The following is a 72,089-nucleotide window of genomic DNA, read 5'->3' as shown; positions in this document are numbered from 1 at the left end:
CTATTCGTAACTGGCCCATACCGAAGAATTTGCGTCAAGTACGTGGGTTTTTAGGCATCGCAGGGTGGTATAGGAGGTTCATTGCGAACTTCTCCACAATCGTGTTCCCTATTACCGAAACCCTGTCAAGCAAGAAAAATTCATCTGGACGCCAGAGGCTCAATAAGCATTTGAGAAAATTAAGGATTTACTTAGTTCCTCTCCGGTTTTAGCGAATCCAGATTTTTCGAAAAAATTCTACCTGCATTGTGATGCCAGCGATTATAGTATTGGGTACTCGTACAACTGGATGAGCAAGGACAGGAGAGACCTATAGCGTTTATGAGTCGGAAACTTAATACATCGCAACGAAATTATAGTGTAACCGAGCGAGAGTGCCTCGCTGCGGTTGACGCAATAGAAAAGTTCCGTTGCTATCTTGAGTTACAAGAGTTCGAAGTGATCACAGATCACTAGAGCCTTGTATGGCTTATGAAACAACCGAACTTAAGTGGTAGATTGGCTCGGTGGGTATTAAAGCTGCAGGCTTATAAATTTTCGATAAGCCACAGGCGAGGTAGGGATAATGTAGTCCCGGATGCGCTGTCCAGGATATACCATGAGGAGATTGCCTCTGTTGAACTAATTCAACCCGAGATCGACCTAAATTCACCTTTTTTCAATAGCCAGGAGTATGAGGATTTGAGATGTAATATCCGTGAGAATCAGGAAAAATTTCCTGATGTTAAAATTGTTGATGGGTTTGTGTACATTCGTACTGGGCATTATAATGGTATAGAACAGGACGAAGATAAGAATTGGAAATTGTGGATACCATTAGGTTTACGTAAGGATTTGATAAGTCGATTTCACAATCCTCCCACTGCTGCGCATGGAGGAATGACCAAGACAGTGGACTTGATTAGAAGATGGTTTTATTGGCCAGCTATGATTAAAGATATTCGTGATTTTATACGGGAATGTGACACCTGTAGGTCTACTAAAGCGCCTAATTTTGTGATGAGGCCGGAAATGGGAAGACAGGCAATTTCAGAACGACCATTTCAGCGGTTGTATATAGACCTACTTGGCCCATATCCCCGCAGTAAAAATGGCAATATTGGATTGTTGATCGTACTCGATCATTTTAGCAAATACCATTGGTTGCATCCAATGAGAAAATTCACATCCGGAAAAATTAAGGAATTTTTGGAAAAACAAATTTTCCATTGTTTTGGAGTACCGGAGATAATTGTCAGCGACAATGGTTCGCAATTTAAGGCGAACGACCTTAATGTTTTTTCACTTCATTGGGGATAGAACACAGGTATACCGCATTGTATTCACCTCAGGCTAACGCGTCTGAGCGTGTTAATAGGTCGCTGATAGCTGGAATTTGAGCTTATCTTAAAGGGGACCATACAAAATGGGATGAAAACTTAAGTGCCATCAGCTGCGCTTTGAGAAACTCATATCATCAAGCTATAGACACTTCCCCTTACCATGTACTTTATGGTTTCGATATGGTGACTCATGGTTCCACTTTTGCTCTTTTGAGAAATTTAAGATCAGTCGATGAGCCTACATGTAGACTTAGTCGTAATGACCAACTACAGCTGGTCAGAAATGATGTTCTGAAATCTATACGAAAGGCTTACGAAATGAATCAGCGCCAGTACAACTTACGTAGTAGACCACAAACTTTCCATGTGGGACAACAGGTCATGAGACGCAATTTTGTCCAAAGTAGTTTGGAAAAGCATTTCAATGCCAAACTTGCTCCATTATTTGTGAAAGCTCGTATAAGGGAAAAGTTGGGCAGCAACTACTACATTCTTGAGGATTTGGATGGAAAGATTGTGGGAACTTTCCACTAGACTATGCATAGGCACACACCAAAACATATCAGAATTTCTGGCTAATATGGTTTCAAAATTGACCATATTATCCAGTTTTGTAGTGGCCAATTTCGATTATTTTATTTTCAAAAAATTTAAGGCAGGTCAAGACAAAATTTTTTTATGATATCCATCGTGTATCGGGATTACATCTTAATTAAATTGTATGAGTAATACGTTTGTTCCTTTTTGTGAATTTTCATTCATATAAGAGAGCACATATTTTTTAAACTTTAAAAATTCATAAAATTTGTCACTTGAATGTAATATGACTAAACATTTTTGTTTAGCTAGGATTGAGTTATTTTCCAAATCCTCCTTTTATATTTCTTTTTGACAACATTCGAAATTATATTGGTCATAAATTCATTATATTGGTGTCATCACTTAAAGGTAAAGGAAAATTTATTTATACAGTACTTGGACATTGTACGAAGAGGTCAAGTACCATCTCTATGGCAATCGTACGCAAAAGTACCAACTTGCGCTTTTACATTCCACTGTGCCTGATATTTTGCTAGAGTGACAGGTCTCATTGATAAAGCAAAGTCGCTTATACTTCCTTTCTTTTTGCGAATACCCGCGGTAAAGTAAAAACCAGCCAGAAATTATATTTGTCGTGAGTGACTTAATCATTTGTGAAATTTGCAATCTGGTGAAATAAAGCTGCAAAATTTTAAAAATTTTAGTAATTTCCACCTTTTTTACCAACCCGAAAGGTACTTTTTTAAAATTTTGCCCGATTTATATCGGAATAAAAAAAGTCTAAAACGTGGCCGAATTTTTTGTGTTTCTTCGATAGGAAAATTCTAGACTTCGAGGTACAGAAGTCTTTCTTGATTTTATTCTGTGAAACGCAACAAAGTTGTCAAGGCACATTGTTCAAATTATCATCGGTCCATCTTGCAAGATCGAGAGACCACTTGGAACGCTGGAGTACTAGCGTGTCCAAAAGACACCGGTGTAGAAGTCTCGACCGATACAGATCCATACCTATGGATCCAGGCGTTGCATTTATTTGTGGTAAAAGTCCAGTAGTGATGATATCGAGCAATTCCCGGGAAGTAACCTGGTCCAGAGTATAATAGCATCATTTATTCTCAAAATCAAAGAAATCCATCAAGTCACCTCTTTGAGAGTATTTCTTTCTTTTGGTGCAAGAGTGGTGGCAAATGTGCTTAAAAATTTATTTAGAAACTCTTCAGAAAAAACAAAACTTCAAAATTAAGCTAAGTATCATAAAACTTGTAATGAGCCTAATTTACAAATCCATTCTCTACTTGATTTCATTTCATGTTTTGTTTTTGAGGTTCTAAAATCCAAGAAACCTCTCACGGGTAATTGAACTAAGATTTCAAACCCTTAGTCAATTAAAACCAAAATGATATGAAAACAAAAATTAAATTACGCTAAAAAAAACTAGTTAACTAAGTTAAATTATTTTGATAGTACCTAGATAACAAAATAACAACAAGAAAACCTTCATAACATGGAAAAAAATTCCAAGGTAAAAATTTAAAATGTTAATTCAACTTTTATTAAGTAAAAAAAAAATAATTTATTCTTATTTAAAATTAATATTAAAATGTTATTGAATTTAATATTTTGAATTCCGAATTAAAATTAAAAAAACATATTTTGATATCATGCAAAGTTAAATTTATGATGTTAAACTTTTTGAAGTTAATAGAAAATGTCAGTTTCGAAGCACTGTGCCATTGCTCTCATTAAGATCCATAACCAAATTGTATTTTAGCTAGCTACAGTATCAACACAATAAAAACATCAACCAGACACTACGCTGAGGTCTCAACGATCTTGGATGGTTTGGTGAGTACGATAAAGGAAAAAAATATAAAACAAAAATAATTTATTGGTGATACAAGTTGTTATTGTGATCCATAATGAATGAATGATATTACAAAAGCAACACAGTAGTATAACACTTTCGTTATTTTGTTGATGAGTGGTATATCTTACTCTCCCCATTCATCGTTTCAAAAACAAAATAAAATCATGAATGAAATGTAAGAAGTGAAAAAATGTAGATATGTAATTTTTGTGTTATATGTAATAAAGTATGTAAAGTTTACGTTTTGTTTACATACCTTCATTCATGACTTAGTTTTTTTTTTTTGGCATTCATTCATTATCGATGTTTAATATTTCCATTCATAACAAATAGTGTTGAGACCTTTAGGCACAGGTATATTACAAAGTTCCAGACATAACATTTGATTTCAAATTGATATTTGCCTGGGAATCTATATCTGTTACAAATATAAATTCAAATTCTCGTTATGGACATTTTATTAAAGTGTAATTCAGAATCTTTTACTCGTACAAATTAAAGATTTTTTTCTTACCTATTTAGTAATAATCGAAAATAGTATTTATATACATTTTTGTTGTTTTATATATTTTCATGTTTGAAAATACTCAATCTAAAATTATTTGCTAGGTTTAAGATTTTTGATATAATTACATATATAATTCTTTATGGGTTGAAATAAAAATATTGTTCTTGATATAATGAATTACTAGAAAATTAAAGTGTTTTCCTGTGTGACCAAGTTTTGTTACCAGTGTTGATCAGATATTTAGAGATAAGCCTACCCACATTTCTTTTTCATACAGGAAAACCAAGTATTAATGATTGAGTCAGTCGTCTACTTAGACAATAACTTCTCTTTGATTTTTGTTGTTGTTTTTGTTCAATTTCTTAAATTTTAAAAGTAACAAAATGCCACTTGGACATAGTCCGATTGCAGATCCTTCAAAGGGTCAATCTCAAAATCAAGATCCATTTCAATCAACCGATTTGATTTTAAACCAATCTAGTTCTTTGGCTCCACATGAGGCTTCTGCCTCCGGAATGATAAATTCGCCTCTTAATTCGGAATCACGAAAAACTGACCTATTATGTCGCCTTTGTAATGAATTAATGCATGAGAAAATAGAATGCTTGCTAATTAGAAAATGTGATCATGGTTTTCATAGGGCGTGCATAGAAAATTTTTTGATGAATGAATCTGAGTGTCCGGTCTGTAAACAAATTTGCTGCTTGTCAGATTTACAAAGATTTGTTTTTACAAAGAAGGTATCGAAACCTTCAGGTAAACCCCGCGGTGCTATGAGTAAGCAATATCTTACTCGGAGTTATGTGAGGAATATATTTCCTCCAGTTACTACGCAGACACCTAATTCAAATCACAATGAACAACAGAATTTTTCATTACCGGGAAATCCTAGTAATCCTGCTACGGTACCTCAGGAAGAGACTGCTAGGAATACTAATCGAGATATAGGAATTGACTATGGTGAAATTAACCGAATGATTCAGGACAATTTGAGTAGGATTCTTTCGAATTTGAATTTGGCTCCTAGAGCGCCTGTAGAACCGGATTCTCATAACCCTTTACCAAATACAATACCACGGTCCACTTCATATATACCTAATGTCCAAGCTCAAACACCAAACCATAGCTTTGCTTCTGGTACTTCGTCCACTTTTCATACAGATAAAATCACATCTATAATTCAAAACTGGGGGTTGAAGTTCGATGGGTCTCAAAATTCTTTACATGTCGAAGAGTTTCTTTATAGATTGAGTACATTGACTCGTGATAATTTCAATGGGGATTTTTCTATTATTTGCAAGAATTTGCATATTTTACTTACGGGAAAAGCTAGTTCATGGTTGTGGAGGTATCGTAAACAAGTTGAGGTTATTGAGTGGGGCCAATTTTGTGACGATTTACGTTTGCAGTACAAGGACTATCGGTCTACTTACGACATTCGTGAGGAACTTCGTGGTCGCAAGCAGCGACCGGGAGAAACGTTCGATAATTTTTATGAATCAATTTCTTCAATTGTAGATAGGCTGCCTGCTCCTATGTCAGAGACGGAGCTTATAGAAATACTCACACGGAACTTAAGACCGGATATCCGGCATGAACTACTATATATACCCATTAGTTCAATTTCCCATCTTCGTCGACTAGTACAGATGAGGGAGAGTTTTTTGAACGATGAATACGTTCGACGAAATTTTGCCACAAGGAATGTTCCAAGCAATGCCAATCGAAGGCAAATTTCTGAATTAGACTTTGATAGTGAGACCTTACAGGACAATCCCACAGAGATTGTCGAAGCAGCTATCGAAGCAATTTATAAACCGGAAAAAATTATTCGTTGTTGAAACTGCGATCAAATAGGACATTTGTGGGAGGATTGTCTTGCTGAAAAGACGGTGTTTTGTTATGGATGCGGAGAAAAAAATACTTATAAGCCGCAATGCCCACGATATCTGAATCGCAAGACAAAAAAACTTGAGGCATCAGATTCCTGTAAAGGACCCTCTCTAGATAAGGTCCTTGAGGAAAATGTTTCATATTCATTTTTAAATTCACCTGATATGACCCCGATTATATCTTCGGATAAAATCTATAATGACACTGAGGGACAATTTAATTTAAAATCTACTTTAGATTTTAAAGACGTTAGAATTTTGCAACGAGCTGTTTCTACAACCGAGCAGGACTCGAGTTATTCTGATATTTTATTCCCAAGACTTCCTTATCACAGGAGACTTGAAATCTATCTGGCCAAGCGTAAACAGATATTTGGAAATGACTCTGTCGGAGAGATATGCCACATAAAACCTAAGCGATCGACCCTTCGCTTACGTAGGTTTTATAAGAATAGGAAATTAGGAAATAGACTTTTGATATCGGCTATAATTTCTAGCTCCAAGGACAATCGGTTTTACGCCAAAATTTCTTTTTTGGATATTACTGAATATGGATTGTTAGATACTGGAGCAAGTATCACTTGCTTAGGGTCTGATCTAGCAAAAAGGGATTTTTCAAAATTTCCAAATTTTTACAAATGTCATACATCTGTCCATACAGCTGATGGAACTCCTCAAAAAGTTATCGGATGGCTCAATGTAAACGTTTCGTTTAAAGATAAGACTCGGCCCATGAATTTGTTTATCGTTCCGACGATATCCCAGAAATTTATTCTAGGAATTGACTTCTGGAAGAAATTTGATTTAATGGCAAACGTAGTGCAGTCTGTCGATATCATAGACAAGTCCTTATTTAATATAGATTCTGGGGAATTTGAAGTGAGAAGTGATTCTGTTAAATGTCCGTCCGAATTTCAAAAGTCCGAATGTCAGTCAGATAATAATCCCACTAATTCTTTAAGTGTTGATGAACCTTATTTTCCACTAACTTCCACGCAACGTGCGCAACTAGATTCTGTAATTTCATTGTTTCCAAATTTTGAGAAACAGGGTCTGGGTAGAACCACACTAATACGGCACAGTATTGATGTGGGCGACTCAAAACCTATAAAGCAACGCTTTTATCCGGTGTCCCCCGCCGTGGAAAAGTTAATGTACACCGAGATAGACAGAATGCTTAAGTTAGGAGTTATTGAGCCGTCCACGTCAGCATGGAGTTCGCCAATGCGTATGGTGCTTAAACCCAACAAGGTGCGACTTTGTTTAGACGCGAGGAAGGTGAACAATGTTACCAAAAAGGATGCGTATCCTTGTAATGCTGCTTTTTTATCCATGCAAAGATATAAAACCGTCCGTCTGCGGTCCGTCCGTCCATCCGTAATTTTATTGCCATTTTTTGTTTTTTTTTTTCTGCAATCTGATTTAGACAAACTTATGTCATCTGAAGTTTTTGGTCGATGTCCGAGTATTTTAGCGCATAAAATATTCTTAATTGTAATTCATTTTAATTAATCTTTAATTTTTGATTTCGTTTATTTCCCATTCTAATATTTGTATTCTTGATATTTGCACCTTCTTTGTTCTTCTGAACCAACATTATTAATACTAGATTCATTTGTCGCATTAAAAATATTCCTATTAATTCACCTTTAATACTAGCCATATTATAAAACTCAATTTTTCTTTAGTCTGTACGGTATTATCGACCCTCAAAATTTCGATTGCCCTATAATCGATTAAATAACCACATCATACGACCTGTCTTATGAATATTGTCAGCAATTGCCAATTACGTTTTAACGAGAGTATGAGAGGTTTGCTCTATAAATCATTTTTTTCACTTCCTTTTTCGTCCAACTCTCAAGGTATCAGCAAGTGTTCCGCTATTTAAAATCGCTGTAATTCTTTGGAAAGAAATAGAAATTCGGAAAAATTGTGAAAAATCTTTGAAATAGAGTAACCAAAAATCTATACAATTTTTTAAATCGAATCTCTTCGGCAATACGTGTGTGTTCTCCGGACATATTTTCTTTAGAATTCAAAGAAGAAAAAAATTCAAGAAATTGCCGACTCGGCTATAATTTCTTTACCCACGTGAAGCGAGAAAACCAATTTTTTTTGTAATTGGGAAAACTTCTAAGAAATCTACTGGTGCAGCTATTTCCTCAAGACGACAGGGCCTTTTCCATCATTTTATTGCATCGCCACATCGACTCTCGCAAACCGCAAAAAGTGGAAGAAGGTTTCTGGCCGAAAAAAAAACTTGGAATATCCACAAGGAGAACAAGCACCAGGATTTTCGCTTCTTGATGGTCCACATCGTGTAACAAATTTCATCCATTTTGCCGTGCTTTGGTTCGGAGACCAAGATGACGAAATTGGTATATTGGCTTTTTCCCATTTAATTTGCTTGAAGTCATCTATTGAAAAGCAATTGCCAAAAAAAAGAATGTAATATAGTTATTATTTATGAGCTGTCGGAAAAAGGCACTATGTTTGATGCCGGCAGTCAAGAAATAAATAGTCGTCCATCATGGCATTATAACACCTTACATAGCTACAGAAGGAACACTCTTCGGAAAAACATAATAAGAATATATGAATTATTAACCCTAAGAGGGATGTTAAAATTTTGAATATGTACGGTATGATATATAATTATTTATGGTGAATAAATATTTTAAGAATAATGAATTTGTAATTTGCCTAGTGTTTTCTTACAGGATGTAAGAGGGAAAACCTATAGTCTTCGGTTTAGGGATTTTAGTTAAAAATTCTTTCGCCACGCTGAAATCATGGTAGGGAGGGTGAAGATGCGAAATACTCCAGTACATCAGGGGTAACTAGGTCTTTATTTTCGGGCTATAGTTGATATTTATTTTTCAGTAAATGGGGACAGTTTTATATATCATTTAATTTTGTATTTTTTGAAGGGAGTCTATAAAAAATTTAATTGTGTTGAGAACGTGAACTGGTAGAGGGATTTTTGTGGACAAGAAACCACCCCACCCGGCTGACCGCTAGTCGTATCAATGGCTCCCGCCCGTCCACTTCTATCTCCAAACAATTTCCACCATTAGCCAAGGTTAATCAAATAGTTCCATTACATCCTTTGCCCTCGATTGAAGGCATATTCGCCCGATTGCCCAAGGCGAATATTATTACAAAGTTAGATCTCAAAGATGCATATTGGCAAATCGGTCTGGATGATTCATCCAAGTCTATTACTGCATTCACAGTCCCTGGCAGACCACTCTACCAATTTGTGGTAATGCCATTCGGACTGTGCAATGCCCCACAAACAATGTGTAGACTTATGGATGATATTATTCCGGCTGATTTGAAATACTGTGTCTTTGGGTATCTCGATGACTTAGTCGTAGTTTCTGAAGATTTCACTCAACACCTTTCAGTGCTTGTACGACTAGCCGAACAATTTCGGCGTGCTAATTTAACCCTAAACGTGTCGAAAAGTCGCTTTTGCGTGACACGTGTTCAATATTTAGGATACGTAATAGGAAATGGAGGAATTAGCACGGATCCCGAAAAAGTTCTTGCTATTCGTAACTGGCCCATACCGAAGAATTTGCGTCAAGTACGTGGGTTTTTAGGCATCGCAGGGTGGTATAGGAGGTTCATTGCGAACTTCTCCACAATCGTGTTCCCTATTACCGAAACCCTGTCAAGCAAGAAAAATTCATCTGGACGCCAGAGGCTCAAAAAGTATTTGAGAAAATTAAGGATTTACTTAGTTCCTCTCCGGTTTTAGCGAATCCAGATTTTTCGAAAAAATTCTACCTGCATTGTGATGCCAGCGATTATGGTATCGGGTACTCGTACAACTGGATGAGCAAGGACAGGAGAGACCTATAGCGTTTATCAGTCGGAAACTTAATACATCGCAACGAAATTATAGTGTAACCGAGCGAGAGTGCCTCGCTGCGGTTGAGGCAATAGAAAAGTTCCGTTGCTATCTTGAGTTACAAGAGTTCGAAGTGATCACAGATCACTAGAGCCTTGTATGGCTTATGAAACAACCGAACTTAAGTGGTAGATTGGCTCGGTGGGTATTAAAGCTGCAGGCTTATAAATTTTCGATAAGCCACAGGCGAGGTAAGGATAATGTAGTCCCGGATGCGCTGTCCAGGATATACCATGAGGAGATTGCCTCTGTTGAACTAATTCAACCCGAGATCGACCTAAATTCACCTTTTTTCAATAGCCAGGAGCAGGGATCCGGAGCGGAGCGGAGCAAGCCCGTTTTTAGCCGGAGCGGGAGCGGCATTTCTAAAATCCGGAGCGGAGCGGGAGCGGAGCGGTTTCCAAATGAAAAACCGCTCCGCTCCGAATAAAATATTACTTGAATGAAATGTGTAACTTTGAAATTACACTGTGTAGGTAATTTCAAATTTAGCTAGTACTTAGCGTAGTGTGAGTAAACGTTTAAAATGTACGATATGTATTTTTGTACGTACGTACATTGGGAAAAACACAACGTGTTTTTTTAGTAATTGTTTTCAAAAACGGCAAATGTCAAAATATATCTCTAGTATGTGTTGTAAAAGTAACAATAGTACTTTCGATCAATTTCATCCCGTATTACTACAAAGATGGTTGTAATGAACGTCAAATAAATGCAATTAAACGATCTTATTTATATTTAATTTTTTAGTTTTCTACACTGAAAAAAATATTGTCGTGAAGTCAAAGATTCCATGTCCTTAGAATAAGAATGCAAATTTTGCTTAACATGGAAGACGTATTTCTCTAAAATAAAGTTTTTTTCTTGTCGAAAAGGCAATAAACTTTTGAATGAAGTTGTACTGTCCTTATAATTAAGTGATTTTACTTAAAAATGTGTATCATAACATGAAAGAGGTAAGGTCAACGTGACTTTAATAATTAAGAAAAATTCTTTAAAATTAATAAAATTGTCTTTAAATTTGTTTCCTTTTTGCATCTCAAAAAATCGCTTTTTTCTTGAAACATAGCATAATTTCTACTGGAAGTCGAGTCTTAATATGGAAAAAAAAATAACTCGTTAACTCGTTTTTAAAGGATTTTGATAACAACGGACGAAAAAAATCTAAAAAAAATGAAAAATTAACATTTGCTTCCTAGAAGCAAGTACATAACCCCCAAATTTAAAAGAGAATTACGTCTTTAAAGTATCCTTACTTGTATTCTCCGCTTCTTTGGCTCGGAATTAATACCCAAACTGTTAAAGTAAAGACAAAATCTTTGGAACCGGGCATGCTTTTTTTCAGTGTAAGGACATTCATATTTGCTTTACTATTGTACTATATCCTAGCATTCTCTTATTTCTGATATTAGTTCTCGAAAATTTAATTAAAATTATGGATAGTTTCAATTTTGGTTGAAAAATTTGCGCATATACATTTATTATACAATAAAGGGAAAAAAGGCGAAATTAGGCAACACTAGATCTGAGTAAGAATATTCGTAGGTATACCACGGACTGATGTCGATGGAGGTTGTTGCAAACATAAACATACACACACACATTACAAATATAACAAAACCTCTTCTCTACGTCTGTTGCAAAACAAAACAAGTATATACGGCCGTAAGTTCGGCCAGGCCGAATCTTATGTACCCTCCACCATGGATTGCGTAGGAACTTCTACTAAAGGCTGTCATCCACAATCGAATTACTTGGGTTGCGATAGCACTTGCCGATGGCAAGGTATCGTAAAACTTTTTAGCACTGTCTTCTAAATTGTAAGTTAGCCCATACGGGGTATATATTAAACAAAAAAAGGCCGATTAAATACGTATATAATCTAGTTTGACAAAATTTTCTATAGAAATAAAATTTTGACAAAATTTTCTATAGAAATAAAAATTTGACAAAATTTTCTATAGAAATAAAAACTTGACAAAATTTTCTATAGAAATAAAATGTTGACAAAATTTTCTATGGAAGTAAAATGTTGACAAAATTTTCTATAGCAATACAATTTTGGCAAAAATTTCTATAGAAATAAAATGTTGATAAAATTTTGTATAGAAATGAAATTTTGACAAAATTTTGTATAGAAATAAAATGTTGACAAAATTTTCTACAGAAATAAATTTTTTACAAAATTTTCTATAGAAATAAAATTTTGACAAACATTTCTATAGAAATAAACTTTTGACAAAACTTTCTATAGAAATGAAATTTTAACAAAACTTTCTATAGTAATAAAATTTTACAAAATTTTCTATGGAAATAAAGTTTTGGTAGATTACAAAATTTTCTATAGAAATAAAATTTTGACAAAATTTTCTATGGAAATAAAATTTTGACAAACATTTGTATAGAAATAAACTTTTGACAAAACTTTCTATAGAAATGAAATTTTGACAAAACTTTCTATAGTAATAAAATTTGACAAAATTTTCTATGGAAATAAAGTTTTGGTAGATTATTTTTGGCGATATGGACCAATTTTTGTGTAATAAGTCATCGGCTATATATAACTAAAGACCGATATGGACCAATTTTTACATGGCTGTTAGAGGCCATATATTGACAAAATGTACCAAATTTCAACCGTATCGGATGACTTTTGCTCCTCCAAGAGGTTCCGGACGTCAAATCTGGGGATGGTTTATATGGGAACTATATATAATTATGGACCGATATGGACCAATTTTTGCATGGTTGTTAGAGACCATATACTAACATCAGGTACCAAATTTCAATCGGATCGGATGAATTTTGCCCCTCCAAGAGGCTCCGGAGGTCAAATCTGGGGATCGGTTTATATGGGGGCTATATATAATTATGGACCGATATGGACCAATTTTTGCATGGTTGTTAGAAACCGTATACTAAGACCACGTACCAAATTTCAACCGGATCGGATGAATTTTGCTGCTCCGGGAGGCTCCCCAAGCCAAATTTGGGGATCGGTTTATATGGGGGCTATACGTAAACGTGGTCCGATATGGCCCATTTTCAATACCATCCGACCTACATCAATAACAACTACTTGTGCCAAGTTTCAAGTCGATAGCTTGTTTCGTTCGGAAGTTAGCGTGATTTCCACAGACGGACGGACAGCCGGACAGACGGACGGACGGACAGACGGACGGACGGACATGCTTAGATCGACTCAGAATTTCACCACGACCCAGAATATATATACTTTATGGGGTCTTAGAGCAATATTTCGATGTGTTACAAACGGAATGACAAAGTTAATATACCCCCATCCTATGGTGGAGGGTATAAAAAAACTTTCGGAGAGTAGTTACTTCTACTCTGTGTATAGACTTTCAATTCCAATCAGCGTTGCCGTTTTGGTCCGATCGGACCAAAATTGGTCCAAAAGATTTCTAATTTTTAAATTTGGTCCGATGGTCAGACCAAACAGAATTTGGTCCATTTTGGTCCATTTTCATAAATTTGGTTTCTATCACATATTAAATAGTAGATGGTGCACCGCAAAGAATATTGTCGGGAGGCCAAATACTTCACACGCTTCAAATACGAATTTTGCTTAGAATAGAAGACGTATTTCTCTGAAAAAAGTTTTTCCTTGTCTAAAAGTCTCTAAACTTTTCAATGAAGTCTGTTTATCCTTATAGCTAAATGATTCGACATAAAAATGTGTATCCTAACATGAATGCAAATTTCGTTTTAATGAAGTCAAAATGGATTTAATATTTCTGTAAAAATCTTCAAAGTTAATAAAATGTTTCAACACATTGTTTTAAAGTCATTATACCCTAAACCACATAGTGGTTAGGGTATAATAAGTTTGATCTGCCAAAAAATGTGCCTACAAGAAATATTGATTTTAGACCCCATAAAATATATACCGATCGACTAAGAATCACCTCCTGAGTCGATCTAGCGCTTGGTGTCCGTCTGTCCATCCGTCCGTCTGTCCATGTATTTGTTGTTCACAGGATTTCGGTCGCAATTATTAACCGATTTTGATGAAATTTGGTACAGGGAGTTTTTTTGGGCACAAGGACGAACGTTATTGAATTTGGAAGAAATCGGATCAAATTTAGATATAGCTCCCATATATATGTATTGCCCGATTTCGACAAATGGGGTCACGTTGCACTTTTTTACTAACCGATCGTCGTCAAATTTAGCACAAAATAATCTTCTGTATCATCCTTAAGTCTGAAAATTTCATCGAAATCTGTTAAGATTTAGATATAGGTCCCATATATATGTATCGCCCGATTTTTCCAAATTAGGTCATAAAACCCTTATTTATCAACCGATCTTACTCAAAGTTGGCGAAATGTAATCTTCTATAGCACTAACTAGTAAATGTGCAAAAAGCATCGAAATCGGTTCAGATTTAGCTATAGCTCCCATATATGTACCGCCCGATTTTTCTAAATAAAATAAAACTCAATTGAACAAATAATACAATGTTTGTACTATAATTTTCTCGAAGAGGAGCGGAGCGGAGCGTGGAGCGGAGCGGAGCGACTATTTTTTTCTCGGAGCGGAGCGTGGAGCGGAGCGGTTTTTTTTTCTCCGGAGCGGGAGCGGAGCGGAGCGAAAAAAATGGACCGCTCCGGATCCCTGGCCAGGAGTATGAGGATTTGAGATGTAATATCCGTGAGAATCAGGAAAAATTTCCTGATGTTAAAATTGTTGATGGGTTTGTGTACATTCGTACTGGGCATTATAATGGTATAGAACAGGACGAAGATAAGAATTGGAAATTGTGGATACCATTAGGTTTACGTAAGGATTTGATAAGTCGATTTCACAATCCTCCCACTGCTGCGCATGGAGGAATGACCAAGACAGTGGACTTGATTAGAAGATGGTTTTATTGGCCAGCTATGATTAAAGATATTCGTGATTTTATACGGGAATGTGACACCTGTAGGTCTACTAAAGCGCCTAATTTTGTGATGAGGCCGGAAATGGGAAGACAGGCAATTTCAGAACGACCATTTCAGCGGTTGTATGTAGACCTACTTGGCCCATATCCCCGCAGTAAAAATGGCAATATTGGATTGTTGATCGTACTCGATCAGTTTAGCAAATACCATTGGTTGCATCCAATGAGAAAATTCACATCCGGAAAAATTAATGAATTTTTGGAAAAAACAAATTTTCCATTGTTTTGGAGTACCGGAGATAATTGTCAGCGACAATGGTTCGCAATTTAAGGCGAACGACCTTAATGTTTTTTCACTTCATTGGGGATAGAACACAGGTATACCGCATTGTATTCACCTCAGGCTAACGCGTCTGAGCGTGTTAATAGGTCGCTGATAGCTGGAATTCGAGCTTATCTTAAAGGGGACCATACAAACTGGGATGAAAACTTAAGTGCCATCAGCTGCGCTTTGAGAAACTCATATCATCAAGCTATAGACACTTCCCCTTACCATGTACTTTATGGTTTCGATATGGTGACTCATGGTTCCACTTTTGCTCTTTTGAGAAATTTAAGATCAGTCGATGAGCCTACATGTAGACTTAGTCGTGATGACCAACTACAGCTGGTCAGAAATGATGTTCTGAAATCTATACGAAAGGCTTACGAAATGAATCAGCGCCAGTACAACTTACGTAGTAGACCACAAACTTTCCATGTGGGACAACAGGTCATGAGACGCAATTTTGTCCAAAGTAGTTTGGAAAAGCATTTCAATGCCAAACTTGCTCCATTATTTGTGAAAGCTCGTATAAGGGAAAAGTTGGGCAGCAACTACTACATTCTTGAGGATTTGGATGGGAAGATTGTGGGAACTTTCCACTAGACTATGCATATGCACACACCAAAACATATCAGAGTTTCTGGCTAATATGGTTTCAAAATTGACCATATTATCCAGTTTTGTAGTGGCCAATTTCGATTATTTTATTTTCAAAAAATTTAAGGCAGGTCAAGACAAAATTTTTTTATGATATCCATCGTGTATCGGGATTACATCTTAATTAAATTGTATGAGTAATACGTTTGTTCCTTTTTGTGAATTTTCATTCATATAAGAGAGCACATATTTTTTAAACTTTAAAAATTCATAAAATTTGTCACTTGAATGTAATATGACTAAACATTTTTGTTTAGCTAGGATTGAGTTATTTTCCAAATCCTCCTTTTATATTTCTTTTTGACAACATTCGAAATTATATTGGTCATAAATTCATTATATTGGTGTCATCACTTAAAGGTAAAGGAAAATTTATTTATACAGTACTTGGACATTGTACGAAGAGGTCAAGTACCATCTCTATGGCAATCGTACGCAAAAGTACCAACTTGCGCTTTTACATTCCACTGTGCCTGATATTTTGCTAGAGTGACAGGTCTCATTGATAAAGCAAAGTCGCTTATACTTCCTTTCTTTTTGCGAATACCCGCGGTAAAGTAAAAACCAGCCAGAAATTATATTTGGCGTGAGTGACTTAATCATTTGTGAAATTTGCAATCTGGTGAAATAAAGCTGCAAAATTTTAAAAATTTTAGTAACTTCCACCTTTTTTACCAACCCGAAAGGTACTTTTTTAAAATTTTGCCCGATTTAAATCGGAATAAAATAAGTCTAAAACGTGGCCGAATTTTTTGTGTTTCTTCGATAGGAAAATTCTAGACTTCGAGGTATAGAAGTCTTTCTTGATATTATTCTGTGAAACGCAACAAAGTTGTCAAGGCACATTGTTCAAATTATCATCGGTCCATCTTGCAAGATCGAGAGACCACTTGGAACGCTGGAGTACTAGCGTGTCCAAAAGAGACCGGTGTTGAAGTCTCGACCGATACAGATCCATACCTATGGAACCAGGCGTTGCATTTATTTGTGGTAAAAGTCCAGTAGTGATGATATCGAGCAATTACCGGGAAGTAACCTGGTCCAGAGTATAATAGCATCATTTATTCTCAAAATCAAAGAAATCCATCAAGTCACCTCTTTGAGAGTATTTCTTTCTTTTGGTGCAAGAGTGGTGGCAAATGTGCTTAAAAATTTATTTAGAAACTCTTCAGAAAAAAACAAAACTTCAAAATTAAGCTAAGTATCATAAAACTTGTAATGAGCCTAATTTACAAATCCATTCTCTACTTGATTTCATTTCATGTTTTGTTTTTGAGGTTCTAAAATCCAAGAAACCTCTCACGGGTAATTGAACTAAGATTTCAAACCCTTAGTCAATTAAAACCAAAATGATATGAAAACAAAAATTAAATTACGCTAAAAAAACTAGTTAACTAAGTTAAATTATTTTGATAGTACCTAGATAACAAAATAACAACAAGAAAACCTTCATAACATGGAAAAAATTTCGAAGGTAAAAATTTAAAATGTTAATTCAAATTTTATTAAGTAAAAAAAAATAATTTATTCTTATTTAAAATTAATATTAAAATGTTATTGAATTTAATATTTTGAATTCCGAATTAAAATTAAAAAAACATATTTTGATATCATGCAAAGTTAAATTTATGATGTTAAACTTTTTGAAGTTAGTAGAAAATGTCAGTTTCGAAGCACTGTGCCATTGCTCTCATTAAGATCCATAACCAAATTGCATTTTAGCTAGCTACAGTATCAACAACAATAAAAACATCAACCAGACACTACGCTGAGGCCTCAACGATCTTGGATGGTTTGGTGAGTACGATAAAGGAAAAAAATATAAAACAAAAATAATTTATTGGTGATACAAGTTGTTATTGTGATCCATAATGAATGAATGATATTACAAAAGCAACACAGTAGTATAACACTTTCGTTATTTTTTTGATGAGTGGTATATCTTACTCTCCCCATTCATCGTTTCAAAAACAAAATAAAATCATGAATGAAATGTAAGAAGTGAAAAAATTTAGATATGTAATTTTCGTGTTATATGTAATAAAGTATGTAAAGTTTACGTTTTGTTTACATACCTTCATTCATGACTTAGTTTTTTTGGCATTCATTCATTATCGATGTTTAATATTTTCATTCATAACAAATAGTGTTGAGACCTTTAGGCACAGTGATATTACAAAGTTCCAGACATAACATTTGATTTCAAATTGATATTTGCCTGGGAATCTATATCTGTTACAAATATAAATTCAAATTCTCGTTATGGACATTTTATTAAAGTGTAATTCAGAATCTTTTACTCGTACTGTTAACGCTAAATGCAAAATCGCCTTAATTTGAATACGTTTTTATTTATTTTACGTCTGGTAACGCTGTATCGGATATTTAGATAAGAATTAGTTACTAATCGTCTAAATATATTTATTTGATGTCTTATTTTATTTATCGAAATTTTGTAAAGTAATTGTCAAGTAGCGTCCCTTGGTATTCGCCATTTTTACAGTGTCAGTCCATAGTTGTACGTTGGCCAATGCGCCGTGATCTGGAGATAGATTTATAGTCCGAATATTTGCGAAATACATCTAGTGGTTTCCATACCAAAAAGTAGGTTTATTTTACCATCACTTTTTCGAAAATTGTTAAATTTGGTTATTTTCATGTAGGAATTTTAATATATGTAATACACTTTGCCGTAATAAATCAAGCCTTTTGTTAAGCTGGTGTGTTTTATTCAAAATCCCCGTGGAAGCTGCTAGACCTGGCCGATTGCCTTCTTAACATTTTAAAATTCTTTTTGCATAATATATCATCTCCACCTGACTCACCTATAGCGCCAAATAAATTGCCAACCTCACAGTAAGTACTATGGATTCATACATTTCAAAGGGTCAAAACAAAAATGGTAATATCTGCCCAGTGTGTGCTAATCCCCCTGACACAAACATGGTCTCATGTATAAAATGCAATAGACTTTGTCATAAAAATTGCCTTATAACTGCTGATAAAACGAGCCATACTTGCCGTCAGTGTTCATTAGTTAGGCCATCGTCCCCAGCTCCTAGTAGCAGAAGTCATAGTTCTACCCGATCTCAACAATCCCAGTCACGAAGTATACAACTACAGCTACAGAGGCTCGAAGAAGAGCGAAATCTCAATTTGGAGTTTATAATTAAAAAGTATAGCCTCCTTGAAGAAGCTGAAACCCATAATGATAGCAATTCGATTCGGTCACAATCAGTTCAAAATTGGGTAAACAGATTACCTCACGATCAACAGTCTGAAATAGCGCAAGAACAAGAAACGGCCCAAGAACCTACTAACATTCAATCACATGACCAAATAACCTATTTGGCCGATGAAACTTCATATTTTGATGTACCTCTTCAAACATGTCAAAACACAGCAAGCCAAATCAACATGCCACCCTCAGATCAAAATACAACAACCAATGTTAGTGCAAACTCTGATTACAATACTCCAGCAATAGCGCTCATTCACCCGTAGATAACAATGTGGATACGACTGTCGAAAATAACACCACGGGTAGTGGAACAACGCACCAATCTACTGCACCCCAAGTGCCAAATGCCGTAAATGAACAACAAAACCATTCTTACCAAAATAGTGTTCCTCCACCTCCAGTTGTCGGTACCACTGTACCTGTAATGCATTCACCAAATCCACAAACATTTATTTATCAAGCGCCTATTTCGTCAACAATGCACGTACCATCAAATCATTTTTACAATACATCACTAGAGCCTTATAACAACACTTATTATTTACAACAAAGCAGCGTAAATGCGCGACAATCGATTCCAAAGGAATTGCCGATATTTTCTGGTCATCCCGAAGACTGGCCTTTGTTTATTTCTACCTTCGAATGGTCCACAGCAACTTGCTGCTTTTCTGATGGTGAGAATTTGATTCGATTGCAAAAATCATTGAAAGGTGATGCACTACATAGCGTCCAACATTTGCTAATTCATCCTTCCAATGTACCCGGTGTCATAGACGTGCTATGAATGTTGTATGGTCAACCTGAAAAAATATTAAATGCAATAAGAAATAGAATAAATTCGTCTCCAAAAGTAGAGGAGAATAATTTGCAAACACTTACCTCATTTGCTATCAATGTTCGTAGTCTTCTTGCCACCATTAAAGCAAGCAACTTACCAAATGAACTGAACAATTCTTTTTTACTTCAGCAATTATTGCACAAACTCCCACCGTCGTATCAAATGCAATGGGCGACTCTCAAGCAACAGCTAATTGCCCAAAACAAAAAACAAAATTTGGAAGAGTTTGACAGTTGGTTGTTTAGCATTGGAATGACTGCCAGCACATTATCACTGGAATCCACCACTGTGAAGCAGAGTAATGGAGAAAATAGCAGCAGCGCTGCCAACGACAAACCCACCACAAGCAAGAGAGCTTTTGTTTACTCTCATAGTGATGATCGGTGTTGTATGTAGCAAGAACAATTGTAGAAGTTTAGGCAACTGCCCAAAATACCAATCGTGGTGAAAAATGGAATGTTGTGAGAGCACATAAATTATGTCAATATTGTTTGGGTTTGCATAAAGGAGAATGTAGAAGAAAGAAAAAATGTGGTGAAGAGAATTGCCAGTATTATCACCATTCTTCCTTACATCGTTACTCAGAACAACCAACACAAAATACGAATAAAGAAACGTCAAACCATAATCAAAACAAAGTAAATATTGTAAGCGAAGAAGCAATGAATAACTCACATAATAGTTTTGTGGCAAATATTTTATTTAAAATAATACCTATTAAAATATACGGTAACAATAAGAGCATTGAAACATTTGCCTTTATTGACGAAGGCTCGTCTATTAGTTTATTGGATAAATCAGTGGCAAGTGAACTACAATTGAATGGTATGGCGAGTCCCCTTTGTCTGCGGTGGACAGGAGGTATGCAAAGAAAAGAAAATAATTCAAAGAAATTGACCATCGAAATTGCAGGTTCTAACAAGAGCCGTGTTACTTTGGATGTCAGTACAGTGGATTCATTGAATTTACCCAGGCAGTCGTTGGATTACAAATTTCTAAGCCAACGTTATCGACACCTAAGAAATCTACCTGTACCAAGCTATGTGGATGCTGAACCAAAGTTGCTTATTGGGCTCAATCATTTAAATTTGGGAATTTCTAAAAAGGCACGAGAGGGAAATCCCAATGAACCAGTGGCTGTACGCACAGAACTTGGATGACTTATATATGGCGTAACAGATGGATCCGTGAACACAAGTAAGCATTTCAATTTCCATATTTGTGATTGTACTGCAAGAGACAGCAAATTAGATGAGCTTGTAAAAAGTTTCTATACACTTGAGAGCATTGGTATTTGTACACTGGATCCGCTCAAATCTGAAGATGAAAATCGAGCGCTAAGTTTGTTAAATAAATTTATAAAACATAAAGCGGATGGGCATTATGAGTTCCCATTATTTTGGAAATTTGAATCTTTTAATTTACCAGACAGTTTTGATATGGCATTAAGAAGGCTAAAATGCCTGGAAAATAAATTGTTGCAAAATTCTGAATTGCTTCAAATATTTCGAGATACGATTTCTAAATATATATCTAAAGGATACATTCGCAAATTAGATGTGGTAGATGGGCGACAGGTTGATTCTAGGATTTGGTATCTTCCCATTTTTGCTGTCTTTAACAAAAATAAGCCCGGCAAGTCGCGTGTAGTGTGGGATGCTGCCGCAAAAGTAGGAGAACATTCGCTAAATTCATTTCTATTAAAAGGCCCGGATATGTTGGCTTCATTGCCATCTATTCTTTTTAAGTTCCGGCAGAAAAAGGTAGCTGTGTGCGGGGATATCGAAGAGATGTTCCATCAAATACACATCAGGCCAGAGGATCGCAATGTGCAACGCTTCCTTTGGAGAGACTGCAATCGAGAAAAATCGCCTGATGTGTATGTGATGGACGTCATGATATTTGGAGCTTCATGTGCTCCAAGTATATCTCAGTTTGTAAAAAATTTCAATGCGGATAAGTTTGTGGAAAAATATCCAATAGCTGTAAAAGCAATTAAAGAAAATCATTACGTAGATGATTTATTGGATTCTGTGGCTACGGATGAAAAAGCGTTGCAATTAATAAACGACGTTACATATGTGCATAGTCAAGGTGGTTTCAATATTAGAAACAGGGTATCTAATAGCGAATTGGTTAGAAACACGTATTCGAATCATATTGCCCATAGCGCTAAATGCATCAATGACAAGGACGAAGATAATAAAGTAGAAAAGGTTCTTGGTGTATTCTGGGAGCAGTACGAGGACGTAATCACATTTAAAATTTCGCCATGGCTTATGAATAGCGAGTTATTTATGAATCAAAGAGTTCCAACAAAGCGTGAAGTTCTTAGACTGGTCATGTCCATCTACGACCGCCTTGGTCTAATAGGACATATAACAATGTACGTAAAGATTTTAATGCAAAAAGTCTGGCGTTCAAAAATTGGGTGGGATGAACCCATTCCTACGCCATTATTGATAAAATGGGCCCAGTGGTTGCAAATTTTGCCTAGTATACAAAACATTAAAATAGAAAGATGTTATCTGAAATGTTTAAAGAATTATGATGGTGTTGAGCTCCAACTCCACACTTTCGTGGATGCCAGCAAAGATGCGTACGCAGCTGTATGTTATTTTCGATTAAAACAAAATGAACACATTGTTTGCTCATTGATATCCGCTAAAAGCAGAGTTGCGCCCATGAAAATTACATCTGTTCCTAGACTAGAACTTATGGCAGCGTTGATAGGAGCACGATTATCCAAATTTATTTGTGATAATCATGAAATAGTTATTTCGAAGAAATATTTTTGGAGCGATTCCAAGACGGTGCTCAGCTGGATTAACTCTGATCATCGGAAGTATAACCAGTTTGTTGCATTCCGCATCACAGAAATTTTGGAAATTACATCAGCTAGCGATTGGAATTGGGTTTGCAGCAGTGACAACGTAGCCGATGATGCCACGAAATGGGCGAAGATTCCCACGTTTTTAAGTACTAGCCGATGGAATTTATTCACAGCCGACGGAATTTATTCACAGACCTGAAGAACTGTGGCCCGTAGTTAAAAAATATTTCTAGCGACACAGGCGAAGAGCGTATACGTCATATACATCACATATCTAAACGGGAAGCTATCTACGATGAATTGCGGTTTTCCAAATGGAATCGTCTCTTGAGGGCTGTTGGATATGTGTATAAATTTATTGCAGTATGTCGCAAGACTACATATCGATATGAAGGATTGTCTCATGACGATTTAGCTAAGGCTGAGATTAAAATATATAAACAGGTTCAATCAGAATATTACTCTGCGGAAATTTCGGCATTGGGTTCAAGTTGTCCAGTTTCAAAATCAAGTGAGATATATGCAAAATCACCCTATTTGGATAATGGCGTATTGCGAGTCGAAGGTAGAATAGACTTGGCGAATGTTACAACAGAGCAAAAACGCCCGATAATATTACCGAGAAACAGCTATACTACTAAACTTATTATTATGCATTACCATGAACACTACCATCATTTGAATAATGAAACTGTCGTAAACGAAATACGACAGAAGTACTCTATTTCAAAACTTCGTGCTACTGTTAAATCTGTTGTACGTTGTTGCCAATTATGTAAAATATCAAAGGTGATTCCTAAAAATCCTCAGATGGGAAGATTACCCCATGCTCGTGTAGCAGCTTACGCTGCCCCATTTTCGTATACAGGGCTAGACTTTTTCGGACCCATTCTGGTAACCGTAAACAGACATAAAGAAAAACGGTATGGCTGTTTGTTTACGTGTCTTACGATAAGGGCAGTTCATATCGAAGTGGCACACTCTTTGACAACAAGTTCTTGTATTTTGGTGATTCGAAACTTTATGGCTCGGAGAGGAACGCCTCGCGAATTTTACAGCGATAACGGCACTAATTTCATAGGAGCTGAAAGGGAGTTGCGTGAGGCTATTTCGGAAGTTGACAAGAACGAGTTGATCAAAGCATTTACAACTGTCAACACTAAATGGATTTTCAATCCTCCTGCTTCACCCCACATGGGAAGCGCTTGGGAGCGGTTAGTCCGCTCGGTAAAAGTGGTTTTATACAAAATTATGCCATCCCGATACCCTACAGATGAACTTCTTTTAAGTATGTTAATCGAAGTGGAGAATGTTATTAATTCGAGGCCGCTTACGTATGTTCCGGTAGATGAAGATACAGAAGAAGCTTTAACCCCGAATCATTTTCTCACTGGAAGTTCTAATGGGCTTAAACCTATGTCTACACTAGACGACAGCGGAGTCTTATTGAAGCGAAATTGGTTAATTTCTCAACAATATGGCAACATATTTTGGAAGAAATGGCTAGCTGAATATCTGCCGTCGCTAACGTGTAGAACGAAATGGCACGAAAAATCGAAACCTTTAGGTCAGGGGGACTTAGTAATCATTGTTGATCCTTCTTTACCTAGAAATGTATGGTTGCGCGGTAGGGTACTTGAGACGAGGTTGGCACAAGATGGTCAGGTCCGAAGCGCTACGGTCATGACAAAGAGAGGCATAATGGAGAGGCCTGTGACGAAGTTGGCAATTTTGGATGTGGCTGGTCGAAATAAGTCTGACAATGAAGAAACTTCTTGCCATACTCCGGGGGGAATGTTAACGCTAAATGCAAAATCGCCTTAATTTGAATACGTTTTTATTTTATTTTACGTCTGGTAACGCTGTATCGGATATTTAGATAAGAATTAGTTACTAATCGTCTAAATATATTTATTTGATGTCTTATTTTATTTATCGAAATTTTGTAAAGTAATTGTCAAGTAGCGTCCCTTGGTATTCGCCATTTTTACAGTGTCAGTCCATAGTTGTACGTTGGCCAATGCGCCGTGATCTGGAGATAGATTTATAGTCCGAATATTTGCGAAATACATCTAGTGGTTTCCATACCAAAAAGTAGGTTTATTTTACCATCACTTTTTCGAAAATTGTTAAATTTGGTTATTTTCATGTAGGAATTTTAATATATATAATACACTTTGCCGTAATAAATCAAGCCTTTTGTTAAGCTGGTGTGTTTTATTCAAAATCCCCGTGGAAGCTGCTAGACCTGGCCGATTGCCTTCTTAACACGTACAAATTAAAGATTTTTTTTCTTACCTATTTAGTAATAATCGAAAATAGTATTTATATACATTTTTGTTGTTTTATATATTTTCATGTTTGAAAATACTCAATCTAAAATTATTTGCTAGGTTTAAGATTTTTGATATAATTACATATATAATTCTTTATGGGTTGAAATAAAAATATTGTTCTTGATATAATGAATTACTAGAAAATTAAAGTGTTTTCCTGTGTGAAATGAAAGCGTAGGCTTATTTTACTGTGTGAGGGTTTCTAGAATGAGGATTTTTGGCGCTAGAAAAATGGCAGGTGCGGGTTTTGAGGCGCATATCTCCGAAACATCTGGAGATTATCGATACTACTATTTTGATCAACGCCTTTGTAGTTCCTTTTAGATTTAATAATCATAGAGGGGCTTTTCTTTTTTTTTAGTTCTATGGTTATCTGGCAGATACTTTTTTAATTTTTATATCCTTCACCACTACTGTGGTACAGGGTATAATAAGTTTGTGCATTTGTATGTAACGCCAAGAAGGAGTAATCATAGACCAACCTTTTAGTATACGGATCGGCTTAGAATTAAATTCTGAGTCGATTTAGCGATGTCCGTCTGTCTGTCTGTCTGTCTGTCCGTCTGTCTGTCTGTTGATGTATTTTTGTGTGCAAAGTACAGCTCGCAGTTTTAGTCCGATTGTCCTAAAATTTGGTATAGGGTCCTGTTTCGGCTCAAAGACGATCCCTATTGATTTTGGAAAAAATCGGTTCAGATTTAGATACAGCTGCCATATATATTTTTCACCGATCTGGTCATAATTGGCGTGTATATCAACCGATCTTCCTCAAATTCCGTACATCCGAATATTTTATGGGTCTCGCAAAACATGCAAAATATCAGCCACATCGGTTCAGATTTAGATATAGCTCCCATATATAGCTTTCGCCCGATTTACACTCATTTGCCCACAGAGGCCAATTTTTTGCTCCGATTTAGTTGAAATTTTGCAAAGGGAGTAGAATTAGCATTTTAGCTATGCGTGCTAAATTTGGTTGAAATCGGTTCAGATTTGGATATATCTCCCATATATAGCTTTCGCCCGATTTACACTCATTTGCCCACAGAGGCCAATTTTTTGCTCCGATTTAGTTGAAATTTTGCATAGGGAGTAGAATTAGCATTGTAGCTATGCGTGCCAAATTTGGTTGAAATCGGTTCAGATTTGGATATATCTCCCATATATAGCTTTCGCCCGATTTACACTCATATGACCACAGAGGCCAATTTTTAACTCCGATTTGGTTGAAATTTTGCACAGGGAGAAGAATTAGCATTGTAACTATGCGTGCCAAATTTGGTTGAAATCGGTTCAGATTTGGATATATCTCCCATATATATGTTTTTCTGATTTCGACAAAAATGGTCAAAATACCAACATTTTCCTTGTAAAATCGCCACTGCTTAGTCGAAAAGTTGTAAAAATGACTCTAATTTTCCTAAACTTCTAATACATATATATCGAGCGATAAATCATAAATAAACTTTTTCGAAGTTTCCTTAAAATTGCTTCAGATTTAAACGTTTCCCATATTTTTTTACTAACATTGTGTTCCACCCTAGTGCATTAGCCGACTTAAATTTTGAGTCTATAGATTTTGTAGAAGTCTATCAAATTCTTCCAGATCGAGTGATATTTAAATGTATGTATTTGGGACAAACCTTTATATATAGCCCCCAACACATTTGACGGATGTGATATGGTATCGAAAATTTAGATCTACAAAGTGGTGCAGGGTATAATATAGTCGGCCCCGCCCGACTTTAGACTTTCCTTACTGGTTTTTGTTTTGCATTAGTAATTTAGTTTTTTTTTTCGGGAGTCTATATAAATCAGAGTGTAACCACTCAGAGTTGAACAGAAGGAGTACACGAATCCCCCCAAATTCCCGACTAGCTAGCATCAATGGCTCCCATTGTCTTCTGGAAGTTCATTCTTTATATATGATCTACACATTCAATAAGTGGATCTAAACGAAATATGGGGAGTTAATGAAGGATAACAAATTCCCTATGAGCAGCAATTCGTTGCATTTCATGTGTTACATTACAGCTTTCCTAACATTTGGCGGAAATATGGTCTTGGTGGTATGAACATTAAATTTGAAACTGATGTAGCGATGATCTGAGAAGCTGTGTTCACTTAAAACATGCCACTCAGATATCATTTCATTCAGTTCTTGTGAGGCCAAGGTGATGTCCAAAACCTCTTGCCTGTTTTTAGTGACAAAGGTTGGGGAATCTCCCTTGTTGCAAACTACCAGATTAGTACGCAAAATAAACTCTATTAGCGAATCTCCCCTTGCATTAATATCACTACTTCCCCATATACTATGATGCGCATTCGCATCGCACCCCATAATGATTTTCGTCTTTGTTTTCAGTGACTCCTCAACTAAGGTCTTAACGGCACATGGAGGCATCTCCCTGTCATGTCCCATATAGACCGATGATACCCAATATTTGTATTTGGCTATTTCTAAATTGGCAACGACAGTGCCTGCATTGCACATTGAAGGAAGCAGAAACAAGTTAAGCTCGTTTTTAGCAATTATACAGGCTCGAATTACAGCCTTACAATGATGAAGATTTATCTGGAGGATCCGTAGGACCATCGCGATTTTCAACAACCGTCACTTCAGCCGCTTCAATCGAGTCATCAAGAATGTCCTCTTCAGAGATATCGGTGACTCTCGCAATAACCATAGGTTCAACTTTGGTGAGTTCTGAGGCAGTAGAAGCCTCCTCACGCATACGGTATCTATCCATGTCTTCAACTTTGGTATCTCCCTCGACTTCGCAAGAGGATCCGCTTACTTCTAATTCAGACAGAGGCTTGTCCATTTCTGAATCCTTTAGCTGATCGTTTTCATACACCTTCATTTGGATATAATGAAAGCCATAACATACACGGCCCTGAGACTTTGCTAGATGTGGCAAAGACTGAGTGTTCAATATAAACACTGCATGCCGTCTTGGCCCATTAACTTCATCCAAACGGCCAACCTTCCAATCAGCTGTTGGAAGATCTGGATTGCATTGTTTCAGTCTATTTAAAATAGATTCAGGGTCAGGAGGGTTTGCAGGTATCCACGCATGTGCTCTTGGTCTAGCCGGTATGTCTTTCTTCTCGACTAACTCTAGAGCAGCTCCTTCCCAAACTTCACCAATTAGTATCAGTGCAGCTTTAAAACATTCTATAGACCTCTGGTCCTTAAATGCGACTAGCTTAAATCGTCCTTGATACCAACCAGCCTCTTGGTGTCGAGGATCTGGGCCAGGAAACTTTTCCAGCACCTGTGAGTAGACGCCAGACAAAGCATCTCAATTTCCCCCCATTTTTGCTTTGAAACCATACCGTCCAATGCTCCTTTATTTATGATAGCCATCACAAGGCTGTCTTTAGCAACTGAGGCAAACGATCGTTGATCCCTTTTGGAGGATGGCAGCTCATCCGGTGATCGTTCCCTTTTTCCAGCCTCAAGAATTCCTTGAGCCCATTTTAAGGAATCGCTTTGTTTAGCCGACAACGTGCTTGGGTCGACTGATCCTAATTTCTTTAGGATAAACAAAGCATTTCTGCGTTCCTTGAATCTCTTTCGTGAGGGATTACTTCCTATTGATGCCGTTACCTTGGAAAAGGTTCGACTTGTCAAATTGTCGCCACCTGTCGACCCGTCTACAGGTCGACTAATTGGGCCTAACTCTTGGTCATTGCCCAAATTTATAACTCCAGTCGATAACCGTCCACTGGGCCCTGAAGTTAGCAACCCAGTGGATGTCTTTGAATTTCTCACACTTGAAATTCGTAGTAGGTACTTATTACGATGATTTTATCCGCTATTAAAAAACACGTCCGTTCCGTTCGACGGTTGAATAATATTCCTAAACTAAGTGCCCTAGAGCCAAAAGGACTTTAATTCATGACCACCATCACAAAATTGAAAAATCCACCCAAACCCTAGAAAATTGCAATTTTTATATGAAAAATTTCTTTTGCCCATATCTTCGTATATACGCGTCCTAGAGCGAAAAGGACTTTAATTCGTGACCACCCCAAACAATTTAATAATCCACCTAAAACCTAAAAAAATTGCAATTTTTATACGAAAAACTTAATTTGCCCATATCTCCTTAAATATGCGTCATAGGGCGAAAAGGACTTTAATTCATGACCACCCCCAAAAAAATTTAATAATCCTTCCAAAACCTAAAAAAAAATGAAATTTTTATCTGAAAAACTTATTTTGCCCATAGCTTCGTATATACACGTCCTAAAGCGAAAAGGACTTTAATTCGTGACCACCCCAAACAATTTAATAATCCACCTAAAACCTAAAAAAATTGCAATTTTTATACGAAAAACTTAATTTGCCCATATCTCCTTAAATATGCGTCATAGGGCGAAAAGGACTTTAATTCATGACCACCCCCAAAAAAATTTAATAATCCTTCCAAAACCTAAAAAAAAATGAAATTTTTATCTGAAAAACTTATTTTGCCCATAGCTTCGTATATACACGTCCTAAAGCGAAAAGGACTAATTCATGACCACCACCTAAAAATTGAAAAATCCACCCAAATCGTAAAAAAATGGAATTTTTATTTTAAAAATTTGTTTTTCCCATATGCCCATATCTCCTTAAATATGCGTCCTAAAGGGAAAAGGACTCTAATTCGTGACCACCTCCCAAAAAATTGCCAAATCAAAAAAAAAAAATTGAATAATCCTCCCAAAACCTAAAAAAATTGAAATTTTTATCTGAAAAACTTATTTTGCCCATATCTTCGTATATACGCGTACTAGAGCGAAAAGGACTTTAATTCGTAACACCTCAAAAAAACTAATAATCCGCTCAAAAACTAAAAAAAATTCAATTTTTATATGAAAAAGTTATTTTGCCCATATCTCCTTAAATATACGTCCTAGGGCGAAAAGGACTTTAATTCGTGACCACCCCCAAAAAATTGATAAATCCACCCAAAACCTAAAAAAAATTAAATTTTGATATGAAAAACTTATTTTGCCCATATCTCCTAAACTAAGCGCCCTAGCGCGAAAAGGACTTTAATTCATGACCACCCCCAAAAAAAATAAATAATCCTCACAAAACCTAAAAAAAATGAAATTTTTATCTGAAAAACTTATTTTGCCCATATCTTCGTATATACGCGTCCTAGAGCGAAAAGGACTTTAATTCGTAACACCCCAAAAAATTTAATAATCCACTCAAAACCTAAAAAAATTGCAATTTTTATATGAAAAAGTTATTTTGCTCATATCTCCTTAAATATGCGTCCTAGGGCGAAATGGACTTTAATTCGTGACCACCCCCAAAAAATTGACAAATCCACCCAAAACCTAAAAAAATTTAAATTTTGATATGTGGACAAACTTCATAGTTTGCCAAACATTTTTATGAATTTTTATGACTTGTATATCTTGAATTGTCATGAATTTGAATTGTATAATAATGAATTTGATTATATTGTAATTATCGAGTTTTATGAATTTCTCTATTTTGAATTGCTATTACTAAAAAGTCGCTGAATTGATATCGATAACGCCTATTGTGAATAGTAGCTTTATAAAATTTAGTACAATAAGCTATCCATTCCTTAAAATCCTTACTTTCTTGCACTTCTTTCTTGCATCATACTTCTTCTCTTCTCTATCACTTTCCCTATACTTAATTACCTAATAAATAAAATATTAATTTTGGAAATTCAAAACTGAAACCTCACCGAAAAAAAAAGTTTACTATATTTTATGAAAAATGAACTAACCCATAGTAAGAATGACCATGATTTGGCGCCAAAGATTTTTTTCATCTAGATAAGTTCATGATTTTCTTATAAATTAGTTAATGTATTGCATCGTATTTTAGTTCATTATTACTATGCTGTAGGATGAATATAGTTATACTCATTCAAAATATTCCTGCTATCCGGAAAAATGAACAATTTTTTAGGAAGCCTGTATTAAGAAATTGGTTTGAAATAAACTTTTTGTCGGTATAATTTTCAAAAAAGTAGAGAAATTGAGGAATCAAAGGTACAACAAGCCTATATACAACTAATAAATTTTTCGTACAAAACAAGTCAATTTTCTATAACCACCAGTATTTTATTCCAAAAAATTATTATTATATTATACAAAACTATGGGTTATGATATACAATAAAGGAAACATTTTTATTAGTACGTTGGATGCAGGTACTTGTGGGTAGTTAGTAATTGCTTCTTCAAAAGAGTAATATTCTACGTTATTAGGACTAAACTAATTAATTTAAATTTCCATGTTTTCTATCCACATGAAAGATATATTGAATTGTCCAATTTCATCGATTTTGGCTAACTTTTGTTGGGCGGATTTGTCTTATAAGCATCTGAAATTGCAAAGTTGTATAACTTATAAAAAATATAAGAAAAATATTATCAAATTCTATCGTTCATAGAGATTTTTAACTTACGGTTTTCAAGAGTATTTCCTAGAGCCAATAAGGATATCAGCTTAATTAGCATTAAACAGTAAGAATATTCAAAAAATCACCATTACAAGACCTGTTTACCTGCAAGTGAAAATAATAATTTTTAATAAATTGAAATTTTAGTTTTATTAAAAACGGACAAAATACCGTTTATAGAAAAACTTACCACATTGAAAAATCTATCCAGTTGGTACATTATTGAAATCATATCCATGGACTAATGGGACGTTTTTGAAATTATTCTCAGAATATATTTGAAATAAAAAATGAAAAAAAAATATTAGACATAATTAGTATTTAAGGTGGATATTAAGTTCGAGTTTAGAGGCTAAAATCGCAATGTTCATGATAAGTTTTCTTTAATAATCCATTATAAAAAAATAATCTTTATAAAAAACTTGGTTTGGGCTATTCTCCATCAAGTTATATTTAAATTTGTATCGGAAGACGTACAATTTTACACTTTTCTTAGTAATTTATTTTTAATTTTAGCGTCTAAACTCGAACTTAGTACTCACCTGTAGGAATTGCTGTAACATAAAAAATATAGATTCAAAAACATGGTTGCATCTCCAACCTGTGATCCAGATGTAGAATAAATATAGATCATCCTATTACCACTCATGTTGTATACTTTTTATGTAAATCAATTAAAAATCCGCACTAATTTTAAACTATTAACAGAAATATACAGTTCCTTAATCTGTTTTTTATCAATAAAAAGCGTTTTTGATTACTCTAACATCACATCATTCACTTCTGAGTTTATAAAATGTTTCGAAATAAATGTATTTTCATTAATAATCACCAATACCTCACGTACAACTTTGCAAAATTAAAACCACGTGTGCACTTCATAAATGCATCCACATAACTGAATGCAACAATAAAACTCAAAGACACAAATAGCATAAAGAAAAACAACTCCACACACACACACGATCCCTTTCTGATCTCGCTATTGCAAGAAAACATCTCTCACCACAAAAGATACCAACAACACACAAGGAATATTCCATTGTCTCTAGAATCAAAACAACCAACAACAGCATAAATGACGCAATAACAAACACAAACAATCATACGAGATATACACAAAATGTCTCTAAAAACTCCCTCGCATGATGTACTCACATTTTCCAGTATCACGTTTATTGATTAGTTGGAATTCTATCTATAAGTTAAGGTAAAATATATACCAAATCTATGAGGAATCTATAAAAATTATATACACCTGTCAAGGATTATATTAACTAATTTTTATTCTATTTTAAGTACAATTTTCAATGTGAGTAAAAACATTCCAACATATAAAAAGGGAAATAATCTGTAGGTAGTCATCGTACGAATCGGTAATGTCGTTAAGTTAATTTTTACTACAAAAAATTTTTTCCATACAAAATTTTTTCTTAGTAAATTGTCCACATTTCGTAGTAAGATTTTTATATTGCCCATGTATTTTTATAATAGAATCAACGATGCATTAACTACTGTGTTGGAAATTTATTTAAGGAAAAATCCTTCCCATTTCGTAGTTAGTGAACTAAAAAACATTTACTGAATTTTTATAAGTTTTCCTTTAGCTAAGTTAATTTTTTTGTGGTTACGAAAAATTAACTATATTACAGTAAATTTGTTGAACTATGTGAAAGTTAAAATGGTCCTTAAATTTACAAGACACTTTTTTTTCTGTGCTCCACTTTGTTATTTCTACTCCTTTTCCGGTTGGGTTTCACGTCATCAACATTTTGTTTATTATTTCTCATTACTTGGAGAAATAATAAAACAAAATACACATACAACCCTATACAGTCCACTCATCTCATACAGGGGATCCCATCTATCACATTGGTTCTCTTGGTTTCTTGGTTTTGCAATCCCCCCACACACCTGTGCATGGTCCCCCGCAGCCGTTCATTGGTAACAGCAAACACAATCCACAACAAAGTAAACAAACATTCCCATCTCTCTGTCTACTCAGTTGCAAAATCGCCGGTAAGTGATATACGTCACAAAATTATATAGATAAAAAAAAACAAACGTATGCAAACACAAAAAACAGGAAAAACACGCGAGGTGAAAAAAAGTGTTAAAAAAGGTTAAAGATCGCTTAAAATTCGGGTAAATATCGTGTTAAAATCAATTCAAAATACTCGTGAAAATTGTTTGGAATTATTTAAAAGAGAGAAAAAACTTGAAAGCGAAAAAAAGGTAAAATATTTTCCAAAACTTGTTAAAATTTGTTAAAAGTACGAAAAGAATCGGAAGAAAAGGCTAAAAAGAACGTTAAGAATCGTTTAAAATCTCCTGAAAAGAGTGGAAAAGTGAAAAAATCTTTAAAATTGATGTAAAGTGGGTTAAAATTGTAAAAATAGCGTCGAAAAATTCCTATGACTTGTTTCAAATGCAACGAAACAAGGTAAAAATGTGCAAAAAAAATGTCTAACATTGCTCAAATTTTTCTACGTGTTGATTAAAATTGTCAAATTATGAATATTCCGTATAAAATTTGGGAAAAAACTTCTCTAAAAAACAAGGAGAAGAATAGAAAAAGCGAAAAAAAAAACCGCAATAAAGTTTATGTTTGCAAACGTATGTATGTACATATATATGTGTATTTTAACAAAAAGTGCAGTGCAAATCAAAATTACAAAAACAAATTGGTGTAAAAAGTGTGACTTCCATTGCTGTCCGTCCGTCCAACGGTCCAAAAACGGTAAATTTTGTTGTAAAAATTTCATAAAAATCGGAAAAAAAGAAAAATTGAACCTTTTTTATGCATATTCGTGTATATTTGTTTGTATGTCATATATGCATTGGTTCAACGAACTGGTATGAAGTGAGAAAAAGAAAATCAAGAATAAGCACTTCATTTGATTTAATGGCAACAAATAATTTTCTCTTTTTTGCAACGTTTTGTCAAAATTGGTGATATCGTAAAAATTCCCATGTTTTTTATATAAAATAAACGCGAGTGTAATACGTCATTAACATTTAATCGGGAAAATTTTTTTTTTGTTGCATTCTTGATTTTATCAAATTTGCATTTGTGATCATATGTGAATAAAATCCACAAAGAATATTACACATATGATGGAGTGGCAATCAGTCAGCTGTGTCAGTGTTACCATATCACCCCCGTTTCAATTAGCGAAGTCACACACCAAATTACACCTAACGCACCTAAATGAATGCGCAGCGTATGATCATATGATAATTTCGATTAAATTAAATTCAATTAATATTTGGGTTTTTGATTAAAAAAGTGAATGTAATTAAAACAAATAAATTAAATATTGGAAAATTTGCCCATATATTTTGTTTACAAAAACAACAACTTTTGCTAAAATATTAATAAATTAATACATAATAATTCACATTGAATTACGAGCGTACTTAACCAAAACATCAAATTGATCATACACTTTGCATTCACACCGACATAATTCAAAACACAGCAACAAATATTTGCATAATAACCCATATAATCGTATTTGCACTTTAATACCATTGCACATTTTATCATTTTATATTGAACGTAGTAGTTATATGTACACGTATAAAAAACCATCAAACATCAAATTATTTACCATTTACACATACACATACAGTTCTGAAAATTTTATTTGAGTGCAAATTAATTCGGTACACCGTAAAAAAATCAGTTTTATGTCAAAAGTGATTATATCAAAGTAAATTACGCAAACACATACATCCACTTGTGTTTTACCGGGCTATAAAACAAAAACGCGAATTTTTGGAAAATTTATCTACACTCGGAAAAAAAAACCTATTACACTCAAGAAAATTGGTATGTCATCGTAGAAATTTCTTTGCATTCATGAATTAAATTTTGGTAAAGCGCTAATTCCCTTTGGTAAAAAGCAAAAAATTACTACACTTGCAAAAATTCGTATTAACAAATTTTTTCTTAAATTCACGGAAATTACACTCACAGAAATTTTTCTTTAAATTCAAAAAGAAATTTTTTTGTTCGCAACTGAAAAATGCGTGTTTCAACTCTCAAAATTTATGCTAAAATTTGGAAAATGTAAATATACATAAAACTCGAATTTGTACACTCAGCAAAAAATTCTCCAAAATTTTTCTACACTTAAAAATTTTAACTTGGAATATTTCTGTACATTCAAAATTTTGTACACTCCGGAAAAAAATTATTTAAATCCTCGAAATTTTTGCTACACTCAAAATTTTTTATCTTGGTATATATCTACATTAAAAAAAAAATTTTTTTTTGCTTAAAAATATTGCAATACTAAAATTTGCTAAAGAAAAATAATAAATAAATAAAAATAAAATAATAATAATAATCTCACAAAGCTTACCGACATTGCGTATTTTCGAGTATTTTTTTCGGAAAAATTGTATTACGCTCGGGAGAATTTTATAATCAAAAAATTATTACACTCGACAAAAAAATCCAATCTTAATTAAACAAAAGCTATTATTACACTCGGAAAAAGTGTGAAGATTTTGGAAATTTGTCTAAAATTGAAATAAAATACATTTATGAAAATCTCTAAAAAGTCTTACACTCAGAAAATTAATTACGCTCGGAAAAATTTTTGTTCCCCAAATACGATGCACACTCAAACAAAATTCTCAGATCAACTCACACGCCTGCGAATTCACTCAAATTAATATTATATCAACATATGTGAACGAATCATCATAACAACAGGTAACTTATTGAAATTATTGGTAATTTATGAATATTTACAACATATCAAGCGTCTCATAAGAAAAATTGTGAGAAACAAAATCGCAATTTTCGCTCCTTGAATATATTAAATTTATTGAAATTGGTAAATATTTGGAATAAATCAAGCGGCTCATAAGAAAAATTGTGAGAAATAAAATCGCAATTTTCACTCCTCGAATATTTTTAAATTTGTTGAAGAACAAATTATATATATACAAGAAAATAAGCGGCTCATAAGGAAAATTGTGATTCAGAACATCGCAATTTCCGTTCATCGAATATATCAACGAAATCACTCATTACAACATTAAAACAAACTATCAACGAAAATATTCATTACAACATTAAAATAAACATCAATATATCTACAAAGTGAAATTACATCTCGAAGCCGAATTGGCTGATGAAACATATATATTATCGCTCTGTAACAAAAATATCTCATGCTCTCTGATTATTGCTATTAAATTGGCCTGTTGTGCTTTATCAAGATTTGAGGAAATTTTTGAACTTTATTGAGTTATATGATTTTTTCGAAGAAAAATTCAATAAAGTCATATTTCTTTTGGATGAGTTCATTATATTTCTTCGTGACATTTACATTTCTCGCTCTGTGAAGCTTAAAATTATTGGGCCTGTGGCTTGACTAAAATTTGGAGGAATTTTCGAACTTTTATTGAAGATATATGATTTTTTTGAAACAAAATCTTGAAAGTCATATGTTTCCAGTGAGTTCAATATATTTCTCTTTGAAAATTACATTTCTCATTTTGTGAAGTTTACAATTGTTTTATCTGTTTTGCTACAAAGAGCTTGGTCGAGTTTTTGAACTTTGATTGCAGACTTATAATTTTTCGATTCGAGAGGTTTGGAAAATCATAGTCCAGTGAATGTGTTCAATAGATTTCACCTGCTTGAAAAGAATATTAATGAAATTTAATCTCGTCTCATAAATGAAAGACCGGAATCTGGTCTCGTTAACGGTTTTTGAAAACAAAGATTTTGATATTGTGAAAATTTTGTTTTCTTGGAATTTTAGGACAGAAATTTTACCAATTTAATTTGAATGATTCTGTTTCATAGTATCGCTTTGAAATCGAATTTATCAATTGCATCACATTACATAAAGAACGCAACACTTTGGAATTTGTGGAAACACAATTAAAATTGTCTAAATTATATTTTAATATATAAATTATATTTTATATATAATTAAAATTGATTGATTATTATTCTTTTCGCATATTTATCTTTTCAATTGATCTCTTGAACAATAAACTACCATATTTTCGCAATATCTGCAAATCCCGCTTATTAGTTTATTAGTTCTGGAGATAAATTTTCGCATAAAACACAAGTAAAACGGTTAGAGGTCACCTACAAAACTTCATAGTTACAAATCCAAAAACGCATATATTTTTTCTCGCTATACTTCGGCAATTCCAATTCATTACATTGATAAATTCAATAAAAGATTTCTCGTTTTCAATCTATAAATTTCTGATACATTTCTCACGACAATGAATCCTACAAACAATTCTAACGACCCTTCATCAGGTCCTGCTGGATCAAATGCTTCCTCCAATGCTAACGCGGCAGTGGCTGCATCTCCCGCATATGATAGATTTCTTTTTGATTGCGAGTATTTAATACTTTTTTGTACGCAATTCGAACAATGCGATATTAGAGACCAAACGGACTCTGTATTGGAAGTTAAATTGGAAGACTTGGAGAAAAGATGGCAACAACTTCAGACTTCATATCAAAATATAATGCTATCGCCGAGTTCCACCGATCCGAAGGATATTAAAGCTAATGCAAAAATAAATTTCAATGCCAGTTCTGAGGCATATTACACCGCAAGGTCTCAAATCTGAGATATTCTCCGAATATCTGGAGGCCAGGCACGTCAAAATGCCAGACATAGCCTAGTTCCTGAATATATACCTCAGAATCAGAATTCTATTCCCGCCTCGTCTCATAACTCTAACGACAGTTATACAAAAGTTCCTCCGTGCGATACCGAGGTGTTTAAAGGTGGTTACGAGGAGTGACCCTCGTTCCGTGATATGTAGTTTATGTAAATCATCCAAAATTAACCCCCGCTCAAAAACTTTATCATTTACGCAATAAGACCAGGGGCCCAGCTGGGGCTATAGTCAAGCGTTACACTTTGTGCGATGAAAATTTTAATATGGCATGGAGCGCACTTAAAGCTCGTTACGAGAATAAACGTGTTTTAGTTGATAATCAATTAAAAATTCTTTTCAATATACCTGTGGCAAATGTTGAAAACAGCGAATCAATTCAAAAAATTCAGTCCACGGTCAATGATTGTTTATGTACTCTTCGATCTCTTAACGTCGATGTTGACGGATGGGATCCCATTCTCATTTATTTAATTTCCACAAAATTACCAGATGAAACTCTCTCTTTATGGGAACAATCCCTCAGATCACATCGAGATCTGCCTATGTGGAATCAACTGGACGAATTTTTGATAAATAGATTCGAAGTTGTAGAACGCATCTCGAGCATAAAGTGCACAAAGCAGCAAAATAATGTTACGCATCAAAATTCAAATAAATATGATCAACGCAATCCCATCTCATCTCAGGGCTCTGGCAAAATACAAACATATCTCTCTCAAGAAAGACTCACAGCTACTTGTTTACTTTGTGAAACCAACCATTCTTTACGAACGTGTCCGAAATTTCGTCAACTTACTGCGCAACAGCGTGTAGACTTTGTCTATAAAAATAAGATTTGCAGTAACTGCTTATCAAGTTCCCATCTCAAACCTAATTGTAAAAGTACAAACACTTGTATAATTTGTTACAAACCGCACCACAGTTTGATTCATATACGAACTAAATACAACGAAAATACAAGTGAAAATTCAAATACTCAAGAAAATAGAAGCGAAAGCCAGAATCATCAAAAGCCCAATACACACAATTTATCCTTACAGAAGGAACAACCATCTACATCAAAGCAAAATAATTCTTCTCATATCCAAGCCAACTTTTCATCGAATAATGATATGATTTTACTCCGAACTGCATTAGTGCAGATTGAACATAATGGAGAATTGTTCACGATTAGAGCTCTTATAGATCCGGGTTCTCAACGAACATTTATTTCAAAACGAATTCAAACCCGGTTACAACTTCCGACTACTAAGTCAAATTTTGAAATATCTGGAATTTGTGGCCAGCGTCAAAAATCTGACAAACAATGTCAATTGTCCATAGTGTCAAAGAAACATGAAATACGATTCTCAGTTTCTGCCATTGTTTTACCGCAAGTGACAAAACGTCTTCCTGCCGTTTCGTTTGAAATACCAAATAATTAAGAATTGGAAAATTTAGAGTTGGCAGATCCATATTTCAACAAATCTTCGCAAATTGATTTGGTTCTGGGTAATGATTCCGAACGTTTTATTAATATTGAAGGAATCAAGAAAAATATTTGTGGCGAAACTTCAGCCTATAATACGATATTTGGCTGGGTTCTCAGTGGTCCAATACGGACTGAAACAATACATTCATTCTCCGTAAATGTTCATGAATTCGAAGAATCTTCTATTAACGAAATGCTAAGAAAATTTTGGTAACAAGAAGAAGTTCCTACATCCCATCTCGTCTCAGCTGCTGATGCGTTCTGTGAAGAATATTACAGAAAAACTACAACTCGTTTACCCGATGGTCGTTACATGGTACGGCTTCCTTTTAAGGAAGAATTTTCTGATTCATTGTACTTGGGTCCTTCTAGATATATGGCTTTGGCTCAGTACAATCGTATGGAACGAAGTCTTTCCAAATATTCTGAATTAAGAACACAGTACCATGATGTTCTGAACGAATATATTGCGCTTGATCACGCGGAAGAAACGTCTTCGCGCGAAATTTCTTTTGATGATAAATTTAATTCATTTTACTTGCCACATCACGCTGTGGTACGACCTGAACATAAGTCCATAAAGGTTCGAATTGTTTTTAATGCGTCCCGAAAAACGAAATCAGGCTATTCTCTTAACGATATATTACACACCGGTCCCACATTACAATCTGATCTTACTTCTGTTATTCTAAATTGGCGGAAATATCAGTATGTTTTCTGCGGGGATATTCAAAAAATGTACAGACAGATTCTTGTACACCCCCATGATAGACCGTATCAACGAATTTTATTCAAACCCTCCGATAATAACTCTATTAAAGATTATCAACTCAAAACAGTAACTTTTGGCATTAATTGCGCGCCATTCCTTGCTATACGTACTCTTTTACAACTGGCATCTGATGTCCAAGCAACTCATCCCATAGTAGCTCGAATACTTAAACACGAAACATATGTTGACGACATTTTATCGGGCGGGTTTTCTATTCAGGAAGCTTTGAAGGCTCGAAATGATCTAATTGATATTTTAAAGAATGCCGGTTTTCCTCTGAAGAAGATCATTGCTAATGATCCACAATTACTCGCTCATATTCCGCCTCAAGACTTATACGATTCTGAATTTTTACGCTTCCATGAGTCAAGTTCTACAAAAACTTTGGGTATAAAGTGGAACGCGTTGTCAGATTCGTTTACTTACTCAATAAATCCAATACAATCTGAACAGACTATGACGAAAAGAATGGTTTTATCGTCCATTGCCCAATTATTTGATCCCGCGGGATGGATAGCACCGGTTATTATTCGGGCAAAAATATTAATGCAACAATTGTGGCTAGAAGAAGTTGGATGGGATGACAATCTTGGTCCAGAGTCACAATCGACTTGGAATAGGCTCGTATTCGATTTCCCTCACATTAATTCTATCTCTATACCAAGATGGATTCAATGTTGTCCTACTGATACTTTAGAAATCCACGGGTTTTCAGATTCGTCTCAAGCTGCATATTGTGCCTGTGTTTATTTGCGATGCCAAACTAATAAATCAGTTGTGTTTTCTAATTTACTGGTTGCTAAAAGCAAAGTCGCTCCTCTCAAACCTGTATGTTTGCCAAGATTGGAACTTAATGGTGCATTTCTTTTAGCTAAACTCAATCAATTATGTCACTTCGACCTTTGATTTCGAAATAAGCTCCATTACTTTATGGACTGACTCTTCAATTGTCCTTGGTTGGCTTTCGAAACCACCTTGGACCTGGGAGACGTACATTGCGAATAGGACCTCACAAATTCACGAGTTAGTTCCTGGTAGCAATTGGCGACATGTCCCAACTCAGGATAATCCAGCAGATCTCGGAACTAGGGGTTGCCGGCCTCAAGATTTAACACCCAATTCTTTATGGTTTAATGGTCCAAAATGGCTAACTCAACCACACTCAACGTGGCCTAAAAGAAATCCATTGGTTGCACCAGAATTAGGAAAGCGAGTAAATGTGCAAACTTATCATAATACAAATGACGATACTGATATTTTACTCAGATTTTCGCCTTACAATCGCTCATTGCGAGTTATATCCTACATGTTTCGTTTTTATAACAATTGCCTAAGTCGACGGAGATCGACAATAAAAATTTCGAATCCATTTCTTACTCATAAAAAAGTTACATTTGTTAAATCACGTTTAATTATATTGTCACAAAAGAAATTTTACCCTGATGAATATTCTAATCTTCTTGAATCGAAACCAATTAATGATAAAAGCCAATTAAAATGTTTGAATCCATTTCTTTCCCATGAAAATATAATGCGAGTGAATGGAAGACTCGCCGATTCATCTCTACCATACAACGAGCGATTTCCTATTATTCTCTCGGGGAACTCACGTTTCAGTCACTTATACTTATTAAATTTGCATCAATTATTAGCTCATGCCGATTGTACACTTATGTGCAGAATGGTACAGACTGAATTTAATATATCCCGTTTAAAACCGCGAGTAAAGGCTATAATTCATAAATGCCGAACATGTGTTATATTTAAACAAAAGTCTTGTAGCCAGATAATGGCTCCCCTTCCATCTGTGCGATGTGAACTATCCCCTCCTTTCAATATCACCGGTGTCGATTTTGCAGGGCCTTTTGAACTGAAAAGTTCAACGTTAAAAAGAGCTCCAATAATAAAAAGCTACGTTTCAATTTTCGTTTGTTTCACCACGAAAGCTATCCACTTAGAACCCTGTTCAGAATTATCGTCTCTAGCCTTTGAGCCTGCATTTACACGATTCGTCGGGAGGCGGGGGCTACCCCATAGGGTTGTTTCCGATAATGGAAGAAATTTTGTTGGTGCAAGCCGAAAACTACTAAAAGAGTTTTCTACTTTTGTTAAATCCACCGCCAGTGACATATCCCAGAAATATTCAACACACGGTTTGAGTGGCAGTTTATCCCACCGCATGTCCCTCATATGGGCGGATTGTGGGAATCGGCAGTGAAAAGTTTTAAACATCATTTTAAAAGAATTGCTGGTTCCCATAAATTCACGTTCGAACAATTTGCTACAATTCTCGCTAGGATTGAAGGAATCCTAAATTCACGTCCCATATCTGCCGTTTCTGAACATCCAGCAGATTTGACAGCTCTTACTCCGGGTCACTTTTTAAAAGGATCACCAATTATGTCTTTCCCTGAAACCCCATCTCAAAACTTATCTCTTCTCAATAGATGGACAAAGTTAAAAGCTCTGCACCATCAATTTGCTATTAGATGGAAAGAGGATTATCTAAAATCTCTACACAAACGATATAAGTGGAAAAATTCAGGTCCCAATTTAAAGATTGGCGATTTGGTTGTCGTAATGGACGATTTGTTACCACCTAGCGACTGGCGCTTGGGTAGAATCGTAAATACTCATCATGGTTCCGACAATAATATTCGAGTTGCGGATATCAAAGTTGCTTCTGGAATTATCACTCGTCCCATCGTGAAATTATGTTACTTACTGCTCTTAGACCAAACCTCTCCTGAATTAACCTCTTAAATCTTACCTTTTCACATTCCTTCCTCTCATATAATCATTTCATACATCACCCTTCCCATTATCCCATACTAAAGTCCATTCCATTTACAGATCACTAACTCAAAATGTCCCACCATCTAGTTTATGACTGCGGCATCTGCAAGGAAAGACATTCTTTGCGGGATTGCCCAATTTTTATAATGATGCCTGTGGCGGATAGAAGGGTGACGGTTCGGACCTATAATTACTGCATGAACTGTTTGGCAAAAAGCCACACAGTAGAACGGTGCAGTTCCCCAGCGACCTGTCGCAAGTGCAACATCACACTATGCTACACCCACAAATAGCGAGGACGCCATCCGCAACTTCACCAGCCTACTACACGCCTAGGGAGAGGCACACGACGACACGCCAAACAACATTAAGAAACAATACCACTACGAGACGAGTAATAATCACGGGAAGACAAAACAATGCAACAACTCAACACACAAGAAGCCCCATCAGATGGTTCACGAAGAACCCTATACCGCAACCACCAACTACAACAAGAAGACAGCCACGACAACCCACATCACAACATGCTCACACCAACAACAAAATTAAGAAGAGACGCTCCAACCAACGTCCCAAGCGTAACCAACACATTCTGGCCGAAGCTATAAAGTCCATTGCAACCGTGCTTTGCAAATCGAATTTTGCATAAGTGCAAGGCCGGGGGCATGGACAAACTTCATAGTTTGCCAAACATTTTTATGAATTTTTATGACTTGTATATCTTGAATTGTCATGAATTTGAATTGTATAATAATGAATTTGATTATATTGTAATTATCGAGTTTTATGAATTTCTCTATTTTGAATTGCTATTACTAAAAAGTCGCTGAATTGATATCGATAACGCCTATTGTGAATAGTAGCTTTATAAAATTTAGTACAATAAGCTATCCATTCCTTAAAATCCTTACTTTCTTGCACTTCTGCATCAACTATACAACGGTGAGCATCATACTTCTTCTCTTCTCTATCACTTTGCCTATACTTAACAAGTAAGGAAAGTCTAAAGTCGGGCGGGGCCGACTTTATTATACCCTGCACCACTTTGTATATCTAAATTTTCGATACCGCCAAATGTGTTGGGTTCTATATATAAAGATTTTTCCCAAATACATACATTTAAATATCACTCGATTTGGACAGAATTTGATAGACTTTTACAAAATCTATAGATCAAAAATTTAAGTTGGCTAATGCACTAGGGTGGAAAACAAAAGTAAAAAAATACGGAAACATTTAAATCTGAAGCAATTTTAAGGAAACTTCGCAAACGTTTATTTATGATTTATCGCTCGATATATATGTATTAGAAGTTTAGGAAAATTAGAGTCATTTTTACAACTTTTCGACTAAGCAGTGGCGATTTAACAAGGAAAATTTTGGTATTTTGACCATTTTTGTCGAAATCAGAAAAACATATATATGGGAGCTATATCTAAATTTGAACCGATTTCAATCAAATTTGGCACACATGACTATATTACTAATTGTACTCCCAATGCAAAATTTCAACCAAATTGGGCCAAAACTCTGGCTTCTGGGGCCATATAAGTCCATATCGGGCAAAAAATATATATGGAAGCTACATCTAAATCTGAACCGATTTCAATAAAATTTGGCACACATGACTATACTACCAATTGTACTCCTTGCGCAAAATTTCAAGCTAATCGGGATAAAACTCTGGCTTCTGGGTCCATATAAGTGCATATCGGGCGAAAGATATATATGGGAGCTATATTTAAATCTGAAACGATTTCAACCAAATTTAGCACGCATAGCTACAATGCTAAATCTACTCCCTGTGCAAAATTTCAACCACATTGGACCAAAACTCTGGCTTTTAGGACCATATTAGTCCATATCGGGCGAAAGATATATATGGGAGCTATATCTAAATCTGAACCGATTTCAGTCAAATTTTTCACACTTGACTATACTACTAATTGTACTCGTAGTGCAAAATTGTTACCAAATTCGGCCAAAAATCTGGCTTCTGGGGCCATATAAGTCCATATCGGGCGAAAGATATATATGGGAGCTATATCTAAATCTGAACCGATTTAAATCAAATTTTGCACACTTGACTATACGACTAAGTGTTATGTTTGTACAAAATTTCAAGCATATCGGTATAAAACTCTGGCTGCTGGGTCCATATTAGTGCATATCGGGCGAAAGATATATATGGGAGCTATATCTAAATCTGAACCGATTTCTTCCAAAATCAATAGGCTTCTATTCTGACCCAAATTAGGAACATGTGCCAAATTTGAAGGCGATTGGACTTAAATTGCGACCTAGACTTTGATCACAAAAATGTGTTCACAAACAGACGGACGGACGGACGGACAGACGGGACATGGTTATATCGACTCAGGGACCCACCCTGAGCATTTTTGCCAAAGACACCATGTGTTTATCTCGTGTCCTTCTGGGTGTTACAAACATATGCACTAACTTATAATACCCTGTTCCACAGTGTGGCGCAGGGTATAATTATCTAATAAATAAAATATTAATTTTGTAAATTCAAAACTGAAACCTCCACTACTCCTTTTCCGGTTGGGTTTCACGTCATCAACATTTTGTTTATTATTTCTCATTACTTGGAGAAATAATAAAACAAATTAAACATACAACCTTATACAGTCCACTCATCTCATACAGGGGATCCCATCTATCACATTGGTTCTCTTGGTTTCTTGGTTTTGCAATCCCCCCACACACCTGTGCAATATGAAAAACTTACTTTGCCCATATCTCCTAAACTAAGCGCCCTAGCGCGAACAGGACATTAATTCATGACCACCCCAAAAAAAAAAAACTGAATAATCCTCCCAAAACCTAAAAAAATTGAAATTTTTATCTGAAAAACTTATTTTGCCAATATCTTCGTATATACGCGTCCTAGAGCGAAAAGGACTTTAATTCGTAACACCACAAAAAAATTTAATAATCCGCTCAAAACCTAAAAAAATTGCAATTTTTATATGAAACACTTATTTTGCCCATATCTCCTTAAATATGCGCCCTAGTGCGAAAAGGACTTTAGTTCGTGACCACCCCCAAAAAATTGACAAATCCACCAAAAACCTAAAAAAATTTAAATTTTTATATGAAAAACTTATTTTGCCCATATTCCTAAACTAAGCGCCCTAGAGCCAAAAGGACTTTATTTCATGACCACCACCAAAAAATTGTAAAATCCACCCAAACCCTAAAAAATTGCAATTTTTATATGAAAAATTTCTTTTGCCCATATCTTCGTATATACGCGTCCTAGAGCGAAAAGGACTTTAATTCGTGACCACCCCAAAAAATTAATAATCCACCCAAAACCTAACAAAAATGAAATTTTTATATGAAAAACTTATTTTGCCCATATCTCCTTAAATATGCGTCCTAGGGCGAAAAGGACTCTAATTCGTGACCACCCCCCACAAAATTGACAAATCCACCCAATACTTAAAAAATTTAAATTTTTATATGAAAACTTATTTTGCCCATATTCCTAAACTAAGCGCCCTAGAGCGAAAGGACTTTAATTCATGACCACCCCCAAAAAATTTAATAATCCTCCCCAAACCTAAAAAAATTCTAATTTTATATGAAAAATTACTTTTGCCCATATCTCCTTAAATATGCGTCCTAGAGCGAAAAGGACTTTAACTCGTAACACCCAAAAAATTTAAAAATTCACTCAAATCGTAAAAAATTGAATTTTTATATTAAAAATTTATTTTTCCCATATGAAAAATTTATTTTGCTCATATCTCCTTAAATAGGCGTCCTAGAGAAAAAAGGACTTTAATTCGTGACCACCCCAAAAAATTAATAATCCACCCAAAACCTAACAAAAATGAAATTTTTATATGAAAAACTTATTTTGCCCATATCTCCTTAAATATGCGTCCTAGGGCGAAAAGGACTCTAATTCGTGACCACCCCCCACAAAATTGACAAATCCACCCAATACTTAAAAAATTTAAATTTTTATATGAACAACTTATTTTGCCCATATTCCTAAACTAAGCGCCCTAGAGCCAAAAGGACTTTATTTCATGACCACCACCAAAAAATTGAAAAATCCACCCAAACCCTAAAAAATTGCAATTTTTTATGAAAAACTTATTTTGCCAACATCTCGTATATACGCGTCCTAGCGCGAAAAGGACTTTAATTCGTAACACCCCAAAAAATTTAATAATCCACCCAAAACCTAAAAAAATTGCAATTTTGATATGAAAAACTTATTTTGCCCATATCTCCTAAACTATATCATGACTACCACCAAAAAATTGCAAAATCCACCCAAATCGTAAAAAAATGGAATTTTTATTTTAAAAATTTGTTTTTCCTATATGAAAAATTTCTTTTGCCCATATCTCCTTAAATATGCGTCCTAGAGGGAAAAGAACTCTAAATCGTGACCACCCCCCAAAAAATTGACAAATCCACCCAAAACCTAAAAAAATTTAATTTTTATATGAAAAACTTATTTTGCCCATATTCCTAAACTAAGCGTCCTAGAGCCAAAAGGACTTTAATTCATGACCACCACCAAAAAATTGCAATTTTTATATGAAAAATTACTTTTGCCCATATCTCCTTAAATATGCGTCCTAGAGCGAAAAGAACTTTAATTCGTAACACCCAAAAAATTTAAAAATTCAATCAAATCGTAAAAAATGGAATTTTTATATTAAAAATTTATTTTTCCCATATGAAAAATTTCTTTTGCTCATATCTCCTTAAATATGCGTCCTAGAAGGAAAAGGACTCTAATTCGTGACCACCCCCCAAAAAATTGACAAATCCACCAAAACCTAAAAAAATTTAAATTTTTATATGAAAAACTTATTTTGCCCATATTCCTAAACTAAGCGCCCTAGAGCGAAAAGAACTTTAATTCATGACCACCCCCAAAAAATTGAATAATCCTCCCAAAACCTAAAAAAAATTCAAATTTTTATCTGAAAAACTTATTTTGCCCATATCTCCTTAAATATGCGTCCTAGAGCGAAAAGGACTTTAATTCGTAACACCCCAAAAAATTTAATAATCCACCCAAAACCTAAAAAAATTTAAATTTTATATGAAAAAGTTATTTTGCCCATATCTCCTTAAATATGCGTCCTAGGGCGAAAAGGACTTTAATTCGTGACCACCCCCAAAAAAATTGACAAATCCACCCAAAACCAAAAAAAATTGCAATTTTTGTATGAGCAATTTTTTTTGCCCATATCTCCTTAAATAGGCGTCCTAGAGCGAAAAGGACTTTAATTCGTAACACCCCAAAAAATTTAAAAATCCACCCAAATCGTAAAAAAATGGAATTTTTATTTTAAAAATTTATTTTTCCCATATAAAAAAAAATCTTTTGCCCATATCTCCTTAAATATGCGTCCTAGAGGGAAAAGGACTTTAAATCGTAACCACCCCTCAAAAAATTGAAAAATCCACCCAACACCTAAAAAATTGCAATTTTTATATGAAAAATTTCTTTTGCCCATATCTCCTTAAATATGCATCCTAGAGCGAAAAGGACAAAAAGGAATTCGTGACCACCCCTCCAAGAAATTGACAAATCCACCTAAAACCTAAAAAAAATTAAATTTTTATATGAAAAACTTATTTTGCCCATATTCCTAAACTAAGCGCCCTAGAGCCAAAAGGACTTTATTTTAAGACCACCACCAAAAAATTGAAAAATCCACCCAAACCCTAAAAAATTGCAATTTCTATATGAAAAACTTCTTTTGCCCATATCTTCGTATATACGCGTCCTAGAGCGAAAATGACTTTAATTCGTAACACCCCAAAAAATTTAATAATCCACTCAAAATCTAAAAATTGCAATTTTTATATGAAAAAGTTCTTTTGCCAATATCTCCTTAAATATGCGTCCTAGGGCGAAAAGGACTTTAATTCATGACCACCCCCAAAAAATTGAATAATCCTCCCAAAACCTAAAAAATTCAAATTTTTATCTGAAAAACTTATTTTGCCCATATCTCCTTAAATATGCGTCCTAGAGCGAAAAGGACTTTAAGTCGTTACACCCCAAAAAAATTAATAATCCACCCAAAACCTAAAAAAATTGCAATTTTTATATGAAAAACTTCTTTTGCCCATATCTCCTTGAATATGTGTCCTCGGACTAACCTGGTAGTTTGCAATAATAATCCTACGACTAACCTGGTAGTTTGCAATAATTTGATAGAAATCGGTTCAGATTTAGATATAGCTCTCATATATATCTTTCGCCCGATATTGACTTATATGGCCCCAGAAGCCGGAGTTTTAGCCCAATTTGGTTGAAAGTTTGCACTAGGAGTACAATTACTAGTGTAGTCAAGTGTGCTAAATTTTATAGAAATCGGTGCAGATTTGGAAATAGCTCCCATATATATCTTTCGCCCGATTTTCAGTCATATGACCACAGAGTTCAAAGTTGTAGTCCGATTTACATGAAATTTTGTACAGAGAGTAGAATTAACATACTAAATTTGCATGCCAAATTTGGTTGAAATCGGTTCAGATTTCGATATAGCTTCCATACATATGTTTTTCCGATTTGGGCAAAAATGGCCAAAATACTCACATTTTCCTTATAAAATCGCCACTCCTAAGTCGAAAACTTGTAAAGATGACTCAAGTTTTCCTTCATTTCTAATACGTATATATCGACCGATAAATCATAAATACACTTTTACGAAGTTTCCTCAAAATTGGTTCATATTTAAAGGTTTCCTATATTTTTTTACTAACATTGTGTTCCACCTCAGCGCATTAGCCGACCTAAATGTAAAATCTATAAGTATTGTAGAACTCTGTGCTGATCTGGTCAGATATACAGAATATATGTGTATGGGTGCATATACCATCCAACACATTGGACGGATTTGATATGTCCGATTGTCCGACTTTAGACTTTCCTTACATATTTTAATTATGATAACGTAAAAATTAATTTTACAAATTTTTTCGCACATAAAACATATTTACGATTCTGATCTTCGTTTGTTCACTTAAATCTACTTACAGTAATAACATCATACATATAGTGTGACCACCACCAAAAAATTGAAAAATATCTCCTTAAATATGCGTCCTAGAGGGAAAAGGACTTTAAATCGTAACCACCCCTCAAAAAATTTAAAAATCCACCCAACACCTAAAAAATTGCAATTTTTATATGAAAAATTTCTTTTGCCCATATCTCCTTAAATATGCATCCTAGAGCGAAAAGGACAAAAAGGAATTCGTGACCACCCCTCCAAGAAATTGACAAATCCACCTAAAACCTAAAAAAATTAAATTTTTATATGAAAAACTTATTTTGCCCATATTCCTAAACTAGGCGCCCTAGAGCCAAAAGGACTTTATTTTATGACCACCACCAAAAAATTTAAAAATCCACCCAAACCCTAAAAAATTGCAATTTCTATATGAAAAACTTCTTTTGCCCATATCTTCGTATATACGCGTCCTAGAGCGAAAAGGACTTTAATTCGTAACACCCCAAAAAATTTAATAATCCACTCAAAACCTAAAAATTGCAATTTTTATCTGAAAAACTTATTTTGCCCATATCTCCTTAAATATGCGTCCTAGAGCGAAAAGGACTTTAAGTCGTTACACCCCAAAAAAATTAATAATCCACCCAAAACCTAAAAAAATTGCAATTTTTATATGAACAACTTCTTTTGCCCATATCTCCTTGAATATGCGTCCTCGCCCTAGGACTAACCTCGTAGTTTGCAATAATTTGATAGAAATCGGTTCAGATTTAGATATAGCTCTCATATATATCTTTCGCCCGATATTGACTTATATGGCCCCAGAAGCCGGAGTTTTAGCCCAATTTGGTTGAAAGTTTGCACTAGGAGTACAATTACTAGTGTAGTCAAGTGTGCTAAATTTTATAGAAATCGGTGCAGATTTAGAAATAGCTCCCATATATATCTTTCGCCCGATTTTCAGTCATATGACCACAGAGTTCAAAGTTGTAGTCCGATTTACATGAAATTTTGTACAGAGAGTAGAATTAACATACTAAATTTGCATGCCAAATTTGGTTGAAATCGGTTCAGATTTCGATATAGCTTCCATACATATGTTTTTCCGATTTGGGCAAAAATGGCCAAAATACTCACATTTTCCTTATAAAATCGCCACTCCTAAGTCGAAAACTTGTAAAGATGACTCAAGTTTTCCTTCATTTCTAATACGTATATATCGACCGATAAATCATAAATACACTTTTACGAAGTTTCCTCAAAATTGGTTCATATTTAAAGGTTTCCTATATTTTTTTACTAACATTGTGTTCCACCTCAGCGCATTAGCCGACCTAAATGTAAAATCTATAAGTATTGTAGAACTCTGTGCTGATCTGGTCAGATATACAGAATATATGTGCATATACCATCCAACACATTGGACGGATTTGATATGGTGTCGTACGGCTCCGTCCGACTTTAGACTTTCCTTACATATTTTAATTATGATAACGTAAAAATTAATTTTACAAATTTTTTTCGCACATAAAACATATTTACGATTCTGATCTTCGTTTGTTCACTTAAATCTACTTACAGTAATAACATCATACATATAGTGTGTTTTGCTCTTCTGTTTCACGCAGCCCGCGCTGTATATATTTTTGTAGACAATAGACTCATATGTCAAGTTATTGTACTCAGCGGTACTGAATCGATGTTCTTCCTTCCTATCCACTGTTTTTACTCTCTTAGAGTTATTTATAAAAAATCGTTTACTGCTATCCATCTGGAATAGTCCAATAATCGGTAAAGTTATTTTCGTTTTGCTATTGGAATTATCTGTTTCCTTTCGAATTATCTGAAATGAAAAATTAATCCCCAAACATGCGAATTATTTCACAGAAAAAAAGTGTTTCGTAAATTTAAGAAGATTTTTACAAGAATTTTCCAGAATTTTAATTTATTTTTCGTATCTTCAACGAAAATTAACTACTCGAAAGAAAATTTTACAAATTCTAAGTAGCAATCGTTTAGTTCATGGCCTACAAAATACGATGGAAATTTCCTTAAAAAAATTCTTAACTGGTAGTTAAAAATTCGTTTGTCATGCTATAAAACTACTTGTGAAATGTAAAGTATTTTCTAAATAATAAGTGCAATTTACAATAAGATTTTTTGGTATGAGAAAATATTTTTTTAGATAACATTTCATGAAAATTTTGCAAATTTTAAGTTAAACGTTTCATCGTTCATAAACTGGTGTGCCTTTACGAATATTATTCTTAGAGTAAATTGTCAGCAGATGCGATGAACTAATGTATAGTACAGAGATCTTTATCGGAATAGTGGAATGTGATTAATGTAAAGATGATGTTACTTGAGTTTTGTTGTGTATACATGAGCATGGGGTTGTTTTTATTTTTGTTCATTTAGTGGTTTGTGTGTGTGTGTGTGTGTTTGTTATTCGTGGATGGTTTATTTGGCTGGATGAGGTGTTGTTTTCAATAAAGGCACATGTGTTTTTGTTGTTGTAGGGATGTTTTGGCTTTGCTTGGTTTTGTTTGGCATGCTTTAGTTGTATAGTTGGCGTTGGAGTGGGTTGTTGCATCTTTTAAGCAGGTATGCAACAAGGTGTTGAACTGCGTTCAACATATTTTAATATCATTTCCTCTTTTTCCATATATTTTATACTTTCTAAATTTCCAACATTTTGAATTTAACGGATATATTCACATTTTGTATCTTGAATTGTAATATCTCATCACTTACATTAACTGTGGTAACACTAATAGTAATAATTTCACTCAATGTCACCATCTTAGAAATAAGTTCCAGTAGATAATGTTGTATTTTCTTTTCTTAACTTGATATGTATTGTAAAATTACTTGTGCATCATCACTTGAAGCGGTAAGAAGCCTCGCTGTACTCTGAAAATATACAAAGAACTGAAATCTGATTTGCTTTCTTTTATTTCTTTATTTGCATAATTATTCAACGTTTACATCTACGGAGATCAAAAAGCATTAATACAGTCCATTCGTAGATACCGCATTTGTACATGGTCCTTTCAAACCGTCAAAAGGAACTGATTTTGCAAATAATAATTAAATACGGGGATTACGTCCATCGATTTCTGCAACTCTTTGGGATCACGTCCTAGAAGTTACGTAACGTCAACATCATTGACATTTATTGGACAAAAGAAAGGTACGTGGAATTTATTATTTTATGAACGGATTTATTGTGTGGAGTTTGGTTTAATTGAAACTTAGCGCGGAAGTACTGGAATTATTTTGAAAGTTTGGTTTTTACATTTAATCGTACCCACGTATTATTGTTAACTCTCTGATCCTATGGTTTGCCAATGTCTGTTACCGCTGGCACATAGTCAAACTGGAATTCTGTTAAGTTCTTTGAAAATAGAACAAGAACTGCTTTTTTACGAAAGCAATAACATTAACAACTGTAAATTAAAAGAAGTTGCTTTACGAGCAACACTAACATTAAAACCCTTACATACTGCCTTTCACAGTCTATACTTACATACTGTCTATGTTGACGGGATTCTCTAATGTTTACATGTATCATATTTAACATACCTACCAGAAATCCCTGCAACATTTGAAATTGTGCGTGTACTTACCTTTGCTACTCTGGCCCAATCGAACTCTCAACATTTTTTTTGCAACATTTCAAAGAACCTACCATACATTTTCAACCCTAACATCACTCTTGACACATTTGCCTTCAATGTTGATCAAACTAAACCATACATGCATTAACATCCACCTTCAACATTAACATTTTTTTTAATCTCAGTCACGCTCTTACATAATTGGCAAAATTCTTCTAAGTTCGCTGATAATCATATGCTTGGTACCATATGACAACATAGACAATACAATTTGTGTTGATACATACCCTATACTCTTAAAATGAAAGTGTGCTCAATACACTGATTCGATAAACAAACCAGGCTAAAGTTGACAGCGCAGCTGGGGTTAACGCAGCTGTCACGGTAATGACATTGCTCTCTTAATTGGGAGCACATTATACATACCACAGCCATCTCCTTACATATATGTATTGCCTTTTTTGAGTCACGGTTGCCACATACCTGCCACATTGTGGGCACTGATGGATTATAATTAATTCATACCCAATAAACACAGGATGAGAGTTTTTCAAATGCAACAACTTTTCAGTTTGAGGGTAAATATAATTTTCAACATAAATTCAACTTGACTTGAAATAGCTCATCTTCAATACATCTTCAAATTGTTTGCGAATTACTTCCAATTTGCCAAAATGTTGACGAAATCTTTGAAAAGGTGTTGAAGATAATATGAGAAAATTTGACAAAACACTACCCTAAAATGCAACGAAAAAACCATGTGGTTTTCAATACTTATTTGTGCAACGAAGTTCGTGGTTAAGTGCAAGAAATAAAAAAATGGAAAATTTTAGACAAATAACCAAATAGTTTATAAAAATGGGTAAGTGAAAATAAAAAATGATATAAAACTTTAAGGAAGTCACTAAATGTATATCTCTTTGCAGAAAACTAAAATTATGGATTCTACGTTCTTGAAAACATTAAAAAGCTGACCGGTGAAAAAATGGTGGACAATTAACTGGAACTGCTTCAAATAGTTTATAATAATTGGTATGTCAATATGAAAAATTAAATCAACACTTTAGAGAAGTCACTAAATCTAAATCTCTTTGCAGAAAACTAAAATCTTTGGATGCTACATTCTTGCAAACATCATTAAGAAACTGACCAATTAAAAATGAGTGGCTTATCGACAAGAAAAAGTTTCCAGAAACATTACAAGTGCAACCAATTAAAATTGTTAAAAACAACAAATTGTTGAAATCAACAACTTCTGGATGAAAATGTGCATCACATCGTCAGTTTATCAGTTTAAAATGGATATTATCAGTTTAAAATGGATATTTTGTGATTTCCTTCTGCTGGAAATCAATTCTAACACGCGGTCCAGTACGTTCCTAATTTTAAATTACACGCATGTTAATAAATTTTAATGCTGTTTTATGACACCAAAAGGAAGGAAAACGAATTATCAATGCAAAAGTGTTTACTAATAATGTTTAAGATATTTAAAGTTTTGTTGTTTGTTTTTATTTTGTTCTTATTTGTTGATATGTTTAATAAGATTATTATTTATCAATTGGTATTGTAGTGTTTTATGTAGTGTAGTGTATTATTATATATTATTATATATTTTATTTGGATGAAAATGAATAAATTATACAAAATTCATAGAATTTTGGCTTTGACTTTCAATTTGAAGTGGGGATATCATTCATACAAATTTAGGTTGAAAAGTATTTGCAACGATGTTAATTTTGAATTTGACTCGCATCGAAAATTGTTTGACAAATTATTGAGTAGCGATGCATTTCAATTTGAGGATAACACTTGAGATATTATTGCTAATGTGTTGAATTTCACTGTTGAGGGTAATGTCTGTTTTTTGTTGAGAACGCGATTTTCTCAACAATTTCTCAACTTGAATATTACCCTAATCCTTTGAAAAAATGTTTGAAAAATTGTTGAAATTTAGCATTTTTCAAACGTTTGTGTTTATTGGGTAGTTATTTAAATTAGTATGAGCTGGTGGTAAATTATGAACTAGAGGTAAATTATGAGCAAGTGTAATATTCAACTATAGGCATTCTTCTAAAATTTTAGTGCAGAAAATAATATAGATTTAAAAAGAATGTCCTGTTCATATTAAAATCCCACAAGTCATTGACCGATAAGGCATCGCTGTCTTTGTCGTGAACGTAGGGAGAGACGTAAAGATGTCAAAAGCCTGGGGATTGTCATTTGAAGTTAGTTTTTGTGGAGTGAACAACTATAATTGACGATCAAAAAATAAGAAAGATAACAGAAAAAAATATGCACTTGGAACTATAGCTTGTGTACTGGTTTAAATTATAAAGAAAAAAGGAGAGAAATTGGATACATTTAAAGTAAATATTGCATGTGAGCCTGTGGAAGAATTTGCCTGATGATCTGTATTTCCTATTGATGTGGCTGGTTTAGTTAACTCTTGGCGTTGATAAAATTTCTTTTGCTTGGTGTGCCTGTTAAGAAGGTTGAAGATTGATGGTGGTTTCCTAACGGTGTTTGACAACGTGAAATGAACATTCCAAATTGATGGCGAATTGATAGCATTAACGAGACGTGAGGGGTAACATCATTATATACGTTGGCTATGTGGTAAGTGGATGTTATGTATGTAGGGTTGCCAAAAATATAAATTCATAGAAAAGCGCTTAAACCAAGAATCCAAAGGGTTCAACAATTACTTACTTTTACCCAATTACATTAAAATTAAAAAGAAACCCAAAATTATATGGGAAATTCAAGAAAAAACATACCATTGTATTTAACGCTGTAAAAAATATTTTTCAAATATACGAAAAGTCTGTTTTCTTCTCATAAAGACAAGAAACAGGAATATTTAGTTTTTTTGCTTGGAATTGTCTAGTGGTCTGGAAAAATTGTTCTAGATCAAAATTTGCTATCTGGTGTATGAGCACGAAAACGTCAGCGAGGAAAACACAGTCAAAAATCAGATAGTGGGACAAATTTGTTGCTTGGTCTCATATTGTTATATATAATTTAATATGAAATAGATGTACCTATGAGTGGAATGGTTAACATATGAAATCTGGAATACTTACCTTCTGAAGAAAAATCACTTATATATGGAAAGCACTGGGAGAAAATATTTTCCTAAGAAAATAAATATTTTCCTATAAAGGAATACTTGCCTGTAAAGCAAAGTACGTACCTGAATAGATAGGCACGTATTTTGAAGTAATTGTTTAGTTCGAATTGAACTTGGAAATTGTGCTCATACTAAAGTTACTTACATAAAATTGAATGAAATTGAATTGAAATTCAACGAAATATATTCTTTGTGATATCCTTGATTATTTTTTGTTTGTTTGTTTGATCGACATATACGAAGTGCCTCTTCATATGGAAGCAAAATTGAAATAAAAATCAAGGGAAAACCATTTTTTCGTGGTGGTTCTTTTTTATTGGGTTTGGGACCAAAATTGGGTTTGCTCTTCATAACAAATTTGACACATACTTGGAATAAAACAAAGGTTTGTTCATTTGGGAGATTTACATAAAAAGCATTGCGAATGAACATTTATTGCAATAATATTAATTATCAACGAGTTTTTGTGGTAAAGCTACAATAAGCTTTTCTGAGTGTATATAAGAATGATTTCCCGCATCTGGAATTGCTAGATTTAAGTAAGACGTAAACGTGAAACCACAAAAAATTGTTGGTCCCAAAAAACGGATAAGCTTCATTGAGTCTAATGTAAAATTAGAAAAATTTGAAAAACTCAGATTGCAAACCATTCGCTAGGAAGTTTAGTGAAACTTTTGGTATAAGTTGGTTGAATACATATTGATACAGATCTGGATTTTCGTACACCGTGATCAAGTTTTGGTTTCACAGGAACGAACTTAATTACATTAATTGATTGGAGCAAAATACACTGAAAAAACTATTGTCGTGGGATCAAAGATTTCATATCTTCCGAATAAGAATGCAAATTTTGCTTGGCATGTAAAACGCATGTCTCTAATATAAAGTTTTTTCCTTGTCCAAAAGTGAATAAACTTTTCAATGAAGTTTTTTTGTCCTTACAATTACTTAAAAATGTGTATCATAACATGAACGATAAAATTTGTGGTGTAAGGTTAACGTGACTTTAATAATTCAGAAAAAAAACCTTTAAAATTAACAAAATTGTCTTTTAATTTGTTTCCTTTTTGCATCTTGCCTACAAAGCAAAAATTCGTTAAAAAAAAATAGGATATGTTTTTCAACACCTTATTTTAAAGACATTTTTTGCTTGAAACATATCATAATTTCTACTGGAAGTCGAGTCTTAATTTGGAAACTAAAGTTGTCGTTAACTCTTTTTTAGAGGAATTTGATAGCATCTGATGAAAAGAAAGTCTGAAAAAAATGAAAAATTAACATTTGCTTCCTTGAAACAAGTACACAAAACCCAAATTTTAAAAGAGAATTGCGTCTTTAAATATCCTTGATTATCAATCTGGATATTTTGCTGTACTGTAAATTGTTGTGGATATTTAAAACGGAGAAATTTTTTTATTGTTGTATTTTTATTGTTGCCACCTATCCTATATGCATTCCACTTATATTTCAACGTTTGATTGTATCCGTCTTATACATTAACGGAATTGAATTTTTATGATTTAGGTTAGGTTAGGTTAGGTTATGTGGCAGCCCGATGTATCAGGCTCACTTAGACTATTCAGTCCATTGTGATACCACAGTGGTGAACTTCTCTCTTATCACTGAGTGCTGCCCGATTCCATGTTAAGCTCAATGACAAGGGACCTCCTTTTTATAGCCGAGTCCGAACGGCGTTCCACATTCCAGTGAAACCACTTAGAGAAGCTTTGAAACCCTCAGAAATGTCACCAGTATTACTGAGGTGGGATAATCCACCGCTGAAAAACTTTTTGGTGTTCGGTCGTAGCAGGAATCGAACCCACGACCTTGTGTATGCAAGGCGGGCATGCTAACCATTGCACCACGGTGGCTCCCTATTTTTTTTTTTATGATTTGGTATTGAGGAATCTGTATCTGAAGGTTAATTAGAACTGTACATTTACCTACTGTTATACAGGTTTATTTTACTTTGCGTATACTGCTTCATTTATCAGCGCTGTTGATTTACATTTTGAATGGAATAATTTATCAGCGCTGTTGATTTACATTTTGAATGGAATAATTTATCTGCTACTCTCTCTGGTATATCGTGTTAGAATTAAGATGGCTCTTTCGGAGTAGTAAACAAAACACATTCTGGGGCTTGAATGTTAGTCTGAGTGGTATCATACTTCGTTAACATTTTCAAATTTTTAACATTGCTTTGACATTTACGGAAAATTGACCTTGAGGCGATAATACCCACTGAATTTGTCCGATATTTGAATATTCTACTTTTTGATATTTGGGATCAAGAAACTTACTGAAGTACTTTGATATACAGTTGTGGTTGGGAGTCTAAAGGGAAAATTATGTCATCACAGAAGTTCATCTTTTTTTCGGACCAAGTGGTCACCTTCTGCGCCAACTTCGCTGCTATAGATATAACTGAGCATACGCTATCCAGTCTCCAAGTAGATCTGGATGATTTAGATCGTCGTTGGCATTCATTGACTCACGTTTATGAGACTGAGATGACCACTCATGAAGGTCTAAGCAATACGGAAAAGGAATCGATGCATTCCAAATTTAATGAATCTTGCAAGGCGTACAAGACATGCAAAACTTCTATGCTCGATTTAATGGATATTGAGAGAAGAAAAATGGAAGGGTCTCTGCCACTGGCACGAACTGAAAATAAAGCTGCTGATTCTGACAACGGATTTTCTGTGAAACTGCCTCCTTGCGACACTGAACTTTTCAGTGGAGGGTATGATAAATGGCCGGGGTTTAGAGATATGTTCTCAGCCATTTATATTAAGCATCAAAAACTGTCACCTGCCCAAAAACTGTTTCATTTAAGGGCAAAAACAAGGGGTGAAGCTAACCAAATTGTGAGACAATTTGCTCTGACTGATGACAATTTTGGTTTAGCATGGGATGCTCTACGACAGCGCTATGAGAATGAAAGAATTCTCATTAACCACCAATTAAGGAAAATTTTTGAAGCTGATCGGGTTACTTCGGAAAAGGGAAAATCTCTTCGTAATTTACAGTATACGATAAACAACTGTCTTTCGGTACTGAAGACCTATAATATATCGGTTGTTTCCTGGGATCCCATACTAGTTTACTGGGTGTCCTCAAGGTTGCCCGATGAGACGTTAACGGCATGGGAGAATTCGCTTAATGACCACAAGCAGATGCCATCTTGGGAACAACTTGATGATTTTATTTCGAGGCGTCTGAACATGTTGGAATCAATAACTGATATGAGAAAACCATCAAATCCACCAGTCAACTCCCAGAAATCCAACAGTTACTTCACTAAAACTGAAAATAGTTATAAACCTTGCAGGGCTTGTAAACAGAATCATTCACTGCGTACATGCACAAAATTTAAATCGTGGCCTCTCTCACAAAAGAAAAAATTTGTCAATGAGAATAAACTTTGTGAGAACTGTTTGGGGTACGGTCACACTGTTCAGAATTGTCAAAGTGACAATGTGTGCCAGAAATGTCAACAGCAACACCACACTATTTTACATCAGGATTCCAGTAACACTGAGAATCGCAGGGCGACACAACGAAGTACTCAATCACATGTCACGAGTTTTCATGTTGAAACTGAATCTAATCACCCGACTACGTCGGCAGCTGTTTATAACGAACCGATTGCTCATGTCCATACAAACTACACTCGCTCTTCCGAAAGAACTGTTTTACCTACTGCGTTAATTGAGCTGGAAAATTTAGGCACAAGATTCATTGTTAGGGTGTTTATTGACCAAGGTTCACAGGAGTCATTTATTTCGGACAGAGTTGTGAACCGACTAGTAATTCCTACCAAGAAATCCTTCACGAGGATATCAGGTCTTGGAGGGACAGTACTTGAGAACTCATCGAAAATTTGCCAGGTTATTTTAAGGTCCAGAAAGTCTGACTTTGCGTTACAGACATCCGCGATAGTTAGTTCTAATTTAAGACATTTAATGCCAGCCTCGCCGGCGCACATTTCTGAATGGACGGAATTGAATAAATTGGATTTGGCAGACCCAAACTTTTACAAGCCCGGACCGATTGATATGCTATTAGGAAGTGATGTTTTGCCTTCCATTATTACATCGGGAGTGAAACAGAATATAGCTGGAAGTTTATTAGCGCAAAATACGGAATTTGGATGGTTAATAAGCGGGCCACCTACTCAACGAGCAGTTTCAACGTTTGCATCATGGGCTACTTCAAATGACACCATAAACGATGATATTAGAAAATTCTGGGAGTTGGAAGAAGTCCCCACATCGAAACTGCTGTCTGAAAGTGATATGTGGTGTGAGAAATTTTACCAAGAGACAACTAGTAGATTATCCAATGGAAAATACATGGTAAGATTACCATTTCGGCAGGACTTACCACCTGAGGTGGCACTAGGACCATCAAGACGATCTGCTATGGGACAGTATCTAAACATTGAAAAATCTTTAGGGAAATCACCTAATCTTTCGTACGAATATACGAATGTATTATCTGAGTATTTAGATCTTGATCATATGGATCCAACTTCATCTACGGAAATTTGTGTCAATTCGCGGTACTGCTCTTTTTATCTACCTCACCATGCGGTTGTCAAACCTGAACGCACTTCCACAAAAGTTAGGGTTGTATTTAATGCCTCGAAAAAAACGTCTACTGGGGTTTCGCTTAACGATATTTTACACACTGGACCCACATTACAAAACGATTTAATGAACGTAATATTGCGATGGCGTTTTTTTAAATATGTTTTTAATGGTGATATTCAGAAAATGTATCGCCAAATTTATTATTTAGATTTTCCTCGTTTAACAGAGCTTTGAGAGTACTATGTTTTGTATATCGGTTTATAAAGAGATGTCGTCGACAAGCCTACTATTCTTTTAATACTGAATATATATCCAAAGATGAAATCCTGTTTGTCAAGTTGAATCTGATACGTTTGGCCCAACGCATTTATTTTACATCTGAATACGAGGCTCTTGAGAACCAATTACCCATTAATTCTAAAAGTAGACTGTTGACACTGAACCCAATTTTAGATGGAGATAAGCTGTTGCGAGTGAATGGTCGTTTGGCAAACTCTGATATGAGTTATAACGAACGACATCCAATCATACTGCCCGAAAAATCTCGTTTCTGCAAACTGTTAATTGAATTTACTCACAAAACCTTACTACACTCTGAACATCAGGTCATGCTTCGCGCTATTCGACAGGAATTTTATATAATACGTCTAAAAAGTGCAATAAGACATTGTATAAGGAATTGTCGTATATGTACAATCTATAAACATCGAATTCGAACCCAGATCATGTCAACATTGCCAACTGAACGTTGTACATTTTCATTGCCTTTCACTAATACTGGCGTCGACTTTGCTGGACCCTTTGAACTTAAGACATCGAGACTCAGAAATGCTAAATTGCAAAAGGGTTACGCGGCAGTTTTCGTATGTCTAGCCACTCGTGCAATTCATTTGGAGGTATGCTCGGAACTAACTTCTGACGCTTTTCTCTCGACGTTTAGTAGATTTGTAGGAAGAAGAGGGCTTCCGAAGAAAATGTTCTCTGATAATGGAACAAACTTCGTAGGTGCCAATAGGACTTTGACTACTGAGTACAAGAATTTTTTAAGGAACGTACAGCCATCTGTTTCTGAAAAATATAATCTGCATGGGTTTTCGTGGCATTTTATTCCGCCTCATGCTCCTCATATGGGAGGACTCTGGGAGGCGGCAGTAAAAAGCATGAAAACACACTTAAAGAAAATTGCTTCTAATTTGAAATTCACTTTCGAGGAATTTTCCACCTTGCTAATTAGAATTGAAAGTATTCTAAACTCCCGACCACTATCCCCCATCAGCGAAGACCCAACTGAACTGATTCCTCTGACCCCTGGCCATTTATTAAGGGGAGCTGCTTTGATCGCTATCCCCGAGGAGTACTCTGATGATTTGACTTTAGTAAATCGGTGGCAAAGATTAAAAACTTTACAGATCCAATTTGCAAGACGTTGGAAAACTGAATACATTTGCGATCTCCAACGACGATACAAGTGGAAAACTACTCAACAAAATTTGAAAATTGACGACTTTGTCATTGTAAAGGAAGATAATCTTCCCCCTAATGAATGGTGCCTGGGTAGAATTGTGAGGGTATTTCAAGGAGCCGATGCCAATGTTCGAGTAGCTGAGGTACGCACACAGAATGGGTTAATAACGCGCCCCTTAGTAAAACTCTGCATTCTTCCGACTGCTTAAACTTATCTCCACCACTTCCGTTCATATCCTAATAAATTTTACGTTTTTAGCAATATGTCTAGCCACCCCAAGTGCCGTATTTGCCAACAAAGGCATACTTTAAAAGATTGCGCGAAGTTCCAGCAAATGAATGTCCATCAACGTCGTAAGGAAGTAAAGGAGAAAGGCTTTTGCTTCAAGTGCTTATGTTCGTCACACACTCGTGATTGGTGTAGATCCCGCAAGACGTGTCTGGTTTGCAACTACAACCATCACACTATGTTGCATGTCGATAATCACCACGGACAGGCAAAGCTTCGTATAAGCAACCGAGTACCAAAAAAAGGAGTTAAACCAGTCCCCAGAAAACATGATACTCAATCATCAAAGTCACGAAAAGTCTCTGCCTCTCGTTGTCCATCTGTCTCACTGCCCTCGCCCAAAGAGAGGTCAAAACCACTAGTACATGAGAGGTTGCACAAAAAACCTAAAAAGCACGTCTTCCTTCCCACTGCGCTAGCAAAAGTTTTGACTCCACACGGCCATCACAAAACAAGACTGATGCTCAACTCTGCCGGATTACAAACGATTATCCTTCGGTCTCTGGTATCTCGCTTAAAACTCAAAACCACTCGCGAAAATGGAGAGGAGTTTTGTGCTATAAGTTTACAATCATACTATGACCCAGCAGCAAAGATCCAAATCTGTGGCGTAGTCAAATCTACATTCAATATAACTCTTCCTAAATCGACCACAGAAGAAAGATTACAATCGATTTATGAACACTTAACTGATTTGGCTGATCCTCATTTTTGTAAACCAACCAACGTCGAAATCGTAATCGGGAACGACATACTCACGAAGATTCTCCGTGCTGGTCTAACACAAACTTCATCAACAATGCCGATCGCCCAGAGCTCAATTTTTGGTTGGATCATATCTGGGACTTGTTTTTTCTAAATTGCTACACAGCAACGGGGCCGGCATGTTGAACTGCGTTCAACATATTTTAATATCATTTCCTCTTTTTCCATATATTTTATACTTTCTAAATTTCCAACATTTTGAATTTAACGGATATATTCACATTTTGTATCTTGAATTGTAATATCTCATCACTTACATTAACTGTGGTAACACTAATAGTAATAATTTCACTCAATGTCACCATCTTAGAAATAAGTTCCAGTAGATAATTTTGTATTTTCTTTTCTTAACTTGATATGTATTGTAAAATTACTTGTGCATCATCACTTGAAGCGGTAAGAAGCCTCGCTGTACACTGAAAATATACAAAGAACTGAAATCTGATTTGCTTTCTTTTATTTCTTTATTTGCATAATTATTCAACGTTTACATCTGCGGAGATCAAAAAGCATTAATACAGTCCATTCGTAGATACCGCATTTGTACACAAGGGAATATAAAGAAAGGCATGGAATATTTTCGATTTTTGAGACATATATTGGTGTTTATTTATTAAACCTTTTAAATGACAGTTATTAATATTTTATCGGTAGTTTAGAAAAAAGTTATTAAGAATATTTAGTAAAATATGTTGAAATTGAAAGTGTATTGAAATTTTTATTATTCAAGGTAAAAACTTAATATTCAATTCCAGATGAATTTGGAAAATTTTTGTTTATCTCAGCGTATAGTTTAGTCATAAATTGGTAAGTATTTTGTTAATATGGCTTTCTTTTAAAAATAATATTTTTATGTATATTATTATTTGTTAATTAATTTTTTGGAAACCAGTTTAATGTTTTTCTTTGTTGTAAAAGCAATATTTAATTTCAGAGCAACTCCAGATGGATTCAAACAAATTTAAAAAATAGAGAATTGGTAAGTTTTCTTTTAAAAATTCGCTTTCTTTCAACTAGAATATGTATACGTTTTTATGACCGTTTTATCATCAAAATTACAGGTTTTTAATACCTTATTTTAGTATTTCTTTAATCAAAATTTTTGGAAACCAATGTAATATTTTTAATGTAAAAAACAAATATTTAATTTCAGAATAACCCCTTAAAAATTTGGAAAAATTTTTAGTACTCCTTTGCTTGTAATTTAATAGTGAATTGGTAAGGATTCTTTAACTTTCTTTTAACCCTGTACAGTCATCCTTATATTTTGTATATTAACGTCATCCTTCGTCATTTTGACTACGGCTCATTTCAAGACGCTATAATTTTCATCGTGAGCGAAAAAGTGAACCAAACTTGAATTTATTTTCTTATTCAATTTGGTTTTAATTAGTATAAGAAAAAAATTCAAAACGGTCGAATAAGTATAACTTAAATTTACCATTTCCCAATAGACTAGAATGCATTTTAAATCGAAAATGAAATTACGTGTCGTCATTTTGACGAATGATGACTGTCTAGGGTACTAGCATCCACTAACACCGCTCCAGGTTTCATTAAAACATCGGAGGGAAATTGGACAACGTCCAGTGAGGAGTCGTTGGAGGTACTTTTGGACACACACTTCCCTGGAAATCAGACGGTTGAACCATGTTCCGGCGGTGTAACAGAGGCTCTGCGATCATTTCCTATCGAGGAAATTGTGTCGGAATCTAGAATAAAATGGGCTTTAAATAGCTTTGGACCATTCAAATCCCCCGGACCTGATGGAATTACTCCGGCGGAGTTACAGTCAGTGGCTGAAAGAATTATCCCCTGGTTGACGGTGATATATAAACGATGTGTAAACTTAGCATATATTCCAGAAAAGTGGAGGGAAACAAAAGTCGTCTTCATACCTAAAGCAGGAAAAGCCTCTCACTCGAGTGCGAAGGATTTCCGACCAATCAGCTTATCCTCATTCCTACTTAAGACCCTGGAGAGGATGATAGACATGTATCTTAGGACTAGCGTGGATTCAAGTTTGCTCTCGAAACGACAGCATGCATACTCGAAGGGCAGGTCGACTGAGACCGCATTGCATGAACTAGTCAGCTTTATTGAAAGCTCACTATCTGTCAAAGAATACACAATCGTGGCGTTTCTAGACATCGAAGGGGCGTTCAATAATGTCCATCCGAGCTCGATATTAAATGGACTGACAACTCTGAATGTTGATCCAGGTATACTTAGGCTGTTAGACGAACTTCTAAGGAAGAGACGCATTTCAGCCACACTAGGACAAGCAAACATACAAAGGTATGTGAACAGAGGCACTCCTCAAGGAGGAGTTCTATCACCTCTTCTTTGGAATGCTGCTATAAACAACCTTCTGGTTTCCCTAGAAAAAGAAAGGATAAAAGTGGTGGCATACGCAGATGATGTGGCGCTAGCAGTCAGGGGAAAATTCCCATCCACAATCAGAGATATGATACAGAGAGCTCTCCGGATGACTGAGAAATTGGCGAAAGATAATGGTCTTGGTGTAAATCCAGCAAAGACAGAACTAGTCATGTACTGCAAAGATCGCAAAACTCCCACGGTTAGGCCCATTTCCTTGGGGGTACTGAAATTCCCTTTGGTGAGTGTGCAAAATACCTTGGCGTTATTTTGGACAGAAAGCTGAATTTTAGGCTTAATATTGAAGAGAGGGCGAGAAAAGCCACGGTAGCTTTGTACTCCTGCTAAAAGGCAATAGGGAAGAAGTGGGGACTAAAACCAAAAATTGTGCATTGGCTATACACGGCAGTAGTTAGACCTATAATGCTATATGGTGTTGTAGTCTGGTGGCCGGCACTCCAGAAACCGACTTGTTTAGATAAAGTTCAGCGTATGGCGAGCTTATGTATCTCAGGCGCATTTAGTAAGACAGGAACAGACTCCCTTAATGTCATGCTACATCTATTGCCTTCAGACATTTTGGCCAAACAGTCAGCTGCAACAACGGCTGTGCGGTTGCGCGAGCTATCGCTGTGGTCGGAAAAAATGTACGGTCATAGTTCGGTCCTCAAAGTAATGCCAGATGTGCCTAACGTAGTGGATTACACCCTGGCAAAACCACTTTTCGACAAAAAGTTTGAAACTCTAATTCCCAACAGTGAGGCGTGGTGTACACAGACCCCGGGGAATAAAAGATATATAGATTTCTATACTGATGGCTCCAAATTAAATGGACATGTGGGGTTCGGAGTATATTCTAAAGATCTGGAAATTCGAATAGCGAAAAGATTACCTAATCACTGTAGTGTTTTTCAGGCTGAAATATTGGCAATAAGAGAGGTGGTGAATTGGCTGAGAAGTAATGTTCCAACAAATATTGGCATTAATATATACTCAGACAGTCAACCTGCAATCAAATACTTGGACTCTGTGTTCCTTAACTCGAAAACGGCCATAGTCTGCCGCAAATCTCTCAACGAGATGGCTGAGCAGTACAATATTAACCTAATATGGGTGCCTGGCCATAGGAATATACCGGGGAACTGCGAAGCAGATGTGTTAGCAAGGCTAGGAACTACCTTACATATTCCAGGGGAACTAGAATCTGTTGGTATGCCTCTGGCCACCTGCAAGCTCTTACTGCACGAGAGGGCTGTTAAGATGGCCAATGTTCGATGGGAAAATTGCAAGGGTTGTAGCGACACCAAGCAAATATGGCCCCATTTAAACTTAAACCGCACACTAGATATGCTAGTGTTCTCAAGGCGTCAGATAGCACTCCTGATATCTGCTATAACGGGTCGCTGCCTGATAGGCGAATATGCAAAAACTATAGGTGCGAAGTATAATGACTATTGTATGAGCTGTCATGATGTGGAGGAAAAGGAATCAATTAAACACCTCTTGTGTGAGTGTCCTGCTTTTTGTGTAAGACGTAAGCGAATTTTAGGAGCATATAGCTTTAGATTACTGGCTGACCTGGAAAACGTTAACTTAAGCAGTTTGTTAATGTTTTTGGAGCAATCTGGTTGGTTCCACAAAAGTAAATAATAGAGATGGTTCAGTGGTTAAGACTAGAAGTGCCCATATGTAATAGGTACTTTTAGTTAAATGTAGTATCACAATGGACTGAATAGTCTAAGTGAGCCTGAAATTTAATCGGGCTGCCACTTTAACCTAACCTAACCTAACCTAGGGCGAAAAGGACTTTATTCGTGAACACCCCCCCAAAAACTTGACAAATCCACCCAAAATCTAAAAAAATTTCAATTTTTATATGAAAAACTTATTGTGCCCATATCTCCTTAAATATGCGTCCTAGAGCGAAAAGGACTTTAATTCAGGACCACCCCCAAAAAATTGAATAATCCTCCCAAAACCTAAAAAAATTCAAATTTTTATATGAAAAACTTACTTTGCCCATATTCCTAAACTAAGCGCCCTAGAGCGAAAAGGACTTTAATTCAGGACCACCCCCAAAAAATTGAATAATCCTCCCAAAACCTAAAAAATTTAAATTTTGATATGAAAATCTTATTTTGCCCATATCTCCTAAACTAAGCGCCCTAGCGCGAAAAGGACTTTAATTCATGACCACCCCCAAAAAAATTGAATAATCCTCCCAAAACCTAAAAAAATTGAAATTTTTATCTGAAAAACTTATTTTGCCCATATCTTCGTATATACGCGTCCTAGAGCGAAAAGGACTTTAATTCGTAACACCCCAAAAAAATTAATAATCCGCTCAAAACCTAAAAAAATTGCAATTTTTATATGAAAAAGGTATTTTGCCCATATATCCTTAAATATACGTCCTAGGGCGAAAAGGACTTTAATTCGTGACCACCCCTAAAAAATTTACAAATCCACCCAAAACCTAAAATAATTTAAATTTTGATATGAAGAACTTATTTTGCCCATATCTCCTAAACTAAGCGCCCTAGCGCGAAAAGGACTTTAATTCATGACCACCCCCAAAAAAATTGAATAATCCTCCCAAAACCTAAAAAAATTCAAATTTTTATCTGAAAAACTTATTGTGCCCATATCTTCGTATATACGCGTCCTAGAGCGAAAAGGACTTTATTCGTGAACCTAAAACCTAAAAATATTTCAATTTTTATATGAAAAACTTCTTTTGCCCATATCTTCGTATATACGCGTCCTAGAGCGAAAACGACTTTAATTCGTAACACCCTAAAAAATTTAATAATCCACTCAAAACCTAAAAATTGCAATTTTTATATGAAAAAGTTATTTTGTCCATATCTCCTTAAATATGCGTCCTAGGGCGAAAAGGACTTTAATTCGTGACCACCCTCAAAATATTGAAAAATCCACCCAAAACCTAAAAAAAATTAATTTTTATATGAAAAACTTATTTTGCCCATATATCCTAAACTAAGCGTCCTAGAGCAAAAAGGACTTTAATTCGTAACACCCCAAAAAATTGAAAAATCCACCCAAATCGTAAAAAAAAGGAATTTTTTATTTTAAAAATTTATTTGTCCCATATGAAAAATTTCTTTTGACCATATCTCCTTAAATATGCGTCCTAGAGGAAAAAGGACTTTAATTCGTGACCACCCCAAAAAATTTAATAATCCACCCAAAACCTAAAAAAATTTAAATTTTTATATGAAAAACTTCTTTTGCCCATATCTCCTTAAATATGCTTCCTAGAGCGAAAAGGACTTTAATTCGTAACACCCCAACAAAATTGGAAAATTCACCCAAATCTTAAAAAAATGGAATGTTTATTTTAAAAATTTATTTATCCCATATGAAAAATTTCTTTTGCCCATATCTCCTTAAATATGCTTCCTAGAGGGAAAAGGACTCTAATTCGTGACCACCCCCCAAAAATTCACTCAAATCGTAAAAAAATGGAATTTTTATATTAAAAATTTATTTTTCCCATATGAAAAATTTCTTTTGCTCATATCTCCTTAAATATGCGTCCTAGAGGGAAAAGGACTCTAATTCGTGACCACCCCCCCAAAAATTGACAAATCCACCCAAAACCCAAAAAATTTTAATTTTTATATGAAAAACTTATTTTGCCCATATTCCTAAACTAAGCGTTCTAGATCGAAAAGGACTTTAATTCATGACCACCACCAAAAAATTGAATAATCCTCCCAAAACCTAAAAAATTGCAATTTTTATATGAAAAATTTCTTTTGCCCATATCATCGTATATACGTGTCCTAGAGCGAAAAGGACTTTAATTCGTGACCACCCCAAAAAATTTAATAATCCACCCAAAACCTAAAAAATTGCAATTTTAATATGAAAAACTTCTTTTGCCCATATCTCCTTGAACATGCGTCCTAGGGCGAAAAGGACTTTAATTCGTGACCACCCCGAAAAAAATAATCCACCCAAAACCTAAAAAATTGCAATTTTTATATGAAAAAGTTCTTTTGCCCATATCTCCTTAAATATGCGTCCTAGAGGGAAAAGGACTCTAATTCGTGACCACCCCCCTAAAAAAAATTAAATTTTTATATGAAAAACTTATTTTGCTCCTTGAATATGCGTCCTAGGGCGAAAAGGACTTTAATTCGTGACCACCCCCAAGAAATTTAAAATCCACCCAAAACCTAAAAAAATTAAATTTTTATATGAAAACTTATTTTAACCATATCTCCTAAACTAAGCATCCTAGAGCCAAAAAGACTTTAATTCATGACCACCACCAAAAAATTGAAAAATTCACCCAAAACCCTAAAAAATTGCAATTTCTATATGAATAATTTCTTTTGCCCATATCTCCTTAAATATGCGTCCTAGGGCGAAAAGGACTTTAATTCGTGACCACCCCAAAAAAATTTAATAATCCACCCAAAACCTAAAAAATTGCAATTTTTATATGAATAACTTATTGTACCCATATCGCCTTAAATATGCGTCCTTGAGGAAAAAGGACTTTAATTCGTGACCACCCCAAAAAATTTAATAATCCACCCAAATCCTAAAAAAATTGAAATTTTTATATGAAAAACTTCTTTTGCCCATATCTCCTTAAATATGCGTCCTAGAGGGAAAAGGACTCTAATTCGTGACCACCCCCCAAAAATTGAAAAATCCACCCAAAACCTAAAAAAAATAAATTTTTATATGAAACATTTATTTTACCCATATCTCCTAAACTAAGCATCCTAGAGCCAAAAAGACTTTAATTCGTGACCACCCCCAAGAAATTTAAAATCCACCCAAAACCTACAAAAATTAAATTTTTATATGAAAACTTATTTTACCCATATCTCCTAAACTAAGCATCCTAGAGCCAAAAAGACTTTAATTCATGACCACCACCAAAAAATTGAAAAATTCACCCAAAACCCTAAAAAATTGCAATTTCTATATGAATCATTTCTTTTGCCCATATCTCCTTAAATATGCGTCCTAGGGCGAAAAGGACTTTAATTCGTGACCACCTCAAAAAAATTTAATAATCCACCCAAAACCTAAAAAAATTGCAATTTTTATATAAAAAACTTATTGTGCCCATATCTCCTTAAATATAACAAAAAATAAATATAAAAATAAAAAATTTAGAAATTCACTCAAATCGTAAAAAAATGGAATTTTTATATTAAAAATTTATTTTTCCATATGAAAAATTTCTTTTGCTCATATCTCCTTAAATATGCGTCCTAGAGGGAAAAGGACTCTAATTCATGACCTCCCCAAAAAATTGAATAATCCTCCCAAAACCTAAAAAAATTCAACTTTTTATCTGAAAAACTTGTTTTGCCCATATCTCCTTAAATATGCGTCCTAGGGCGAAAAGGACTTTAATTCATGACCACCACCAAAAAATTGAATAATCCTCCCAAAACCTAAAAAA

General features: G+C 34.8%; 5 protein-coding genes and 1 long non-coding RNA gene across 6 annotated transcripts; all 6 read left to right on the top strand.

The window, feature by feature from the left end:
• The first annotated feature begins 1,502 nt into the window (after nucleotides 1–1,502).
• LOC142235545 (uncharacterized) lies at nucleotides 1,503–1,856 on the top strand. Its single transcript, XM_075306795.1, has one exon. It carries the CDS (start codon nucleotides 1,503–1,505, stop codon nucleotides 1,854–1,856), a length of 354 nt encoding a protein of 117 aa, XP_075162910.1.
• Nucleotides 1,857–21,460: 19,604 nt separating this feature from the next.
• LOC142235544 (uncharacterized) lies at nucleotides 21,461–24,678 on the top strand. The gene is made up of 2 exons (XM_075306794.1): nucleotides 21,461–22,992; nucleotides 23,088–24,678. The coding sequence occupies exons 1-2, from the start codon at nucleotides 21,461–21,463 to the stop codon at nucleotides 24,676–24,678; spliced, it is 3,123 nt and encodes a 1,040-aa protein (XP_075162909.1).
• A 13,901-nt stretch (nucleotides 24,679–38,579) lies between these two features.
• On the top strand, nucleotides 38,580–39,740 carry LOC142235543 (uncharacterized). Its single transcript, XM_075306793.1, has one exon. It carries the CDS (start codon nucleotides 38,580–38,582, stop codon nucleotides 39,738–39,740), a length of 1,161 nt encoding a protein of 386 aa, XP_075162908.1.
• A 423-nt stretch (nucleotides 39,741–40,163) lies between these two features.
• On the top strand, nucleotides 40,164–43,322 carry LOC142235542 (uncharacterized). The gene is made up of 3 exons (XM_075306792.1): nucleotides 40,164–41,387; nucleotides 41,431–42,443; nucleotides 42,857–43,322. Exons 1-3 carry the CDS (start codon nucleotides 40,164–40,166, stop codon nucleotides 43,320–43,322), a joined length of 2,703 nt encoding a protein of 900 aa, XP_075162907.1.
• Nucleotides 43,323–54,554: 11,232 nt separating this feature from the next.
• Nucleotides 54,555–55,508, top strand: LOC142237169 (uncharacterized). Its single transcript, XR_012722375.1, has 3 exons — nucleotides 54,555–54,865; nucleotides 54,930–55,035; nucleotides 55,101–55,508. It is a non-coding gene; the product is annotated as an uncharacterized LOC142237169 (long non-coding RNA).
• Nucleotides 55,509–59,487: 3,979 nt separating this feature from the next.
• LOC142235541 (uncharacterized) lies at nucleotides 59,488–63,410 on the top strand. Its single transcript, XM_075306791.1, has 2 exons — nucleotides 59,488–61,866; nucleotides 62,004–63,410. The coding sequence occupies exons 1-2, from the start codon at nucleotides 59,488–59,490 to the stop codon at nucleotides 63,408–63,410; spliced, it is 3,786 nt and encodes a 1,261-aa protein (XP_075162906.1).
• The last annotated feature ends 8,679 nt before the right edge of the window (nucleotides 63,411–72,089 follow it).

Source organism: Haematobia irritans, chromosome 4, assembly GCF_050003625.1.
Source record: "Haematobia irritans isolate KBUSLIRL chromosome 4, ASM5000362v1, whole genome shotgun sequence".
Lineage (NCBI taxonomy): Eukaryota > Metazoa > Arthropoda > Insecta > Diptera > Muscidae > Haematobia > Haematobia irritans.
This window is presented reverse-complemented; position numbering and strand designations above follow the sequence as displayed.

Coding starts and splice junctions, on each gene's coding strand:
- LOC142235541 (XM_075306791.1), top strand. CDS start 59,488: ATGTCATCACAGAAGTTCATCTTTTTTTCGGACCAAGTGGTCACCTTC. Junction 61,867..62,003: donor TACAAAACGATTTAATGAAC/GTAATATTGCGA, acceptor CGGTTTATAAAG/AGATGTCGTCGACAAGCCTA.
- LOC142235545 (XM_075306795.1), top strand. CDS start 1,503: ATGGTGACTCATGGTTCCACTTTTGCTCTTTTGAGAAATTTAAGATCA.
- LOC142235543 (XM_075306793.1), top strand. CDS start 38,580: ATGGCATGGAGCGCACTTAAAGCTCGTTACGAGAATAAACGTGTTTTA.
- LOC142235542 (XM_075306792.1), top strand. CDS start 40,164: ATGGCTTTGGCTCAGTACAATCGTATGGAACGAAGTCTTTCCAAATAT. Junction 41,388..41,430: donor AAGTCGCTCCTCTCAAACCT/GTATGTTTGCCA, acceptor CATTTCTTTTAG/CTAAACTCAATCAATTATGT. Junction 42,444..42,856: donor TTTGAACTGAAAAGTTCAAC/GTTAAAAAGAGC, acceptor AATTCTCGCTAG/GATTGAAGGAATCCTAAATT.
- LOC142235544 (XM_075306794.1), top strand. CDS start 21,461: ATGGCATTAAGAAGGCTAAAATGCCTGGAAAATAAATTGTTGCAAAAT. Junction 22,993..23,087: donor AAATGGGCGAAGATTCCCAC/GTTTTTAAGTAC, acceptor AAATATTTCTAG/CGACACAGGCGAAGAGCGTA.